General features: G+C 41.9%; 1 protein-coding gene across 1 annotated transcript; it reads left to right on the top strand.

The window, feature by feature from the left end:
• The first annotated feature begins 1,747 nt into the window (after positions 1 to 1,747).
• LOC130362592 (visual pigment-like receptor peropsin) lies at positions 1,748 to 46,579 on the top strand. The gene is made up of 6 exons (XM_056567356.1): positions 1,748 to 1,919; positions 6,324 to 6,529; positions 30,911 to 31,010; positions 35,372 to 35,476; positions 37,176 to 37,399; positions 45,854 to 46,579. The coding sequence occupies exons 1-6, from the start codon at positions 1,799 to 1,801 to the stop codon at positions 46,289 to 46,291; spliced, it is 1,194 nt and encodes a 397-aa protein (XP_056423331.1). The 5' UTR covers positions 1,748 to 1,798; the 3' UTR covers positions 46,292 to 46,579.
• Positions 46,580 to 72,089: the final 25,510 nt, after the last annotated feature.

Genomic DNA, 72,089 nt, shown 5'->3' on the forward strand with positions numbered 1-72,089 from the left:
CAAGTTGTTATGTGGATGTTTTTGTACATTGCATTGGCTTAATAGTATACACTAAGGTATTCCAGGGGTATAAGGGTTAATTTGCATAATGCTGTGTAAAGAAGAGTGATGCCTTGGTCACATGATACTTGCTAGCTAGTTTCTATGCATAAACTTCCAGAAGTCTGTGGGAAGAGTACCTAGTCCAACCCTTTCTCTCCAGAGGGTTGACCCTAAAACCAGTTCAGTCTAGATCTGCCCAGAGAAACATCTCTCCTAGCTCAACTTCAGATAGGCATTCACACACCTTGTCTACAGTATTACTCCTAGGCTTTGTAACCAACCCTATCCTGTTTAATTCAAGGCCTGCTACAAAAGCAAGTCACTGTCCTGCTCTCATTGCAAATTTCAAAACCTGTGATGGATTAGGGCTGTGTGTACAGTGATCCAGATTGATTAGCCAGAGGAGAAGAAAGCTAAACAAGGATCCCTTTGCATACACTTATCTATTCAGTGACCTCCTGTCAGGGCCACCTAGGGCACCATTTATAATGATACAAATTATAGATTTAATACAAATCCTAACATAGCTGAGGGATGGAGCCAGAAGAAAAAGTGGAGAATATTTTATAAATAGGTCTCTCTCATTGTACTTATGCCCCTTTCAGAGAACCTGCTAGAAGAGAGTCTGTGGGGCCACCTCAGAGAAAGGTGTAGTATGACGACAGAGATCAACAAGCAACATTGCTTCTCATTGCTGCATGAAATTTTTGGGCTGCATACTTAACAAAAGCTAATGGTTCCATGAGGGTCAGGGCCGTGACGTCAGGAGTCCCGGGGATGGCTCTAAACATTCAGAACATTTTGTTCAGAACGCTAAGCAGCGGAATACCCCTTTAGGGTCTATTCACACGTACAATATTCTGAGCAGATTTGATGCACAGATTTGATGCGCAGGAATTCAAGCTATATTCAGTCATTTAGTTTACGTTGAATCTACAGCAGAAAATCCTTCACATCAAATCTGCGCAGAATACTGTATGTGTGAATAGACCATTAAACTCCTGACCATTTTCATAGCAGTGCTATGCTGATGTATGTGGGAGGGCAAGTATCTTTAGGTTTGTTGATATCCAGTTCAATAGTTAACGTGCATTTGTTGCCAATTCTCCACTGAAAACAGGGATCAATTTAGAGATTAATTTAGTCCCTGTAGTGCATAGATAGTGATAGTTTAGACTTCTGGACACTCCTGAATACAAGCAAAAGGATTGTACAGCTGGCATGGTGATACTAAAATTATGTGTATTTTGTATTGTATTGTATTTCAGTGAAAATTTGTAGGGAACAAAATCAGACAGTTGACTCAAATAATATTAATAATAATAATAGTAGTAATAATAATAAAATGCCCAATATGCATTGCTAACTATTTTAGTAATTGTAAAATATGGTCGTTTGTATTAACAAAGCTAAAGGTGCCTTAGGTAGGAGCACCCTATGATTATATGACCCCGTCTGCCCTGTCTTTATTTGATATATATCCAGTAATGTTACAAGACATCTTTCTGTAAACCTACCTATTATATATGCTGTTCAGTGACATACTGTGGTGTATTTATAGCCAGGATTAGAGAATAAGGAGGAGGGGGTCAAACGTTTACACAGCTCCCTGTCTGTTGAGAAGATTTTCATCCTTAATTTGTTAATCTTGGAATGCAAGACACAAGCAAGTGCTAAATGCTGGACAGAAGGAAAATACTTAGCATTTATGCCATTATATAGTTAATTTATTATTTTCATTCAGCTCAAACATAAAATGTCCATACAGTTTCCACGGCCAGCACCATGGAGGAACAACAATATGACCCTACCCCAAAAAGAAAATCCACTGTCAGAGCAAGGGGAGACCATAATAGGTGTCTATCTTCTATGTCTAGGTATGTACAGTCAATACAATGAAATATCATTTCTTATGTAGGACAGGTTCCATAAAGGAAGACCAATGGCAGCTAGTCATCTATGTACCTTTCTATTTATGTATCTTCTAGAATTCTGTAACATTATTGAAGTGATCGCTGTTACCATTTGTTTAAGGTTTATTGGTTAAACAGTGGTTTTTTTTTCCCTAATGCATTGCTCATATAAATCTTCATGTTTCTAGGCCAGGGTATAACATAAGCTCTACTATGATCGGGTACAAGTGGATCTGTCATTAACACAACCGGATCTGTCAGGACTGAGCAACCAGCTAATTCACTACACTTATTACATAATGTATATCAATGGAACTACTTGTGTCTCAATGCATAGTCCATGTCTCATTGTATAACCAACTTGTGTTAACATACAATCCAACAGCTTAATGAGCCACACTATTCTCTTGAAATACTATTGGATTAACATAGATCGATAAATAACTAAATAAATGCATAAATAAATAAATAAATATATAAATACATAAATAAATAGATAAAAATGTAAATATTATACAGATAAATACAGTAGATAGATTGATACCATCTGTCTTAATAATATTTTTATCTATCTGTATAATATTACATTTTTTTCTAGATAGATTATACAAAATACTAGATAGATAGATCTATAGATATATCCAAAAAGAAACAGGGGCACTCCCGTTGATTCAGTGCAAAGTGATGTCTTTTATTCACTCCACCGTGAGCAGTGCTCACGGTGGAGTGAATAAAAGACATCACTTTGCACTGAATCAACGGGAGTGCCCCTGTTTCTTTTTGGATATATACTTTATTGGACCTCTTACCAAGGTTTACAGCAGGAGGCACCCACACACCTTATTATTCGGAGTGCTGCTTTCTTCTTCCTCTAGATCTATAGATAGATAGATAGATAAATAATAGATGGATGGATAGATAGATAGATAAATAATAGATGGATGGATAGATAGATCTATAGATACAACAATCCTAATAAGCAGCACATCCACCCAGCAGACCAACGTATAAGGTGATCACCATCATCGGGTTCCTGGTCAGGGAATCCAACTTAAATCCATAAGAAAAGATCACAGAACACATAGGCTTCCATAAGGTGCATTTTATTGCGTCCTCACAACATCAGGTGCGACGTTTCGGAGACCTCTCGCCTCCTTTCTCAAGCAAGAAAGGAGGCGAGAGGTCTCCGAAACGTCACACCTGATGTTGTGAGGACGCAATAAAACTGCACCTTATGGAAGCCTATGTGATCTATAGATAGATAGATAGATATCTTAGAGCTCAATGTAATTGCCTGCCTAGTAATGCTAGGAGGGAGATAAATCCCTGGACTACATTCTTGGCCTAGAAAAATGGTTGTCTCTTTTTAAGTTAATTCAGGCATCAAATTGATATAAGTTGATACAGATAATCAATAAATCATATAATTTATAGATTTTGTCCATCTTTCTTTATTTATTTTTTTTCCAGTTCCAGCAACAGCAGTATAATCACTATTACTTTCGACATCTGTGCTTTCTAAACGGTGTGTCTCCAGCAGTTGCAAAACTATAACTTCCAGCATGCCGGGACATGCCTTTGGCTGTCTGGCATGCCGGGAGTTGTAGTTTTGCAACAGCTGGAGACACACTGTTTGGAAAACACTGGTGTAGACAGTATAAGTTGGAGTAGAGATGAGTTGTATTATTATTTTGCAGAACACATTAGAATGATTCTTTTTTTTGAACACTCATTTTAGGCTAGCATTGAGTCCATTGTTGCACTGACAGATGTATCTATTCAGTCTCTACAATAAAATCAATATGCCCCGTTTCATTTCATTGACAGCCATTATCGTCAATTTAAACCATTTGCTTTGCACATGTATATAATAAACCCCAAAACACTACAACAAATATTATACAAAATAGAAAATCTTTATTGAAAATTCATATAAGAATATTACACAAAATAAAAAAAAGCACCAACAAACGGTTCCCTCAAGCAAAACTTGTGCCCTCCCTGGGTATGGTTGACATCCATGCTGGGATTTCTTGTACTTATTGCTATTCTGTATTAATATGCGATGATTATCTTATGCTCTCAATTAGTTGTATGGTTTCTTTATAACGAGTAGTAAGTAAATGTAAATGTTCTGTTCAAATAATTTGTCAAATCATGAGAATGCACATGCGCTACATAGAAATATTGGGCTCCTTGCAAATCTCAGGTGAGATCCAATATGCCAAATGTCACTAAAGAATACATCTCAGCATAAGGGAGAATGAAAATATCCTGTAATATTTCCTTCTACTACTTCCTTCTATTACTCCTACATTGTGCCAAGATCTGATCCTCTTTTTGATAAAAAAAAAAAAAAAGATCTATAATAGATCAGATTTATAGCAGGTAATGTGAATGGGGCCTAACACAATCATATATAAAAAATTTTTTTAATACATTATAAAAATTAAAAAGGTTTGTGTTGTCTATAAATATATATAGCTATACACATATACTATAGATGTATACAATACAGATTTAACCCCTTAACGACAATGCACGTAAATGTACGTCATGGTGCCGTGGAACTTAACGCACCATGACGTACATTGATGCTCCGCCATGGCCGCAAGCACTGGACCGGTGCTCGCGTCATGATCGGCAGGTCCCGGCTGCTATCAGCAACCAGGGACCCACCAGTAATGGCGGAGATCCGCGATCGCGCCTATCTCCGCCATTAACTCCTCAGATGATCAATACAGATCACAGCATCTGCAGCAGTGCGGTACTTTAAATGGATGATCGGATAGCCCGCAGCGCTGCCGCTGGGATCCGATCGTCCAGCATTGCAGCCGGAGGTCCCCTCACCTGGCTCCAGCTGTCTCCCGGGGTCTTCTGCTCTGGTCTGAGATCGAGCAGACCAGAGCAGAAGATCACCGATAACACTGATCAGTGCTATGCCCTATGCATAGCACTGAACAGTATTAGCAATAAAATGATAGCTATAAATAGTCCCCTATGGGGACTATTAAAGTGTAAAAAAAAAAGTAAAAAAATGTAAAATAAAAAAGTAAAAAAATTTGAAAAATCCCCATCCCCAATAAAAAGGTAAAACGTCAGTTTTTCCCATTTTACCCCCAAAAAAGCGTAAAAATTTATTAATACACATATTTGGTATTGCCACGTGCGTAAAAGTCTGAACTATTAAAATATATTGTTAATTATCCCATACAGTGAACGGCGTAAACGTAAAAAAAAATTTAAAAAGTAAAAAAATTGCTGCTTTTTTGTCACATTTAATTCCAAAAAAAAAATATTATAAAAAATGTATAAAAAGTAAAACCTAGGCAAAAGTGGTACTTATAAAAACTACAGATCATGGCACAAAAAAATGAGCCCTCATACCGCCCCATATATAGAAAAATGAAAAAGTTATAGGTGGTCAAAATAGGGCAATTTCAAACATGTGAGTAAATGAAGAAAAGTAGTCCAGCAGTCCCTTAAAACGTAGATCCTTTATTTCACTTTTCTTTAAAAGTACAGAGCACACACCATCCACCTTCACCTGGTCAGCAAACAACTCCTATGGACCATAGGTCCATAGGAGTTGTTTGCTGACCAGGTGAAGGTGGATGGTGTGTGCTCTGTACTTTTAAAGAAAAGTGAAATAAAGGATCTACGTTTTAAGGGACTGCTGGACTACTTTTCTTCATTTACTCACAAGTTTTAAGCCTGGCCGGGCTCGGGTCCTTGCAGACCGTGGAGGAGGTGAGCTGATAGAACTTTATTTCTTATTCAATTTCAAACATACTCATTTTGTTAAAATGGTTTGAGTTTTTTTTAGTGGTACAATTATGGAAAAGCATATAATGTGGGTATCATTTTAATCATATTGATGCACAGAATAAAGAGAACATGTCATTTTTACCATAAAATGTACAGCGTGAAAACAAAACCTTCCAATATTTGCTAAATTGTGGTTTTCTTTTCAATTTTCCCACATAAATAATATTTGTTTGGTTGCGCTGTACATTTTATGGCAAAATAAGTGATGTAATTACAAAGTACAATTGGTGACGCAAAAAAACAAGCCCTCATATGGGTCTGTGGATGGAAATATAAGAGAGTTATGAGTTTTAGAAGAGGAGGAGAAAAAAAAATGCAAAAATAAAATTGGTCTGGTCCTTAAGGCCAAAATTTACCCGGTCCTTATATGTATATATATATATATATATATATATATATATATATATATATATATATATATATAATTTAGGTGTTTAGGTGCTACAGCTACTTTTACATTTGAGACTTTCACTACCATTATTTATGCTACTTGTTCTTCCCATTGGTATAAGGTTAACACATTGTACTTCTTATTTTCAGGATGGATGTCATGGTTTGGAAACAGTATTGTCATTTTTATCTTGTACAAGCAGAGGAACAGTTTGCTGCCCACAGATTATCTGACATTTAACCTGGCGGTTTCAGATGCCAGTATTTCTGTGTTTGGCTACTCGAGAGGCATCATAGATATCTTTAATGTTTTTAGAGATGACGGCTTTCTCATTACCTCAATATGGACCTGCCAGGTAAGAAAGGAGAGAAGATGAGATCTGTGCCCTGTCTGTGAATGTAGGTTTGTGAAGTATTGGGAATTTCTAAGGCTGGGTATGTCTGGCAACCGGCATAGGTGAACTCAGCCTAGATCTCGACACAACTGATGCTGCAACTGATGACAATGTGCATCAGTTGCATGGCATTCGGCGTCCATTGTTTCTGGACGCCAGACAGGGGAACGCAGCTTGTGGTGCCGTCTGACATGTCCAATTATCCGGCGTCAAAATTGAGATGCTGGATAATTGTGAATGGGATCAGTTCTAGCATCACTTAATTCCTGGAGAAAGAAAGAAATATGCCAATCCCCCACACATTGCGGTACTAGAGGAGGGATGGCTGCTTGGCTAGGTTATAGACAACTGGATAGATCCTGGAGCAACCCTTCTTTAACCCCTTAAGGATGCAGGGCGTATCCATACACCTCCGTTTCCGAGTCCATAAGGACTCAGGGCGTATGGGTACGCCCTGCGTTCTTCCGGCCCCTGCCGCTCGCCGGGCCGGGACCTGACCGGGATGCCTGCTGATATCGTTCAGCAGGCATCCTAGCATATCACCCTGGGGGGTCCTGAGGTCCCCCCATATTGGCGATCACCGCAAATCGCGCGTCAATTCAGTCGTGCGATTTGCGGTTATTCTGGGTCAAATAGGTCTCTGGTGACCCGGAAAAAAAGGGTGAATGGGGCTGTCCGAGACAGCCCCATTCACCCTTACTCATCAGGAGTGAGGTGGCACGTGTGCCGCCTCACGATCACATAATTGATCACGGACCAATCACGGACCTGCTGGGGAAGGCGATGGGATCAGAGATCGGCACCGGCGGGGGACTCCTACCTCGCCCTGGTCTGGCTGGGGTCCCCTCAGGACCGGTGGCGGCGACAGGAGCAGCAAGATTGGTCCCGGCGACAGGATACAGCGGCGGCGGAGAGGTGAGGCCTGTTCACCTCCTGCTGTTGCTTAGCAACAACTCTCGGCATGCAAAGCCAAAGGGTATGCTGGGAGTTGTAGTTTTGCAACAACTGGAGTTCCAACTACAACTCCCAGCATTCCCTTTGGTAGTCTGTGCATGCTGAGGGTTGTAGTTATGCAACAGCTGGAGGCACATTTTTTCTATGAAAAAGTGTGCATACAGCTGTTGCATAACTACAACTCTCAACATACACAGACTACCAAAGTGTATGCTGGGAGTTGTAGCAGTATGCCTCCAGCTGTTGCAAAACTAGAACTCTCAGCATGCCCTTCGGCTGTCAATGCATGCTGATTGTTGCAGTTTTGCAACAGCCTGAGACACATTGGTTGTGAAACCGAGTTTGTTACCTAACTCAGTGTTTTGCAACCAGTGTGCCTCCACCTGTTGCAAAAATACAACTCCCAGCATGCACTGAGAGACTGTACATGCTGGTAGTTCTAGTTTTGCAACAGCTGGAGGCACACTGGTTGCGAAACACTGAATTAAGTAACAAACTCTCAGTGTTTCGCAACCAAAGCGCCTCTAGCTGTTGCATAACTACAACTCCCAGCATGTATGGTCTGTCAGTGCATGCTTGGAGTTATAGTTTTGCAACAACTGGAGGTTTGCCCCCCCCCCCCCCCTCCATGTGAATGTACAGAGAAACTCACTGTAAACCTCTGCTGTGTGAATGTACCATAAAAACACTACACTACACTACACAAAATATAAAGTAAAACACTACATACCCCTACACAGCCCCCCCCCCCCCAAATATATAAAAAAAAGTATTGTATGGCACTGTTTCCAAAACGAAGCCTCCTGCTGTTGAAAAACAACAACTTACAGCATTGACGGACAGCCACTGACCGTCAAGGCATGCTGGGAGTTTAGGGCATTTTTGTGGCGGATTGAAATCCCCAATTTAGGCCTCAAATGAGGATGGTGCTCTCTCGTGTCGGAGCCCTGTCGTATTTCAAGGAAATAGTTTATGGCCACATATGGGGTATCTCCGTACTCGGGAGAAATTGAGTTACAATTTGTGGGGGGCTTTTTCTCCTTTTACTCCTTATGAAAAGGTAAAGTTGGGGTCTACACCAGCATGTTAGTGAAAAAAAATAAAACATTTTACACTAACATGTTGCCCCATACTTTTAATTTTCACAAGCGGTAAAAGGAAAACAGGACCCCCAATATTTGTAACACAATTTCTCCTGAGTACAGAAATACCCCATATGTGGGCATAAAGTGCTCTGTGGGCGCATAACAAGGCTCAGGAGTGAGAGTGCACTATGTACATTTGAGGTCTAAATTGGTGATTTGCACAGGGGTGGTGGTTTTACAGCAGTTCTGACATAAACGCAAAACAATAAATACCCACATATGACCCCATTATAGAAACTTCACCCCTCACGGAATGTAACAAGGGGTATAGTGAGCCTTAACACCCCACAGGTGTTTGACAAACTTTCGTTAAAATTCGATGTGAAAATGTGAAAAAAAAATGCTGGTGTTACCCTACATTTTTCATTTTTATAAGGGAGAATAGGAATAAAGCCCCCCCAAAATTTGTAACCCCATTTCTTCTGAGTAAGAATATACCACATGTGTGGATGTAAAGTGCTCTGCGGTCGAACTACAATGCTCAGAAGAGAAGGAGAATACACGAAAGCCTCCAAACCACTCAGGGACTCATCCGGCGCAGATGAGGAAAAGGCAATACCGCTAGTGAGGCAGTATAGGACCCAGTAAGGTAAGGTTAATGGAAATTTATTTAAGAACAACGCGTTTCAACACCAGAGCAGGCGTCTTCCTCAGGCTCATATGCACAATGAACGAAATTACAACAATATATAGAACAACATCCGTATCACAGTGTTAAACCAATAAAGTATTTGACTTACGTCACGTCATGAGACAGTGGACTTCACAGAGGGGGGCGGAAGTAATCCAAATGTCAAAGGGCGAGACGTAAGTCAGTGAGGATTACAACACATAAGTAAGTATATAAAAATAGACATATCATAGAAACCTAAGAACATAAAAAACATATAAAACATAAAAAAACACAGAGCAGCATAAATATATATATGTCAATAGGGGCATACAAATTGTATAGATGTATAATTATATTACCTATACCGTATTTTCAATGGTTTCATTCAAACCATCAGGGTATAGACATTTTAGCCTATAGATCCAATATGATTCTTTGTTAATTAATCTACGGAACCGGTCTCTCATATTTGTTGGTATTATGTCAATAACAATTAATTTTAAAAGCTCTGGGTTGTTTTCGTGGTACTGTGCAAAATGTCGCGAAACACTGTGCAAATGAAAGCCTTTTCGGATATTAAATCGATGAGTATTAATGTGGGACCGCACCGTCTTAACGGTGCGGCCCACATACTGTAAACCACACGCGCATTCAAGTAAATACACAACGTATGTTGATTCGCAATTGCAGTTTTCCTTAATCAAAAATGATTCTTTAGTAATATTTGACTGAAAAGAACTGCAACTGTCCTGAATAATGTTGCAGCATAAACAACGCGTTTTTTTACATTTATTATTGCATTTCTTATCCGATTTATTTAAAACCTTGTTATTTACAGTTGTGTCTTTTAATTAGCTTGGGGCTAAAAAATTGCGTAAAGACATTGGTTTTTTAAAAGTGATTCGGGGATGTGAAGACACTAAGTCTTTCAAAATAGGATCACATCTCACTATTGGCCAGTGTTTAGTTAAAATTTTTAGAATGGCATTAGATGCACAATTAAAAGTGGTGAGAAAATTGTGCCTAATGTCATTTTTTGGGGATTGATTTTTTGGGGGATTGTCAGTGAGTTTATAGCGAACCTGAGTGAGTTCATTTTGTTTTAAATCTTTTGTTTTATTATAAGCGTGTTTTAAAATGTCTTGGGGGTACCCCTTCTCAACAAACTTTTTCCTTAAAATACACAATTGCATTTTAAAATCGGCATCGTCCGTACAATTCTTTCGCATTCTCAAATATTGCCTGTATGGCACATTACGAAGCCATTTCGGGTAATGGCAGCTACGAAAATCTAAAAAACTGTTAACATCAACAGTCTTAAAAAAAGTTTTAGTTTTTAAAAAGCCACTATCAGTTTTAAAAATCTCTAAATCAAGAAACTGCACGGACGACTCTGCAAAATGAGGGGTAAAGGTTAGTCCATACATATTATTGTCAATGAAATCAACAAATTCCTGGGCCTGTTGTGGTGTACCAGTCCAAAGGATGAAGAAATCATCTATATAACGCCTATAAAAAAAAATATATACATAAAATGGAGAGTCAGGCTGTGCGATGTATTGGGACTCGAATCCCCCCATAAATAAATTTGCATAACTCGGGGCGAAACGAGACCCCATCGCACAGCCTTTTATCTGTCTGAAAATTTGAGTATTGAAATCAAAACAATTGTGCTCCAAAATAAATTGAATGCCTTCTATTAGAAAATTGCACTGATCCATATTAATATATTTATTAGGTTTTAAAAAATGTAAAATTGCCTCAGTACCCAAAGTGCCATCTATGTTAGAATAAAGTGCCGACACGTCTAGGGTGAGGAAAGGATAACTAGATGGAAGATTTAATTAATCCAGTTCCCTGATAAGCTGAGTGGAATCCTTGAGATTGGCCGGGAGATCTATCACTAATGGTTGTAAAAATAAATCGATATAATGTGACAAGTGTCCAGTAATCGACCCGATCCCCGATATAATTTGGCGACCGGGAGGACTAGTGGTACACTTGTGCACTTTAGGTAAATAATAAAAAGTAGCCAGTTGGTGAGATGTGACCTTCAAAAAACTTTTTTCTTTCTTGTTCAGAATTTTTTTATGATCAGCCCTATCAATGAGATCACAGTAAAGTGAATAGTGCTCAGGAGAAGGATCATGTGTAAGGGATACATAATAATTAGTGTCAGATAGAATATTGGCTGCCTCCTTTAGATACGCCATTTTATCCAATAAAACAATACCACCCCCTTTTCTTCCGGGGCGAATAATCAACTCAGGATTAGATTGTAATGACCTGATCACCCTGCGTTCAAGGGGGTGAGATTGTTTTCAAAGGAATGTGATTCAACCGAGAATGACCTAAAATTATTAGCCATTAAAGTGTAAAAAGTCTCAAGATACCCTCCACGGTGATAAGTGGGGTGAAATTGTGAAAGAGGTTTAACCTCTACATGAACTGTAGGCAAAGAAACAAGATCATTAGAAAGGAAATGTTTTGAAGATATGTAAGAAGTGCACAAAATTTGTGAAGATGTGTCTTTTGGTACCTCATATGAAGGGGCTTCATCAGGGGGAGAGTCCAAAAGTTTAGAACCTCCATCCGACTTGGTCTGTTGATGTGCAGAAATAGCAAAATGATGGGTGAGAGTGAGCTTGCGGACATATTTATTCAAATCTAGGCATAACTGGAAGTTATCCGGTTTAGATGTGGGGCAAAATGATAACCCCTTTGAAAGCAGTGAAGTTTCACTCGCATTCAAAAGGTAACTGGATAGATTGAATAATTTCACACACGATTCTTCTTTTGATTTGGTACAAGTGGTGTGGCTAAATTTTAGTTTTTTTCATTTGGCTCCCCCCCCCCCCCGCAACCCCTAAATAATGTTTTCTTTTTTGGGGTCTTTTGGATGGGGCCAATGATGTTACTGGGAAGAAGTTGGTAATTCTCCTCTGGAGAGGGCTCAATATTGTTGGAATGAGATGGACAACATCAGCATGGACCGGACGGGAGACTAAAAAAGAAGATGACTGAGATGATGTGGCCAAAGAGGATTCAGATATTAGTAGTACTAATATCTGAATCCTCTTTGGCCACATCATCTCAGTCATCTTCTTTTTTAGTCTCCCGTCCGGTCCATGCCGATGTTGTCCATCTCATTCCAACAATATTGAGCCCTCTCCAGAGGAGAATTACCAACTTCTTCCCAGTAACATCATTGACCCTATCCAACAGACCCCAAAAAAGAAAACACGATTTAGGGGTTGCAGGGGGGGAGCCAAACAAAAAAAACAAAAATTTAGCCACACCACTTGTACCAAATCAAAGGAAGAATCGTGTGTGAAATTATTCAATCTATCCAGTTAAATTTTGAATATGAGTGAAACTTCACTGCTTTCAAAGGGGTTATCATTTTGCCCCACATCTAAACCGGATAACTTCCAGTTATTCCTAGATTTGAATAAATATGTCCGCAAGCTCATTCTCACCCGTCATTTTGCTATTTCTGCAAATCAACAGACCAAGTCGGATGGAGGTTCTAAACTTTTGGACTCTCACCCTGATGAAGCCCCGTCATTTGAGATACCAAAAGACACATCTTCACAAATTTTGTGCACTTCTGACATATCTTCACAACATTTCCTTTCTAATGATCTTGTGTCTTTGCCTACAGTTCATGTAGAGGTTAAACCTCTTTCACAATTTCACCCCACTTATCACCGTGGAGGGTATCTTGAGACTTTTTACACTTTAATGGCTAATGATTTTCGGTCATTCTCAGTTGAATCACATTCCTTTGAGGACAATCTCACCCCCCTTGAACGCAGGGCGATCAGATCATTACAATCTAATCCTGAGTTGATTATTTGCCCTGCGGACAAGGGGGTTGGTATTGTTTTATTGGATAAAACGGCATATCTAAAGGAGGCAGCCAATATTCTATCTGACACTAATTATTATGTATCCCTTACACATGTTCCTTCTCCTGAGCACTATTCACTTTACTGTGATCTCATTGATAGGGCTGATCATAAAAAAATTCTGAACAAGAAAGAAAAAAGTTTTTTGAAGATCACATCTCACCAACTGGCTACTTTTTATTATTTACCTAAAGTGCACAAGTGTACCACTAGTCCTCCCGGTCGCCCGATTATATCGGGGATCGGGTCGATTACTGGACACTTGTCACATTATATCGATTTATTTTTACAACCATTATTGATAGATCTCCCGGCCTATCTCAAGGATTCCACTCAGCTTATCAGGGAACTGGATTCATAAAATCTACCATCTAGTTATTCTTTCCTCACCCTAGACATGTTGGCACTTTATTCTTACATAGATTGCACTTTGGGTACTGAGGCAATTTTAAATTTTTTAAAACCTAATAAATATCTTAATATGGATCAGTGCAATCTTCTAATAGAAGGCATTCAATTTATTTTGGAGCACAATTGTTTTGATTTCAATTCTCAAATTTTCAGACAGATAAAAGGCTGTGCGATGGGGACTCGTTTCGCCCCGAGTTATGCAAATTTATTTATGGGGGGATTCGAGTCCCAATACATTGCACAGCCTGACTCTCCATTTTATAATTATATTTTTTTTATTGGCATTATATAGATGATTTATTCTTCCTTTGGACTGGTACACCCCAACTGGCCCAGGAATTTGTTGATTTCATTAACAATAATACGTATGGACTAACCTTTACCCCTCATTTTGCGGAGTCGTCCGTGCAGTTTCTTGATTTAGAGATTTTTAAAACTCATAGTGGCTTTTTAAAAACTAAAACTTTTTTTAAGACTGTTGATGTGAACAGTTTTTTAGATTTTCGTAGCTGCCATTACCCGAAATGGCTTTGTAAAATGCCATACGGGCAATATTTGAGAATTCGAAAGAATTGTACGGACAATGCCGATTTTAAAATGCAATCGTGTATTTTAAGGAAAAGGTTTGTTGAGAAGGGGTACCCCCAAGAAATTTTAAAATACGCTTATAATAAAACAAAAGATTTAAAACAAAAAGAACTCACTCAGGTTCGCAATAAACTCACTGACAATCCCCAAAAAAATCACTCCCCAAAAAATGACATTAGGCACAATTTTCTCACCACTTTTAATTGTGCATCTAATGCCATTCGAAAAATGTTAACTAAACACTGGCCAATAGTGAGATGTGATCCTATTTTGAAAGACTTAGTGCCTTCACATCCCCGAATCACTTTTAAAAAACCAATGTCTTTACGCAATTTTTTAGCCCCAAGCAAATTAAAAGACACAGCTGTAAATAACATGGTTTTGAATAAATCGGATAAGAAATGCAATAATAAATTTAAAAAAATGCGTTGTTTATGCTGCAACATTATTCAGGACAGTTGCAGTTCTTTTCAGTCAAATATTACTAAAGAATCATTTTTGATTAAGGAAAACTGCAATTGCGAATCAACATACGTTGTGTATTTACTTGAATGCCCGTGTGGTTTACAGTATGTGGGCCGCACCGTTCAGACGGTGCGGTCCCGCATTAATACTCATCGATTTAATATCCGAAGGGGCTTTCATTTGCACAGTGTTTCGCAACATTTTGCACAGTACCACGAAAACAACCCAGAGCTTTTAAAATTAATTGTTATTGACATAATGCCAACAAATATGAGAGACCGGTTCCGTAGATTAATTAACAAAGAATCATATTGGATCTATAGGCTAAAATGTCTATACCCTGATGGTTTGAATGAAACCATTGAAAATAAGGTATAGGTAATATAATTATACATCTATACAATTTGTATGCCCCTATTGGCATATATATATTTATGCTGCTCTGTGTTTTTTTATGTTTTATACGTTTTTTATGTTCTTAGGTTTCTATGATATGTCTATTTTTATATACTTACTTACGTGTTGTAATCCTCACTGACTTCCGTCTCGCCCTTTGACATTTGGATTACTTCCGACCCCTCTGTGAAGTCCACGGTCTCATGGCGTGACATAAGTCAATTACTTTATTGGTTTAACACTGTGATACGGGGGTTGTTCTATATATTGTTGTAATTTCATTCATTGTGCATGTGAACCTGAGGAAGATGCCTGCTCTGGCATTGAAACGCATTGTTCTTTAATAAATTTACATTAACTGTACCTTACTGGGTCCTATACTGCCTCACTAGCGGTATTGCCTTTTCCTGATCTGCGCCGGATGAGTCCCTGAGTGGTTTGGAGGCTTTCGTGTATACTGTTGGACACCAGTTCCCTGGTGGATGGGATCAGCTGCATTTGGGATATATATCCATACTCTCACCAGTGTTGTGCCTGTCTGACAGCACAACCATCTAGGTAAGCGCTTCCAATAACTACATTGCGGAACCTTACCATCTTTTCATTGCGCTACGGAGCGCTCTTTGTGTGTTTTTGTAGAAGAGAAGGAGCGACATTGGGCTTTTGGCGAGAGAAGGTGTCTTTACAAAGCCCCCATAATGCCAGAACAGTGGACCCCCCCACCCCACATGTGGCCCCATTTTGGAAACTATACCCCTCACGGAATGTAATAAGGGGTACAGTGAGTAATTACGCCCCACAGGTGTCTGACAGATTTTTGGAACAGTGGTTCATGAAAATGAAAAATTTTATTTTTCATTTGCACAGCCCACTGTTCCAAAGATCTGTCAAACGCCAATGGGGTGTAAATGTTCACTGCACCTCTTATTAAATTCTGTGAGGGGTGTAGTTTCCAAAATGGGGTCACATGTGGGGGGGGGTCCACTGTTCTGGTGCCACGGAGGGCTTTGTAAACACACATGGCCTCCCACTTCTATTCCTACCAAATTCTCTCACCAAAAGCCCAATGGCGCTCCTCCTCTCTTGAGCATTGTAGTTCGCCCGCAGAGCACTTTACATCCACATATGGGGTATTTCCATACTCAGAAGAAATAGGGTTACAAATTTTGGGAGGCTTTTTCTCCAATTACCCCTTGTGAAAATGAAAAATTTGGGGAAACACCAGCATTTTAGTGAAAAAAAAATCAAATTTTTCATTTTCACGTCCAAATTTTGCAGAAATTTTTCAAGCACCTGTGGGGGTGTTAAGGCTCATTGTATGCCTTGTTATGTTCCTTGAGGGGTGTAGTTTCCAAAATAGTATGCAATGTGTTTTTTATTTTTTTTTATTTTGCTGTTCTGACACCATAGGGGCTTCCTAAATGCTACATGCCCTCCAAAAACCCTTTCAGCAAAGTTTGCTTTCCAAAAGCCAAATGTGACTTTTTCTCTTCTAAGCATTGTAGTGCGCCAGCAGAGCACTTGACGTCCACACATAGGGTATTTCCATACTCAGAAAAGATGGGGTTACACATTTTGGGGGGCATTTTCTCCTAGAACCCTTTGTAAAAATTTAAAATTTTGGGGAAAACCAGCATTTGAGTAATAATAAATAAATTCGTTTACACATCTGACTTTAATGAAAAGTCGTCAAACACCTGTTGGGTGTTAAGGCTCAGCGGACCCCTTGTTATGTTCCTTAGGGGGTGTAGTTTCCAAAATAGTATGCCATGTGGGGGGTTTTCTGCTGTTCTGGCACCATAGGGGCTTCCCAAATGTGACATACCCCCCAAAAACCATTTCAGAAAAACTCACTCTCCAAAATCCCATTGTCGTCCTTCCCTTCTGAGTCTTGTAGTGCCCCTACAGAGCACTTGACATCCACATATGAGGTATTTCCTTACTCGAGAGAAATTGGGTTACAAATTTTGGGGGGCCTCTTCTCCTTTTACCCCTTGTAAAATTTTAAAAACTGGGTCTACAAGAACATGCAAGTGTGAAAAATGAAGATTTTGAATTTTCTCCTTTACCTTGCTGCTATTCCTATGAAACACCTAAAGGGTTAACACACTTTCTGAATGTCATTTTGAATACATTGGGGGGGGGGGCAGTTTTTATAATGGGATCATTTATGGGGTATATCTAATAAGAAGACCCCTCAAATCCACTTCAAAACTGAACTGGTGCCTGAAAAACTTAAATTTTTAAAATTTTGTGGAAAATGTGAAAATTGATGCTGAACTATGAAGCCCTCTGATGTCTTCCAAAAGTAAAAACATGTCATCTTCATGATGTAAATATAAATTAGACATATTTTATATGTGAATCAATTTATAATGTATTTGCAATATCTATTTTCCTTACAAGCAGAGTTTCAAAGTTAGAAAAATGCTAAATTTTCAACATTTTCATGAAATTTGGAGATTTTTCACCAAGAAAGGATGCAAGTAACAATGAAAATTTACCACTGTTATAAAGTAGAATATGTCACGAAAAAACTGTCTCGGAATCAGAATAATCGGTAAAAGCATCCCAGAGTTATTAATGCATAAATTGACAGTGGTCAGAATTGCAAAAAAGGACTGAGTCCTTAAGTTGAAAAAGGACTCAGTCCTTAAGGCATTAATATCTCAAAAGGATAAAGAATGGCTGTATGCTCGTTGCTGCTACCTCTCCACTGCAAGCATCATTTTGTAAAAACATATTTATTTATTTAAATAAAATACTTACAAATTATCTGTGTGTGCTTTTTTGGGGGCTTGGCCCATTCCTCAGATTGGAACATTATAAATAATTTATAAATAAATTCTTACAAAACAACGCTTTCTGTGGAGATCTATGTGGCAGCACCAAGCATACAGCTATTGTTCTTCCTTCTGAAATATATAATCTTTGAGAAGATTGTCTCTTTATTTAGAGCCGATTTTTAGTGAAAGATTTTCTTCATATACTATATGTACAAGCTAACTTCTTTGAGAAGACCACCCCTCTAGAAGTCCCTTATTTAATGCAATTTTATCTGATCCTCTAAAAGAGCTTTTATTGTTTTATTTTAAATGGACACTCTCATTAATTTCTTTTTGCTATTGCACTCCTTATGGCAATTGAAACATCTTTCCAATGTACTTTGTTTGAATAAAAATTTAGTTTTCTATGTTTCATTTGTGTTTAATAAAAAAAAAAGGCTGCCACTAGGTGTCTCCCTACTTTTCCAGAGCATATTTTCCTCCCATCTTTTGCAGACTTTGGACTCCTGCTGGTCTGGCAGAAGTCCAAAAGCAGGAAATGCTGAGGGGTGTGTGTGCAGCCTTATCCAATCAGAGCTTACCTCACACACTGAACTGCTCTGGGCTATGTGTAGCAAAGTGAGGGAGGAAGTTATCCCCTGTATGGCTTCAGATGATGTCATGCCTGCTGGGTAACGCGCCTTCCCAGTTTGTGAATCTGACTGAGACTGAGCATAAAATACAGAGCAATTTAAAGGTAGAAAACTAATAAATAATAAAAATAAAAGCAGGGGGTGGTTTATCATGATGGGGGCAGTGAACTGGGAGGATTATAAAATTTGACAAGATCATGAGAGGTACTCTTTAAGTATAGCACTTTTTTTAAATGATAACAAAAAAGTGTGTTTTTAGAGTGGGTTCTTAGTTGGGGTTTACTCTGCGGGGGGTTACCACCAAAAGGTTGTTTTAAAAAGATTATGCCAGAGAACCCTCTGGGGATTTTTGTTTGGTTGGATCTTTTATAAAGCTGTGTTCATATCTGTTTGGCAATCCAGAGCCACCCCATATTGGAATAACAGATGCCGGAGGTTCTATACATTGCCCCTGCCATCCCATCCAGTGCCACATGGGCACCAGACATTGGACAACCATAGTGTGTTGGCAGCTGATTAAAAAAACCTTTTTCATGCCTTTTATGATATATGTAAACCTAGCCTTACTAAAATCTCTAGAGGAGGACCAAATGATTAAAAAGGTGAGAGCCTTTTCATTCTGGAAGTCACTGAAACCAAAGTTGTCCAAAGTAATCCACTCATATTTACAGTCGCTATAAGAATCTTGTATTACACTTAATCCTATGTAGGATTTGTGAATACTTGACTCACCAGTTTTCTGCTGTAGTCAAACAAACAAGGTTTAGGAGTGATTTAAGAACTCCAGAATGTTAGAGATATTCCTTAGAAGGTTCACATTTCTAATACTAGGTCACTATTTAGAAAGCAGCAACAGAAATGTCTTTGATTCCGGGACAATAAAAAACTACAGAGTAGGAAATAAAACTCAGCAAAAACCAATTGACAAAAAAATCGGATGTGGTTTCTGTGACTTGTGCGGCGGCTTTATTAGCAGATAATGGAAGGATTAGAGCTGCAGACTAAGTTGACATACAATAGCTACTTTGGCAATCTGTTTTCAATCCATTCTAACTCTGTTAAAAAGGGATTAGGAGGGAAATGTTGGTAAAATTTTCAATGACAGCTGCCATGTAATAAATAAACAGAAGGAAAGCAGAAAGCGATGAACAAAGGGAAACAGTGTATGCATGTAAGAAAAGAAGAGGGAGTTATTTTACTATAATTATTTGTATGATTCACCATATACATCTTTCCTGATACCTCCAATACAAAAAATAAAGCAACAATAAAATTCTTCAAATATACAACAAAGTAATCTGGACCCCAAATGTGTTCTCTATGTCACAAAAGATACAGTTTCTAGACTGTAAAAGAGTACGGTAATTGCTTTACACAGTATTTCAATATAGTACCCAGATATTAAAAGCATTCAGTGCCCAGATAAACATTGCACACAAATGTGTACAGATATATAGTGTGAGTACAGTGCACATGTAAACATAATGGCCCATGTAAACATAATGGCTAACATTTTGACTCCAACTGCAACAGAATTCTGGGATGTGGCTTTGCTGACGGTGTATGGTTTAAAATGCAACACCATGCCGGACATATTCAAAAACTTACTGTTTATTGTCTATGATTGTGCAAGCTTTTTAAAAGTATCTCAGGCTGTTTAAAAATCTGGCGCAGTTTACACAGTGTGCTTAGTCTTCAACACCTCTAAGGACTCTTAAGACTGTTAGTTTTGTAAAAAAAAAACAATTTAGGCCACATTATTTTTCCAAGGCAAAGTTCCATTTAAAAAAAAATCTCTTTTATGGTGCAAACAAGGCAAAATTATTTAGAAAATGCGTCTTGTTACCCTTTTTTATTTTTTATTTACCAAATCTGGTACAGTCTGCACAAAAAGTCAGTTTTGAATATTCCCCCCATGTGCTAAAAATGCAAAAAATGTTTTGACACATAAGCCAACTAAAAGTTGGTCTCAACATAGACTAGAGTTGATCAAACAACCACATAAGTCTTTATAATAAAATAACACATATTTAGACTTTCGGTTTAGATTACACATAGTCCTCAGATGAATAATGCATTTAGTGTCCATGAACATAGAGGAAAACATGAAAGGAAAGTCTGACACATCCAATCCAAGCATTCTTTATTATTGACTATCTATTAAAATATGTTATACAAGTACAGACACAGACACCATGTCCTTGTTCACGAGGTTACTAGATTTGGCTAAGAGTTAAAGTGAGGAGAAGAGTCTAAGAGAATCCCAAGGTTTCACTCTTTAAACCACTATATAAATTGAATTGTTACTGGGAATTTCTAGGTCACTATCCTTCATTTAGCAATAGTTTATGATTGTAGATTCCAAAACACAGTAATAATACAGGAGATGAGAAGAATAGTTGGATAGGCTGAGATCAGGACAGATAGAGTTTTTATTTTTTATTTTTTTTAGGACTGGAGGAGTTCTCTAGGAGCAGTTCACAGGTCAGAACAGGCAACAGATGGGAGTTGAGGTCAGGCAACAATCCAGGTCAGAAACTGGGTAGTCGGAACTGTAGAATACCTCTTCACTTTATGGGAACCTAGGAACCCTATTGGTCAGGCAATGAAAAATGGGAGATGGGTCCCAATGTGTTTTGGCATGTGCTGGTACTTTAAGAGTCAGCACATTCACACTAGAAGCTGCAATAAGATTCCTAGCCAGAAAGTGGTGGTGAATAGGAACACATTAAGGATAGTTTAAGGAAATACATGGACAAAAAGCTGTGGGGGACAAAGATATTACAAAACTGTTCTGCATTATCAGTGTACAAGCAACTACATTTTAGTAATTTCTTTCTCGTAAGTCTCCATTAATATTTGGGTGCAAACCCTGTTTTATTTTGGGTTGTGAAACTAAGATCCAACCAAAATGAAAAAGGGTCTTAAAGGGTTTCTCCCGTGGAAAGCTATTTTTTTCAACAGGTGCCATAAAGTTAAACAGATTTGTAAATTATTAACTTAATTCTTCCAGTACTTATTAGCTACTGTATGCTACATTTTCTGTCTGACCACAGTTCTCTCTGCTAACACCTCTGTTCATGTCAGGAACTGTCCAGAGTACAAGCAAATTCCCATAGCAAACCTCCCTTGCTCTGGACAGTTCCTGATATGGACAGAGGTGTCAGCAGAGAGCACTGGGGTGAGACTGAACAGAAAGAAATACAACTTCCAGTGAAGTATACAGCAGCTGATAAGTACTGGAAGGATTAAGATTTTTATATAGAAGGAATTTACAAATCTTTATAACTTTCTGGCACCATCTGATTTAAAAAAAAAAAAATTCCACCGGAGTGCCCCTTTTAACAGTAATAAGCAGTCCATGTGTCATTGTGTAGGGCAAAGAACAATCATCAGTTCTTTTCCAAAACATTTTAAATGGTTCCTACCTGGATATGTGTATAACTACTAGAAGGGCTTGCTGAGAAATGTATGCAATGAACTCCTTTAAATTTGGATACATGACAAATTTACCAAAAAATAGGCAACCGTGTGAACAGCAAGGAGCATGTCCTAACTGTTTCCATAATAGATAACAGCGGTTATATGAGGCAATCTCATTATGTTAAAAGCTTAAAGACAAAAAGATATAAAAGTTTTGAAGGCGTTTCTTAAGCTAGAAATGGTATTAGTCAACATATGAAAGTGACAAATGCTCATTGCTTGGGGCTTTGGCTTCTGCATTTGAAATGTGATCTAACTAGAAATGGAAGATGTCTTTTTGGTCTCTTGGGATAGTTTATTGCTGATCTCTTATCAAGGGATCACCGGGGATGATGTCAACTGCCCTTTAGCATGGTGATGCGTCATATATCTTAAGGTAAATAAATGCTTGTGTCTTGGATTTATGTTCTTATCTTTAAATACTTTTCCTACTGACTGGTTAAATATAGAATGTTAATACAACCTCCAATAAAATGACTATAGAGTCTAAGACTTGTGTATTCTACTCTATGGCTGGGTTCACACTTCAAAATTTGAAAAGCTATGTGTGTTTTGGACACACTCAAGGGTTTGAACATTTACAACCAATACTGACCCAAGTACAATGTGTGAGTCAAGCCTTACAAGGTTCAGATCTGTAGGGGAAAATGGTACAGGCTTCTGAATACCAGGTTGTACCTAGTGGCCTTGGTCACCTACACTTTTCTTTTCAAAGTCTTTTTAAAAAGCTGTTTAGTAGGACGTAAGTGATACAACAGACATAAGATAAAGATTTGGCATACATTTCTACACAAAAGGTGTCTTCTTTTGGCCTGGGATTGGCTGAGTGGGCAGGTCCTGCTCCGACTCCTTGTCTCAGAAGCAGGGAGAAGAGACGAGCACTGAGGGGGACAAGGGTAGGGAAGTATCACATGTTTTACTTGCTTAGTAAAATAAAATAAAAATTGTACTACGACATAATACCCCTAAATAACGTATGCAATGTTTCAAGGTCCATCCTCTTTGTCAAGCATAACTAGTGCACTACCCATCACAATGAATACTCAGTAGTAGCCAGATCTACACATCACTATAAAAAGAAAAACAACTTATTAGGTGTTCAGTTTAATTAAGAGGAAATGGTGATCAAAACTTGCTACAGTATTATAATAAGCATTTTTTATACAAGTAGTCAAGTTGGGCAGGAATATGTGTTGCCCTGAGCTAACCCATAGCCTCTATCCCTGCCTACTTGATAATCTACCCTAAGCGAGAGACCCTTAACTGGATGATGGTCCCTATACTGAATAAGTGCAAGACATAGCGATGTCAAAACAATAAAATACAAACACGGTACAAAAGTCAGGGATCAGGTCAAGGCACAATAGGTTAACCACAAATTAAAGCAAATAGGACAAATACAAGAACCACAAACCAAACATAAGCATGTTAACTAGCTGGGTCAGAATCAGAGATACTGACACAGTACACAAATAGTAAGCAAAAAGAGTAGTCATAGAACAAGCCAAGAATAATTGTAGGTAAACTAGATGATGGTCTGAGGAAGTACGGAAGTACAATACAGCTGTGACCACAACTCCTCGGCGTTCCTGCTCGCTATGTTTTTCTGACAGTGCACCGTATGTTTGTCCAATAAAGAAGATATGAAGCCACGTCTCTGGTGAGTGCCGTCTATCAATTATCTCCCTGCTTGTCATTTTGGATTGTCTTTTGTCCGGAAAACTGAGCATCTTTAGAACATTTGGCTGTGTCCTATACCCAACTGTGTTTGCCTTACACTAACCCAGTGATCCCAAGCAGCAGTGCCGGACTCTGTGTTTTCTATTATATTGAGGTAAACTAGGTAATACAATCACAAAGCCAGTAACAAGGTAGAATTCAATATTCCAGACAAGGAACACTGGAGTGAGTGGACTATATATAGCCAGCCTAGAGAGGTGTGGGTACCTGGACCGAACACTATTGGATCAGGCTCCACACCCTCAAATAGGTCTGGGAGCATCACAGTTGCAGAGGTTTCATCAGGGTAATAAACGACACACACCTGCTGCATACACAGGAAGAACTTCTAGCCCCCGGGAAATGCATTGGTGTAATCCAAGTAATTCAAAACCTGATATCACCCATTCTTACCATTACAAATACCTAGGAACATTCATGCTTCCATTCACAAAAATTCCTGGTAACTATAACATTCAAAGGAAGTTTATAGTATGTATCAAATGTTTTTTTTTTTTGCAAAATATGAATTTTCATTTGCCAATTCCCTCTGCATCAAACCTCCTCCAGAACCAGCCATCTGGGATCATATACCCTATAGCCTTTTTCATAGAAGTGTTGTTTTACTAACATATTGCCAAATAACCTCTCTTCCTCATCTAGTCTCATCTTCTATACCTTGAATACTTCTTTATGTCCTTTTAACCATTCCTAAAAATGATGTGCAGTGTGCCAGGATGCATTATCCTGCTGAAAGAGGTCTCTGCCATTTGGTAATACTTTTGCAATGAAGAGCTGTATTTGGACTGAAACATTGTTTAAGGGTTGGAATGTGGCAAAGTAACATCCATATGAATGCCAGGACCCATGGTTTACCAATATAACATTGCCCAGAGCATCACATGGCCCAAGCTAACAGTGAAAGGGAAAGAGTCCTTGGTTGCACTAGCATGAGCATTGCTTCTGATGGGGAAGATAGTGACATTGGCCCTTATTTACTAAGAGTGGAGTGTTAGGTTTTTTTGTGGGTTTTAATTTGCCACAATTTATTTTCCACGTTATTTACTAAGGTTTCCCTACATTTTCCACTTTCCCTACACTTTGCTTTTTTTTACACATGCTCTGATCTGTAGGGTTTTCCTCAGCTCAAATCCACCACATTTTGTGTGGAAACCTTAGTAAATATGTTGTGTTTTTATGAAAATGTCGGCAACACACCCCTTTTTGGAGACCACATCCCTTTTCCCAGTGACCACGCCCCTTTTTCCAGTTTTTTTTTAGCAAAACGGAGAGTTAGTCCAGGGTTTTTTTTCAATTCCGGTGCAAAAATCTGGCACAGACAGAATTTCTGGCGCAATGCGACAGAATCTGGCGCACAACCCGACAAAACATGTCAGGTTTGCAATAGTAAATGAGGGCCAATATGTTACTACATCTTATAAAGAGACTATTTGATAGGAATAACTCTACAGTGGGATCAGGCCAGACTGGCTAGCCTTTACTCCCCAGGTATGTCAGTGAGCCTTGGGTGAACATAACTCATGTCACTTATTCACCAGTTTTCCATCTTCGGATCTCTTTTGGTAGGTACTAACCAGGGCCGGACTGCAACCAAAAATAGGCCCAGGCATTTTAGACTTAGCAGCCCATTTCTGTCATAGGTGTTGCACCATACATATTGCCATCATACTGTTACTCACAAAATCCTGTATACTGAGAGCAATATAACTAATAATAACAGTATACAAGGAGAATTTTTTTTCATCACCATATATATTGCCATCAAACTGATACTGACCAAATCCTGTATAATGAGACCAATATTACCAATAATACCAGTATACAAGGAGAAATATTATCACCATACATATTGCCATTATACTGTTACTGACTAAATCCTGTATACTGAGACCAATATAACTAATAATACAATTATACAAGGAGGAATATTATCACCATACATATTACCATCATACTGTTACTGACTAAATCCTGTATACAGAGAATAATATTATCAATTATAACAGTATATAAGGAGCAAATATCCTCCCTTTCAGTGACCATTTAGTGGTAGATATTAGCTTTACACAGGCTCTGCAGACCATATAAATGATTACATACAGTTAAATTCCGTGACTCTGATTGGAGTCGTTCATTTACCTTTTTCTTCTCCATCCAACCCAGACCTTCATGATGATTTCTACTTTCAGCCACAACTTATCTCCACAAAACCTGGTCAAGGTATTAAAGGAGTACTCCCCCCTCCCTAGACATCTTATCCCCTATCCAAATGATAAGGGATAAGATGCCTGATCGCGGGGATCCCACCGCTGTGGACCCCCGCAATATAGCATGCGGCACACACCTGTTACTGCTCTGGAAGCCTGGAGGGTCTGGCTCCCGACCACGGGAACGGAAGATAGTGATGTCACGACTCCGCCCCCTTGTGATGTCACTCCCTGCCCCCTCAATGTAAGTCTATGGGAGGGGGCGTGCCGCATGCTATATTGCGGGGGTCCCCAGCAGTAAACAGTAGAATGATGTGCTTTACCAAAAAGCTCTATCTTGGTCTCATCTGTCCACAAGACGTTTTCCCAGAAGGAATTTGGCAAAATGTAGTCTTGCATTTTTATGTTTCTGTGTAAGCAATGGGATCCTCCTGGGTCTCCTGCCATAGCATTTCATTTAAATGTCGACGGATTGTTCGCGCTAACACTGATGCTCCTTGAGCCTGCAGGACAGCTTGAATATCTTTGGAACTTGTTTGGGGCTGCTTATCCACCATCCAGACTATCCTGTGTTGACACCTTTCATCAATTTTTCTCTTCTGCCCACGCCCAGGGAGATTAGCTACAGTGCCATGGGTTGCAAACTTCTTGATAATGCTGCACACTGTGGACAAAGGCAAATCTAGATCTCTGGAGATGGACTTGTAATCTTGAGATTGTTGATATTTTTCCACAATTTTGGTCCTCAATTCTCCTCTTTCTGTTGTCCATTTTTTTTTTTTTACAATTACATTTTTGTTAAGATTTTCATTTATACATTAACTCAGCAAAAGCATGTTATATTCCACAAAAATTCAAACACAAGTGTTCTCCCAGCATTTACTTACTACTTAGTAGAGGGAGGAATCCGTGAAGAGAGAGAAGGAAAAAAAAAATAGGGGAAAGAGGAAGAATTTTTTTTTCCCCCTCTCCTTTACTTTTGGATTTACACCTACTCAATATTTAAATCTTCCTTCTATGTTTGTTTTCAATTTCTATCAATCCATCTCCGCCATATGCCATATCAACCAGAATTTATCTTCATTCCCTCTTTTAATATATATGGCCTTTTCCCAAGCAATTATTTTTTTCCATCTTTTGGACAAAGTGCTCCCTGGATGGTGGATTTGGGTTTTTCCAACACAGTAGAAAGGCTAGATAAGTGGGATGGGAAAGAATAGGTAGGTTCTCACCCCATGAAGTAGTTAGGTTGCTCCAGTAGGTATACAGGTTCCTTCACGTAGTTTCCCCCATTATGCAGGTGCCATGAGTAGGTACCCCTGTAGGTAGGTGTCACCTGTAGATAGATGTCCCTGTAGATAGTTACTTACTTTAGGTAATAGCAGCACCCTATAAGTAGGGTTTATGCCCTGTTGGTAGGTCCCCTTATAGATAGTAGCCCCCTGTATATAGTAGCATCCCTTTTTTGGTAGTTGTAGTGCAGCAGCCCACTTTAGGTAGCTGTAGGTGCAGCAGCCCCTTTTAGGTAGTTGTTGGTGCAGCAGTACCCTTTAGGTAGTTGTAGTACAGCAGCCCGTTTTAGGTAGTTGTAGTGCAGCAGCCTCCTTTAGTGCAACAGCCCCCTTTAGTGCAACAGCCCTCTTTAGTGCAGCAGCTTCCTTTAGTGCAGCCTCTTTTAGGTAAATGCGGTTGCAGCAGCCCTCTTTAGTGCAACAGCCCCCTTTAGTGCAGTAGCCCTAATGTGAATTAAAACAAACAAAACCATACTCACCTGGCTCACTTGTAGTCCTTAGCAGTGTAGCCTCTCTCCTTTTCTTGCCTTCTACTCCCATCTTTGCTCCAGCGCTTGATGATTACATCACTCATGCACCAGAGCATAGAGCGCAGAACATGGATGCTCGGGCCCCTTGTTGACTGTCTGCATATAGCGGGTGGCCGCAAGAGTTATTGACAGGGCGAGGAGCCAATGGCTCTTTGATCTGGCAATCAGCAGAGCCCTGCATTTAAATATAGGCATGTCTGTTGGATGCGCTAATAGTTACATTTTTCCTGGACCGGCCGGTCCTGAGGATGGCCCGGCCCACCGGGCAAATGCCGGATGGGCCCTATGGCCAGTCTAGTCATGGTACTAACCACTACATACAGGAAAAAGCCCACAAGACCTGCTGTTTTGGAGATGCTCTGACTCTGTGATATTGTTATCACAATTTTGCACTTTCAAGAATTGTTGACTGTTGACATATTACCCAATAATATCCCATACCTTGACAGGTGTTGTGAGATGATCAGTGTTATTAGCTTCCCATTTCAGTGGTTGTAATATTATGACAGAGAGCAATGTGCGTTTCAGCTCACCCTGCAATAGGCACACTGACCTGACGTGGACTTTGTCCCAAAATACCAGGAAAGAACAAGAATGTCCAGAGCCCAACTCAGGATCGGTTCTTTTATTAAAAAGCCATGATAGACATCACAGGAACGTGGTAAAAATGATGCGTTTCGGCTTTACTTGAAAGCCTTAGTCATACAAAGATAAAACACACAAGGATCTCCTTATGTATGGGAACAACTGGTGGTGCACACCTGAAAATCAGGTTACGTCACCAGGACCACCCACACACAATTACATGAGAAGCAACATACAATGCAGTACAAAAATAAATTGCATCTGAATAAAAAAGTATAAATATAAAAATACAAACATAAATGATAAAATCAAGTATGCAAAAATATCAGCAAGCTCATATCTATGGCTATCACGTTTTCCACACAAGCTGTAAAAAGGATTATTCATAAATATATACCTATTTTGTATACTGATCCTAATTTTAGGGAGGCTCTAAAGCAAGGCTATATGTTTCTATCAAGAAAAGTCCCCACTATCGGACAAATAATTTCGCTCAGTCTGTTCTTGGATCACCCAGCCAGGAAACCCATGTGGCTCAACTATTTAGGTTCATTTAAATGTGGGGCTAACAGATATATTTGTTGCAATTATATGGTCAATTCCACAAAATTTGTTGAAGTAATATACTGCTTCACATGTCTTGACTGCAATTTACAGTATGTGGGTTGTACTATTAACTCATTGAAACTAAGAATACTCAAACATCTTTCAGATGTAATACACTTTCAGTCACGACATGTATCGATGGTTACGAAGTATGTTGCGGAGAGTCATGGGGGCAATACATCCTGTTTGCAACTTCAGGGTATAGAAAGAGTCACTTTGCCACCGAGGGGAGGAAACTTGAAACAGAAAATATTAGACCGTAAGGTATTTTGGATACTGAAGCTTAATACGAGATTTCCGCATGGTCTGAATAGAAGGCAAGATACAATCCTACATTGTTAAGTGTTCTTGTACAATATATTTGGGTCTGATTATCCTTGTTTGTTTATAACAAATTTTTGCACGATTAATCCCTCTTGGGCCCTTTTCTCCCCCCCACCCCCCACCCCGCTCAAGTGTGTTTTTTGTTGCTTTCATTCATTCATTTATGTTTTTTATGTGCAGCGGAACCACATGAACGGGCTGATATTTTTGCATACTTGATTTCAACATTTATGTTTGTAATTTTTTATATTTATACTTTTTTGTTCAGATGCAATTTATTTTTGTACTGCATTGTATGCTGTTTCTCATGTAATTGTGTGGGTGGTCCTGGTGACGTAACCTGATTTTCAGGTGTGCGCCACCTGTTCTTCCCATACATAAGGAGATCCTTGTGTGTTTTACCTTTGTATGACTAAGGCTTTCAAGTAAAGCCGAAACGCGTCAATTTTACTGTGTTCCTGTGATGTCTACCATGGCTTATTAATAAAAGAACCGTTCCTGAGTTGGGCACTGGACATTCTTGTTCTTTCCTAATATTATGACAGTATATATACCTAAAGCTCTAACACTGCAGACTGGCAAGTTTCCCCTGGAGAGGATAGGGGCTGGAGGCTTTAAATGGGCACTGTCATGAAATCAAAAAATTGGTATGTTGTAGTACTTAAGTACTACAACATATCTCTAATATACTTTAATTAAAAAAAGTGATTTTAAACAAGTTTAAAATCCCTTTTAAATTCGGCCACTAGGGGTCGCCCTCCTAGCGGCCGAATGCATTCTGCAGTGATGTCACTACTGGATTTCGACTCATTTCAGCCTGGCAATGAGTCGAAATCCAGTCACTGCGGTGCTCGCTCCCGCCTGTCAATCAGACAGGCGAGAGCGAGCACGCTGATAGCTGGGGCTGCGCGCATTAGCCAGCTCCACTGGCCTCGCGCGCGGCCCCGCCCGCCCGCCCCCGTTACCCTGTCCGGAGGCCGTTACCCTGTCCGGAGGCAGCTCATTGATCCTCCGGTAAGTCTTCACCACTGGAGAAATGTTGTGGGGGAAGCGGGGTTCGGGGGAGCGCCGCCGCCGCCGCTGCTGCTCCCGAAGTAGCACTGCTGTGCTAATAAAGTTATTGTTTTCACCACAGGGTGCCTCCAGCTGTTTCAATACTATAACTCCCAGCATGCCCTGACAGCCAGTAGATGTCAGGGCAAGCTGGGAGTTGTAGTGGGGAAACAGCTGGAGGCACCCTGTATAGTGAGCTAAGGGCGGAAGTGCCGGCCCCAGCAGGCATCAGTGACGTGGTGCCTGCTGGGGAAGTCTGCCTGGTAGTGAGCACACTACCAGGCAGACAAAAAGGGATTTTAATATAGTAAAAAAAAATGTAAAGGGAGGGAGGGGGTTAGGGAGAGATGGGCAATAGGCAGGGACAGAAAGAAAGAAAAAATGGATGGTGGGAGCTACCCTTTAACAATATAGTGACACTATAGAATTTATGTATAAGCACAATCACATCAAAGTACACTAAGTATCACTGTGGTCTTAAAATTGCATATTATCTGCTATGGCTTTATACAAGCAACTTTATCTTGTATTCATGTGAGAAGAAGGTGCATAGCTATCAAGAGTCAATGGGAAAAAAAATGAATTTTAAAATCATAAAGTTCCTGTTTGTTTCCATTACAGGTGGATGGATTTCTCACTCTTCTCTTTGGTCTGGCCAGTATAAATACACTTACTCTTATTAGCGTAACTCGCTATATTAAAGGCTGTCATCCACAAAGAGGTAAGCCTTAAAGTGACAGTGCACTCTCTTCGCATTTCAGAACCTCCCTTTGATTTCTATAAATATAAGGTTTGAAGTCTTTTTAATGGCTTGGACTAAAACTAACCTGTGGCGGTTTCAATGGCTGAACCCTACTGATGTGTGTTTCCTGACCTATTCTATTAACATCTTACGTAAAATATTTTTTACGGAAATAAGAGTTAATATGCTTAAAGGGGTACTCCGGGGCTCCAGCATTCTGAACATTTTGCTCAGTACGCTCGGAGCCGGAGGCCATGATCATGACGTCACGGCCACACCCCGCGTGACGTCACACAATGCCTCCTCCATTCATGTCTATAGGAGGGGGCATGTCAGCCGACACGCCCCATCCCATAGACATGGATGGAGGGGGCGTGTTGTGACGTCACGAGGTGGTGTGGCCGTGACGTGACAACCACTAATGCAGGGGCCCAGCGTTTTTTTTAGAATGCCAGGTGCTGCAGGAGATAACAGGGGCACCAGCAGCGGGACCCCCATGATCAGACATATAATTCCCTATCCTTTGGACAGGGGATAAGATGTCTAGAGACAGAGTACCCCTTTAAGATATGTTATTGGAGTATACTTGTTTACATTCAGGGGCTGTAAGCTCAAACATGCTTGTGGGTCATACACACTTCTAAATGAAAAAACAGACTTGCATTAAAATCAGTTTTATTTACAAGTTGTTTTGTGTTTTGTACTGAAATTATTTTTGTTTCTGAGTTTCTTATAATATTTTTTTTAAATATATAACTATATGTAGAGCATGTAAAAATAAAAATAATTTTAACATGGAACATCTTGCATGCTGAAAATAACTTATGAACCATTTAAATGTATTATTTCAATGAAAAAAACTGGATAAAAAGTAATCTGTCAGCTTTATATCATGCTCAATGCTCAAGTGTCAACGAGCTGTGCTGAGTTGCAGCATGCTGTTTGCTCCCTCCTCCTCCCTGTTTCGAATGATTGACATACAGAGTCTGGCTTCCAGCATTGAGCCCTATATCACAATCAAATAAGGAAGGTAAGGACACATGCATGCTTCAACTTGACACAGCCTCCATGACACTTGAGCACTTAGCATGATATAGAGCTGTCAGATTCCTTTAAAGGAAAACTGTCACTAAACTCCCCCCGCACTAACCAGAGGTACTGGCTGGTAGTGCGGGTGACGCTGATCAATTTGCTGCCTACCATGCCCAGATCTGTCCCACCGTTCACCTGTTATCTTCATTATTCTTGATATGTAAATGATCTTCTAACTGGCACGGGCGGGTTACAATGCTCCATCTGGCACTGTGATGTCAGTGCTGCTCGTCTGCAGCACCGCTTGGCTTATGAATATTCATGCCCTCCCTCCACCTCTCCCTCTCCTCCCCGCTCTGAACAGGACTCCACTGCGCTGAGGCCACTTCTGGGTGTACACAGGAAGCGGCACATGCACAGTGGAGTCCTGTACAGAGCGGGGAGGAGAGGGAGAGGCGGAGGGAGGGCATGAATATTCATAAGCCGGGACGGTGCTGCGGACGAGCGGCGCTGACGTCACAGTGCCAGATGGAGCCTTGTAACCCCGCCCGTGCCAGTTAGATGATCATTTTCACATCAAGAATAATGAAGATAAAGGGTGAACGGCGGGACGGACTCAGGCATGGTGGGCAGCATATTGATCAGCATCCCCTGCACTACCAGCTAGTACCTCTGGTAAGTGCAGGGGGAGTTTAGTGACAGTTTTCCTTTCACATGGATCCAATAAACAGAAATGTGAATGAGCCCAAAGTCATGTTCAGTGCTTACATGTAGACAATTGTATCCAGTCAAGGCAAACAGCTGTGAGCTTAAAACATCAGTTGAAGCTGCAAAACAGCTCTCAGAAGAATGTTTTATCACCTGAGATCCTGAAAAAATTGACAAATTCTAACACTATATGTATTTAAGATCTGCAGAATTTATTCATCATACAATGGTTAAAGGGGTACTCTGGTGGAAAACTCTTTATTTTTTATTTTTTATGTACTGGTGCCAGAAAGTTAAACAGATTTGTAAATTACTTCTCTTAAAAAATCTTTACCGTTCCTGTACTTTTTAGCAGTTGCATACTGCAGAGTAAATTCTGTTCTTTTTTTTATTTCTTTTTTGTCTTGTCCACAGTGCTCTCTGCTGACACCTGATGCCCGTATCAGGAACTGACCAGAGCAAGAGAAAATCCCCATAGCAAACCTATGCTGCTCCTGACAGTTCCTGACACGGACAGAGGTGTCAGTAGAGAGTACTGTGGACAATACAATAAATAAATTCAAAATTCAAAAAGAACAGAATTTCCTCGGTAGCATACAGCTGCTAAAAAGTACAGAAAGGGTAAAGATTTTTTTTAATAGAAATAATTTACAAATCTGTTTAACTTTCTGGCACCAGTTGACTTATAGAGACCTAAAAAATATGTTTTCCACCGGAGTACCCCTTTAACTCCTTGGGGACGGAGGGCGTACCTTTACGCCCTCAGCCCGCTCCCTGTCTATAACGCGGGGCCACGCCGTGGCCTTGCATCATAGCGGGTCGGGCCCGGCCTCTAACACTGGCTGAGACCCGTGGCTAATAGCGCGCGGCATTGATCACGGTGCCGCATGCTATCAACCCTTTCGAGTGGCGTTCAAAGTTAAACGCTGTGTCTAAAGTGAAAGTAAAGCATTGCCAGTTAGGTCAGGGAGCTGTTCGGGATTGCTGCAATGAAATCACCGCATCCCGAACAGCTGTAAAGACAGCAGGAGGGTCCCTACCTTCCTCCATGCTGTCCGATCGTAGAATGACTTCTCAGTGCCTGAGATCCAGGCATGAGCAGTCAAGCGGCAGAATCATTGATCAATGGTTTCCTATGAAAAACCATTGATCAATGTAAAAGATCAGTGTGTGCAGTGTTATAGCCCCCTATGGGAGCTATAACACTGCAAAAAAAAAAAGTGGAAAAAAAAAGTGAATAAAGATCATTTTACCCTTTCCCTAATAAAAGTTTGAATCACCCCCTTTTCCCATAAAAAAAAAAAAACTGTGTAAATAAAAATAAAAATAAACATATGTGGTATCGCCGCGTGTGGAAATGTCCGAATTGTAAAAAATATATAATTAATTAAACCGCAAGGTCAATGGCGTACAAAAAAATGTGCAAAAAAAATTCCAAAGTCCAAAATTGTGTATTTTTTGTCACTTTTTATATCATGAAAAAAATGAATAAAAAGTGATCAAAAAGTCTGATCAATACATAAATGGTACCGCTAAAAACTTCAGATCACGTCGCAAAAAATGCGCTCTCATACCACCCCATACGCAGAAAAATTTTAAAGTTATAGGGGTCAGAAGATGACAATTTTAAACGTATAAATTTTCCTGTATGTAGTTATTATTTTTTCCAGAAGTACGACAAAATCAAACCTAGTAAGTAGGGTATCATTTTAATCATATGGACCTATAGAATAAAGATAAGGTGTCATTTTTACCCAAAAATTTACTGCGTAGAAACGGAAGCCCCCAAAAGTTACAAAATTGCATTTTTTCTTCAATTTTGTCGCACAATGATTTTTTTTCCGTTTCGCCGTAGATTTTTGGGTAAAATGACTGATGTCTTTACAAAAAAGAATTGGTGGCACAAAAAATGATTCATCATATGGATTTTTAGGTGCAAAATTGAAAGGGTTATGATTTTTAAAAGGTAAGGAGGAAAAAACAAAAGTGCAAAAACTGGAAAACCCTCCGTCCCCAAGGGGTTAAGTATCTTCCTGAAAAACAGTATAAAATTCAAAAAGGTTATAGACATTCTGGCATTTAAGCCAGGTTATTGGTTCAAATGACATGTGGGGACCATCCAGTCATTCCACATTAGCTGATGTCAAGGGGAAGAAAAACTAGGCATGTTGGATTTTTGGTGCCTGCTAGTGGTTTGTTACCCTCGCCCCAATGAAATAAATATACATACTTTTCCTGATTTTCCAGCTGGGGGCCACCAATATTAACTGAACTCTGGGTTCTGATGTTTCTACTACAATTCTTAATTCAGACCGCCTTAGAGCGGTCACAAATTTCACACTAGTTATGACATCAAGGAAACTGATCACCTTGTTGACCCTGAACACTGCTTCTGATTAATGCATGAAACAGAATGGAAAGATGAGAAGTGTCAGGGTCATTGCTAGAGCAAACTAGAATAAGGAGGCTATCGAGATACGTCAACAGTGCCACACCTTTACTCATTTTCACCCTTTGGGCATTGACCTTAAGTGAGTGTAATTGGAGAATCCATTTATTAATATCCATATGTATCTATAAATGTCTGTTATATTTCACAGCAAACTGCATTAGCAATGGAAGCATTACAATATCATTGGTGCTGATCTGGATTGCAGCATTGTTCTGGTCAGTGGCTCCTTTACTAGGCTGGGGAAGCTATAGAGGTAAGTTGTCTAAAAGCAAGGGTTCTAAACATTACAAATGATAGCAATAAGAGATGATCTAACCTGCCAAAATTAGTTTTGGGAGGATTCGCTGTGAATCAGTTGTCTATTTGATATGACTTGATTTGACAGCCGATTCAGATTCAGCCATATGTGCCAAGTGCAGGGTATTCAGCCCAGTGAATGTACTGGTTAATAAGCCGTGATACATAAAGCATTACCACTTAGCTCTATGCTACCATGTTATGATTCGGCAGGCTGGAGGTGGATCCTCTGTGTCAAAGAGGGATTGGCGTGGACCATACCGGTGGACCGATTCTAAGTTGCTACTGGTATTCACCAGAGCTCGCCGCAAAGCGGGATGGTCTTGCTGCGGTGGTAGCAACCAGGTCGTATCCACCGGTAACGGCTCAACCTCTCTGACTGCTGAGACAGGCGCGGTACAAAAGGACAAGGCAAGAGCAAGGTCGGACGAGCAGAAGGTCAGGGCAGGCAGCAAGGGTCGTAGTTAGGGGCAACAGCAGAAGGTCTGGAACACAGGCTTTGGAAAACACTAAACGCTTTCTCTGGCACAAGGCAACAAGATCCGGCAAGGAAAGAAGGGGAAGTGAGGTTATATGGACAGGGAGCAGGTGGAAGCTAATTAGACTGATTGGGCCAGGCACCAATCATTGGTGCACTGGCCCTTAAAATCTTAGAGAGCTGGCGCGCGCGCGCCCTAGAGAGCGGAGCCGCGCGCCAGAACGTGAGAGCCGGGGAATGGGACGGGTAAGTGGCTTGGGATGCGATTCGCGAGCAGGCGCGTCCCGCTATGCGAATCACATCCCCGTCGTCAGTGTCAGTGCAGCGCTCCCGGTCAGCGGGTCTGACCGGGGCGCTGCAGAGAGGAGAAAGCCGACAGCGCTCCGGGGAGGAGCAGGGACCCGGAGCGCTCGGCGTAACATACCATATAGGAGCAAGCAGGTGTTTTTGCTCCTGTATGTACTAAGTGGCAAGAAATACAATAAAAGCAGAATGCCCAGCCCAACAAATGTAGACTGGGCGGACTGACACATATATAGGATGTGTTGGGTGCTTACTGCCCAGCCCAGCCCAGTGAATATTAATTGAGGAGTGATGCATACAAGGTATAGTATTGGGGCGTACATCTGAATGTGAACTGAATGGAGATTTATTCAGTCTTTGTTTTGGCACTTAGTAAGTACAGAAGCAGGGACTCCTACCTTTGACAGGACTCCTACCTGTACTGATTAGAACAAAGTACGCTACAAAAAAAATGTATTCAGAATAATGTAATTTTTTGGAAATATTTAGAATGAATTTGATCAGTTTGCTCATCTCTTATAAGGATATTTCAGACAAAACCTATGCTTGTGCCTCGGTTTTAAGATTGGAGACAAGAACCTAAATATCGTCAGACATATAATGAAGGATCTTCTTGTACTATCATGGACATGTATACTTGAACAATATATAAACATTCTACTGGGTTAGTAGTGATACAGGAGATATTACAACTATGCAATCTTAAAATCTACCATTTAGACAACTCTGGACTATTCCTTAGCAAGCATAGTAAAGAAAACATATACCATGGTCTACTAGGGGTCAGATTGCCTGGAAAAATGTCTTACTTTATAATATAAAAATCTACTATTCTACTTTGGTTACATTATCTGCTGATTTTCTTTTTTCTTAGATCGCATGTATGGAACTTGTGAAATTGACTGGACCAAAGCCAGTTTCTCCACAATATTCAAATCATATATTGTGTCCATTTTTATCTGCTGTTTTTTCTTACCGGTATTGGTCATGGTATTCTGCTATGTTTCTATTATTAACACTGTAAAGTCAAGCCGTGCTTTAACTACGGAAGGCAATTTATCAGAAAGACAAAGGAAGATGGAAAGAGACGTAACTAGGGTATGTTCATAACATAAAGTGTAATATTTCTTCTCAACCAACAGTCTAGACAGTAAATGCTCAACAGTGTTATCGCTGTCAGAATCTAATGTTTCTAGCAGGGCTGATTTTCATCTGTATAAATTTACCTTGAGGGAACAATGTTGCCTAACAACAAAGCTATATTTACTAACTGTCAAAGGGGTACTCAGGTGGAAAATTTTTTTTTTTTTAAATCAACTGGTGCCAATAAGTTAAACAGATTTGTAAATGACTTCTATTAAAAAATGTTAATCCTTCCAGTACTTATTTGCTGCTGTATACTACAGAGGAAATTCTTATCTTTTTGGATTTCTTTTCTGTCTGTCCACAGTGCTCTCTGCTGACACCTCTGTCCATTTTAGGAACTGTCCAGAGCAGCATATGTTTGCTATGGAGATTTCCTCCTGCTCTTCACAGTTCCTGACATGGACAGAGGTGTCAGCAGAGAGCACTGTGGACAGACCGAAAAAAAATTCAAAAAGAAAAGAATTTCCTCTGTAGTATACAGCGGCTAATAAGTACTGGAAGGATTAAGATTTTTTAATAGAAGTAATTTACAAAACTTTTTACCTTTTTGGCACCAGTTGATTTAAAAAAAAAAATTCCACCGGAGTACCCCTTTAAAAACACGTAGTACTTTAGAATTATTTCATCAATAATACATAGTTACATAGTTAGTATGGTTGAAAAAAGACATACGTCCATCAAATCCAACCAGGGAATTGAAGTGAAGGGTGTAAGGGGATAAGGGAAAGGGATGTAGTTTTATAATTCTGCATAAGCATTAATGTTATTTTGTTCCAGAAATGTATCTAACCCTGTTTTAAAGCTGTTAATTGTTCCTGCTGTGACCAGTTCCTGAGATAGACCGTTCCATAAATTCACAGTCCTCACGGTAAAGAAGGAGTGTCGCCCCTTTAGACTAAACCTTTTCTTCTCCAGACGGAGGGAGTGCTCCCTCGTCCTTTGGGGGGTTTAACCTGGAACAGTTTTTCTCCATTTTTTTGTATGGGCCATTTATATACTTATATACGTTTATCATATTCCCCCTTAAACGTCTCTTCTCAAGACTCAACAATTGTAACTCCTTTAATCGCTCCTCATAGCTAAGATGTTCCATGCCCCATATTAGTTTAGTCGCGCGTCTCTGCACCCTTTCCAACTCTGCAGTGTCCCTTTTATGAACAGGCGACCAAAACTGAACAGCATATTCCAGGTGAGGCCGTACCAATGCTTTATAAAGGGGGAGTATTATGTCCCTGTCCCTTGAGTCAGTGCCTCTTTTGATACATGACAATATCCTGCCGGCTTTGGAAGCAGCAGCCTGACATTGCATGCTATTCTGTAGTCTGTGATCTACTAGTACACCCAGATCCTTCTCTACCAGTGACTCTGCCAGTTTAATCCCCCCTAAGACATATGATGCATGCATGTTCTTAGTACCCAGATGCATAACTTTACATTTATCCACATTGAACCTCATTTGCCAAGTGGATGCCCAGACACTAAGTCTATCCAAGTCATCTTGTAACTTATGCACATCCTCTATAGACTGTACCGTACTACAAAGCTTGGTGTCATCTGCAAAGATAGAAACAGAGCTGTTAATACCATCCTCTATATCATTGATAAATAAATTAAACAACAGCGTGCCCAGTACTGAACCTTGGGGTACACCACTAATTACCGGGGACCAATCAGAGTACGAATCATTGACCACCACTCTCTGGGTACGATCCATGAGTCAGTGTTCAATCCAGTTACAAACTATAGTTTCCAAGCCCAAGGACCTTAACTTACCTGTCAGACGTTTGTGAGGGACAGTATCAAATGCTTTGGCAAAATCCAGAAACACTATATCCACAGCCATTCCTCTGTCAAGGCTTCTACTCACCTCTTCATAAAAGCAAATTAGATTGGTTTGAAAACTTCTGTCCTTAGTAAACCCATGCTGGCTATCACTTATAATACTATTATCCCCTATGTATTCCTGTATGTAATCCCTTATAAGACCTTCAAACTATTTAATCACAATGCACGTTAGACTTACCGGTCTATAATTGCCTGGCGAAAACCTAGAGCCCTTCTTGAAGATTGGTACCACATTAGCCTTGTGCCAGTCCCTTGGCACAATACCAGACACCAGAGAATCTCTAAATATCATGAACAAGGGTACAGATATTACTAAACTTACCTCTCTAAGAACTCTTGGGTGTAGTCCATCCGGCCCTGGAGATTTGCTTACATTTACTTTACTTTACTTACCTTGTACCATCTCTACATTAAGCCAGTTCAGTACATTACATGATGTGTTACCAGCACTGACCTGGCCACTGTCAGCTCCTTTTTCCATAGTGTATACAGAACTAAAGAACCCATTCAGTAGCTCCGCCTTCTCTTGATCGCCCGTGACAACCTCCCCATTATCATTATTAAGGGGTCCTACATGCTCTGTCCTTGTTTTTTTTTGTATTTATATATCTAAAAAAATATTTAGGATTAGTTTTGCTTTCTTTGGCCACCTGTCTCTCATTTAGAATATTTGCTATTTTTATTACATTTTTACAGATTTTATTAAGCTCCTTGTACTGTTTAAATGTTATAGCTGACCCATCAGATTTGAATTTTTTGAAGGCTATTTTTTTTGTTGTTTATTGCTCTTTTAACCTCATTTGTCAGCCATGTAGGATTTAGTTTTAATCGTTTATATTTGTTCCCCTTTGGTATATATTTAGCTGTATAGTTATCTAGAGTTGATTTAAAGATGTCCCATTTACCTTCTGTATCAGTATTTGAGAACACCTCCCCCCAGTCTATGTCCTGTAGTGCAGCCCTCAGCCCAGGGAAATTTGCCTTTTTAAAGTTATATGTTTTTGCTTTCCCCGTCTGTCTTTGTTTTCTACATTTTAAGTGAAAAGTAACTATATTGTGGTCGCTATTACCAAGGTTTTCCCGCACAGTTACATTACCAACCAGCTCTGCGTTGTTGGAAATGATCAGATCCAACAAGGCATCACTTCTTGTTGGGTCCTCCACAAACTGGCCCATAAAATTATCCTGCAATAAATTTAGGAATTTTCTCCCCTTTGTAGTTTTAGCCAGCCCCTGGCCCCAATCTATATCTGGATAGTTAAAATCTCCCATTATTACCACTGTACCTGCCCGGGCGGCCCTCTTTATTTGTTTATACAGCCGACCTTCTATCTCTTCCGTGATATTAGGGGGTCTGTAGATTACACCAAATATTATTTTTTCAGTATTTCCCTCCTTTTGTAATTCTACCCAAAGTGATTCCACATCCTCAGAATCATCACACACTATGGAATCGTTCACACTGACTTTCATACCACTTCTTACATACTGTCACGATGCCGGCTGGCAGGAGGTGGATCCTCTGTGCCAGAGAGGGATTGGCGTGGATCGTGCTAGTGGACCGGTTCTAAGTCACTACTGGTGTTCACCAGAGCCCGCCGCAAAGCGGGATGGTCTTGCTGCGGCGGTAGTGACCAGGTCGTATCCACTAGCAATGGCTCAACCTCTCTGACTGCTGAAGAAAGGCACGGTACAAGGGAGTAGACAAAGCAAGGTCGGACGTAGCAGAAGGTCGGGGCAGGCAGCAAGAATCGTAGTCAATAAGGAATAGCAGGAGGTCAAATACACAGTATGGAGAAACACAGTAACGCTTTCACTAGGCTCTAAGGCAACAAGATCCGGCAGGGGAGTGCAGGGACAGAGAACAGATATAGTCTTGGAGCAGGTGGAAGCCAATTAAGCTAATTGGGCCAGGCACCAATCATTGGTGCACTGGCCCTTTAAGTCTCAGGGAGCTGGCGCGCGCGCGCCCTAGAGAGCGGAGCCGCGCGCGCCAGCACATGACAGCAGGGGACCGGGACAGGTAAGTGACCTGGGATGCGATTCGCGAGCGGGCGCGTCCCGCTGTGCGAATCGCATCCCCGACGGCCATGACAGTGCAGCGCTCCCGGTCAGCGGGACCGACCGGGGCGCTGCGGAGAGAGAGACGCCGTAAGCGCTCCGGGGAGGAGCGGGGACCCGGAGCGCTAGGCGTAACAGTACCCCCCCCTTAGGTCTCCCCTTCTCTTTGTCCGGTAACTGCCTCCCCTGGGATGAGGACACCGGGAAAGAATGGAGGGTTTCCTCAACGGCAGGCAGTACAGCAGGAGTGGGAATGGGGAGGGAGGGCAGAGGGCGAGGCCTGGCACGGGGCAGTGTGACACCAGGACGGGGGCCATGGGGAGGCACCGAGGCTTGCCTGACTGGACTGGGAGGGGGGGAGAGGCACTTCTTATGGCAGGCAGAGTCCATAAAGACCTCAGGGAGACCGGTTACAGGGGGAACCACAGGGTCACGGCAGGGAGTACTGGGAACCGGTTTAAGGCAGTCCTTGAAACAAGAGGAACCCCAGCTCTTGATCTCCCCCGTGGACCAATCCAGGGTTGGGGAATGGTGTTGAAGCCAGGGTAGTCCAAGGAGAATTTCGGAAGTGCAATTGGAGAGGACCAAAAACTCAATTTTTTCGTGATGAGGTCCGATGCACATTAGGAGGGGCTCCGTGCGGTAACGCACGGTGCAATCCAACCTGACTCCGTTGACCGCGGAAATGTAGAGTGGCTTGACGAGACGGGTCACCGGGATGCGGAATTTTTTCACCAAGGAATCCAGAATGAAATTCCCAGAGGCACCGGAGTCCAAGCAGGCCACGGCTGAGAGGGAGGAGTTGGCTGCAAGAGAAATCCGTACGGGCACCGTGAGACGTGGAGAAGCCGACTTAGCATCAAGAGACGCCACACCCACGAGAGCTGGGTGCGAGCGTGCGTTTCCCAGACGTGGAGGACAGATAGGGCAGTCCACCAAGAAATGTTCGGTACTGGCACAGTACAGACAAAGATTTTCTTCCCTACGGCGATTCCTCTCTTCCTGGGTCAGGCGAGACCGATCCACTTGCATGGCCTCCTCGGCGGGAGGCCTAAGCGTAGATTGCAACGGAGACTGTGGGAGAGGTGCCCAGAGATCTAAGTCTTTTTCCTGGCGGAGCTCTTGATGTCTCTCAGAAAAACGCATGTCAATGCGAGTGGCAAGATGAATGAGTTCATGTAGATTAGCAGGAATTTCTCGTGCGGCCAGAACATCTTTAATGTTGCTGGATAGGCCTTTTTTAAAGGTCGCGCAGAGGGCCTCATTATTCCAGGATAGTTCAGAAGCAAGAGTACGGAATTGTATGGCGTACTCGCCAACGGAAGAATTACCCTGGACCAGGTTCAGCAGGGCAGTCTCAGCAGAAGAGGCTCGGGCAGGTTCCTCAAAGACACTACGAATTTCCGAGAAGAAGGAGTGTACAGAGGCAGTGACGGGGTCATTGCGGTCCCAGAGCGGTGTGGCCCAAGACAGAGCTTTCCCAGACAGAAGGCTGACTACGAAAGCCACCTTAGACCTTTCAGTAGGAAACTGGTCCGACATCATCTCCAAGTGCAGGGAACATTGTGAAAGAAAGCCACAGCAAAACTTAGAGTCCCCATCAAATTTGTCCGGCAGGGACAAGCGGAGGCTAGGAGTGGCCACTCGCTGCGGAAGAGGTGCAGGAGCTGGCGGAGGAGATGGTTGTTGCTGCTGTAGCTGAGACTGAAATTGCTGTAGCTGTGACTGAAGCTGCTGTAGCTGCGACTGGAGTTGCTGTGTCATGGTGGTCAAGTACGACAGCTGGTGATCTTGTTGGGCGATCTGTCGGGCTTGCTGGGCGACCAGTGTAGTGAGGTCGGCGACAACTGGCAGAGGAACTTCAGCGGGATCCATGGCCGGATCTACTGTCACGATGCCGGCTGGCAGGAGGTGGATCCTCTGTGCCAGAGAGGGATTGGCGTGGACCGTGCTAGTGGACCGGTTCTAAGTCACTACTGGTGTTCACCAGAGCCCGCCGCAAAGCGGGATGGTCTTGCTGCGGCGGTAGTGACCAGGTCGTATCCACTAGCAACGGCTCAACCTCTCTGACTGCTGAAGAAAGGCGCGGTACAAGGGAGTAGACAAAGCAAGGTCGGACGTAGCAGAAGGTCGGGGCAGGCAGCAAGAATCGTAGTCAATAAGGAATAGCAGGAGGTCAAATACACAGTATGGAGAAACACAGTAACGCTTTCACTAGGCTCTAAGGCAACAAGATCCGGCAGGGGAGTGCAGGGACAGAGAACAGATATAGTCTGGGAGCAGGTGGAAGCCAATTAAGCTAATTGGGCCAGGCACCAATCATTGGTGCACTGGCCCTTTAAGTCTCAGGGAGCTGGCGCGCGCGCGCCCTAGAGAGCGGAGCCGCGCGCGCCAGCACATGACAGCAGGGGACCGGGACAGGTAAGTGACCTGGGATGCGATTCGCGAGCGGGCGCGTCCCGCTGTGCGAATCGCATCCCCGACGGCCATGACAGTGCAGCGCTCCCGGTCAGCGGGACCGACCGGGGCGCTGCGGAGAGAGAGACGCCGTAAGCGCTCCGGGGAGGAGCGGGGACCCGGAGCGCTAGGCGTAACACATACAGACAGACTCCACCACCTTTTCTGTTCATTCTATCCTTGCAAAACAATGTAAACCCCTGCAGATTAATGGCCCAGTCATGCGAGGAGTCCAGCCATGTCTCAGTGACCCCAACTATAATATGTTCCTCCAGTATCAAGGCCTCAAGCTCCCCCATTTTATTTGGTAGGCTTCTGGCATTTGTGAACATACACTTTACATTTCCATTAAGTTTTACACATATAGTCTCACTAATGGGATTTTCAGAGTTATTGGGGTTAATGTTATTATTTGAGTTATAAGGGCTAATTGTACTATTTAAGTTATTGGGGCTAATGGGATTTTTTGAGTTATTGGGTCTAACGTTATTATTTAAGTTATTGGGGCTAATGGGATTTTTTTGCGTTATTGGGTCTAACGCTGTTATTTAAGTTATTGGGGATAATGGTATTTTTTGAGTTAATGGGGCTTATTGTAGTTATTGAGATATTGGGGCTAATGGAATTTTTTGATTTATTGGGATTACAATTTTTCGGGCTACATTTATTTTTACGGCTGGTTTGTAACCCATGGATCTCCTTATTCACTGCTCTTAACCTCCCCCCACAGGACTCCTCTCCACCCACCATTATGTCCTGACCCCTCTCTAACCTATCCATCCCACTGTCTGCTTTCTTTGCTTTATTATCCTCCCCCCACTCACCTAGTTTAAATACTCAGCCACCCCTTCCAGGATTCTCTCCCCCAGCACAGCAGACCCCTTCCATTCAGGTGCAAATTATCAGTAGAATAGAGTTTGTACCCCAATGAAAAATCAGCCCAGTGCTCTAAAAACCCAAACCCTTCCCCCTCACACCACGACTTAAGCCATGCATTTAACTCCCTAAGCTCCCGCTGTCTTTCCTGCGATGCGCATGGCGCAGGAAGTATTCCAGAGAACACAACCTTAGAGGTCCTTCCCTTCAGCTTGGCACCTAGTTCCTTGTAATTATTCTTCAAGGACCTTCCACCTACCATGGATATTGCAGTTAACTTATGGTTAACAGTTATGGTTATAGTGTTAAGGTTAATAGTTCCAAACTAATAATATATTACATTTTACAATTGTTAGCCATGTTCTCCATTATCTAGCCCAAAAACATTGCCTATTGTTGTACATTTGTGTATTAATTTTTGGTTTTGACAGCCAATGCTTAAAAAGTTGCTGTAAATTGGGAAAAGTCATTGTTGATAAAATGCATCAAGGGATTGTCCATAAAAAAAAAACCTTTATGTAGAACAGTCCTCTGACAAGTAGCTGATCAGGAACTCCTGGGATCTCCTCAAAACTATGGGCGAACCCAGCAGAATGTAATACATTTCCCACAAATAATATAGAAATTCAGCTCACCAATTGCCAGAGTTCCCAGCTTAGACATGCCCAGATTCTGCGTCCTTGATCCTGTACACCTGTGCAATTTCTTAGAAGAACAAATGGATCCAGCACATACTGTATGAAACTTCAACTTTTGTTTCTTAGCTTGATTAAAATAGTATATAGCCAAGTATAAACACTGAAAATCACCATGACTAAGGGTGTGCAAGCACCAGAAACATGTCAGTGTTTTCACTTGGTATTGGGCTGTTTTTTTAATCAAACTATAAAATAAAAGTTAAAGCTTTATACAGCATGAGCTGGATCCGTTTGTCCTTCTAAAGAACTAAATTTATCTGCAGTGTCATTGGAGTAGAAACTCAACATTAGATATTTCCAAGTACAATCAATGGGCTGCTTGTATAATGCATAGATGTATTCGGTCCTCCAGAGCAAGAGGAACTCTTTATTGTACTTTGCTCCAGTTAATGACCATATTATAGAATACCACAGAGAATGGTAGAGTTTAAAAAGTTTATTTTTTATGCACTTCTGTTTCTATTCTCAGGTGTCGATCGTGATTTGCACAGCCTTCATCATTGCTTGGTCTCCATATGCTGTTATATCTATGTGGTCTGCGAGTGGATATTATGTGCCCAGTCTTACTAGCATACTAGCAAGCCTTTTCGCTAAATCTGCCAGTTTTTACAATCCCTTGATCTACTTTGGGATGAGCTCCAAGTTCAGAAAGGATATAGCTATCTTGCTTCCATGCACACAGAAGAGCGGCAAGGACCCAGTGCGACTAAAACGTTTTAAACGTCTAAAGCACAAACAAGAACCTGGTCGCCAATGTCGGCATGACAAATGCATTGAAAGTCCAGAAGGACAAGTAGCCCCAAGTCAAGACTCTGGGGTGGGAAGCCCCAGCAATTCCCCTCCACTCTACAACTGTCATTTAGACATAGCACCAGAAAACCCTAGTTATCAATGTGATCGTTTGTAAATTTCTATAACTTATCGTATTTTCCTAAAATGTATCACTTTTCTTAAGCCAAAAGTAATGTAATGCATGCTATTTGGATGTATGTTTTCCTATAATATTGAACTAGATTCCTGTGTTATTTATTGATAGGCAGAGTACACGCCTGCCTTATGATGATGAACAATATGCTTGCCTTTATACCAAATAAGACACACAGCAAACAGGAAATATTCACAAATCAAGTATTAAGAAGTAAAAGATTTCTTTATTTGAATTAACCTAGTTGTGTATTTCAAAAAATAATAAATATGTTTAGGTTAACCAACTTTGGAAACATCTTTTTCACATTGCATCCTTTACCCCACTATCTTGCCCTTCAATATTGCAATTAAAAATTCAGGAAAATTATGTAATAACAGGGATGAATAAGAAATAAAATCCAAGGGATTTGTGGGACCAGAACATTGCAATGAATACCTGGACCCAGGTTGTACCATTAGGTCATAAGTAGGAATGCACCAAAGTGAAAATTTTGGGCCAAAACTGAAACCGAAAATTTAGGCTATGCTTGGCCGAAAACCGAAACCGACAATGCATTGCCCCGCCCACTTTTTTCAATATAGTTTTTGTAAAATTGTGTTATCAGAATTTTTTTGTTACTGATGTACTTAAAGGGGACTAGGGAACACATGCGGGGCGGCTATAGGAAAGTACTTGCCGGGCTTTAAGCCACAGCACTGCCACTCACCATACATTGACTCCAGGAAACACTATAGGGGCACACACCTATCTGATTAAAATTCTGATTGGTTGCTATGGGTAACTACTCCATTTTTCGTCAGCACGTTTTGATAAATCTCTCCCTATCTTTTATATATATATATAAAAAAAAAAATCAGTATGCTTCAATTGTTCTCTTCTGACCCATATACCTTTCTTATTTTTCCATATATGGGGTTGTATAGGGGCAAATTTTTTGCATCGTGACCTGTATTTTTTTTTTTATCAGTACCATTTTTATGGGACTTTTTGATCACTTTTCTTTATCTGTTATATTAAGTGAACAAAAATCAGCAATTCTGTACATTGGTATTTTTTTATATTTACACCACTGACCTTGCAGTTTCATTAACATTATATTTTAATAGTTTGGACATTTATGCACACGGCGTTACCAAATATGTTTATTTTTGTTAACTTTATTTTATTTGAAAAAAAGGGAGCGTTTTTCCATTTTTGCACTTTTATTTTTTCCTGCTTACCTTTTAAAAAATCCTAACCCTTTCAATCTTGCACCTAAAAATCCATATGATGGCTTATTTTTTGCACCACCAATTCTACTTTGTAATGACATCAGTCATTTTACCAAAAAATCTATGGCAAAACAAAACAAAATCATTGTGCAACAAAATTGAAGAAAAAAACGCAATTTTATAAGTTTTGGGGGCTTCCGATTCTTCTTAGTACATTTTTCGGTAAAAATGACACCTTATCTTTATTCTGTAGGACCATACGGTTAAAATGATACCCTACTTATATAGGTTTGATTTTGTTTTACTTCTGGAAAAAATCATAACTACATGCACAAAAATTTATATGTTTTAAATTGTCATCTTCTGACCCCTATAACGTTTACATTTTTCCACGTATGGGTATGAGGGCTCATTTTTTGCGCCGTATTCTGAAGTTTTTAGCAGTACCATTTTTGATCGCTTTTTATTCATTTTTTCATGATATAAAAAGTGACCAAAAATACGCTATTTTGGACATTGGAATTTCTTTGCGCGTACGCCATTGACCGTGCGGTTTAATTAACTATATATTTTATAGGTCAGACATTTGCGTACGCGGCGATACCACATATCTTTATTTTTATTTACACTGGGGTGATTCAAACTTTTATTAGGGAAGGGGTTAAATGATCTTTATTTACTTTTTTCCCCCACTTTTTCTTTGCAATGTTATAGCTCCCATAAGGGACTATAACATGCATTACATTGATCTCTCATACTGTTCAATGCTATGCCATAGCATAGCATTGATCAGTGCTTCTGCCGCTTGACTGCTCCTGCCTGGATCTCAGGCACGGAGCAGTCATTCAGCGATAGGACAACAAGGAGGCAGGTAGAGATTCTCCTTGCGTCCTGCATGCTGTTTGGGATGCCACGATTTCACTGCGTGATCCCGAACAGCACCACTGAGCTAACCGGCAATGTTTACTTACATTTTAGATGCGGCTTATAGCAACCAGGACCCACCTGTTATGATGAGCGTTCACCTGCTAAGCGTGCGTCATACCTTGGGAGTCAAAGATGGACATCGGTGTTATCGGCAAGGACTGACGAAAGTAGGGAACATCTGCCCGTCCTCTCAGCTGATCGGGAGTCCGCAGGTTTTGCTGCAGGTGTCCCCATCAACTCCATTGAGCTAATGCAGATTGTTTTCAAAATTTTAGATGCTGCGATCAACTGCTTAAGGCCGGACATCACATGGATCAGTGATGTCCGGCATTAGCCAGTACTCGCTGAGCTCTGAGCTCGCTTCATACACCCGCCTACGGCTGCATTGTATACACGTAGTGGCCAGTCGTGGAAGGGTTAAGTGACAGTGGGCCCATAATGGAGGGGCAAAACTGTGCCGCATGAGACCTGGGGTACTGCCAACTGCCTGAGTTCCCTCCAACAGCACAGGTGTTGTGGATAATAGATATAAAATTAAGATCATTCTTCTAAAATGGCGGTTACATCCTGTATCACGCCCTGTGTGACCATCCCCTTTTGGCACAGAGAGAATGAGATGCAATGCTGTACGTAAAGTAGTCTCCTAACCAATTAGAATGCTTACACAATGTGCTCCACCCTACTGAAAGATATATCTTGTGTGTACACAATACAAAAAGTGGAGAACTGTTTGACCCAATGAGAGAGTCAGCCTGTTTTCTCCATGCACGTATTATCTCATTTAGCTCAGCACATTAATCTAGAGCGGTCACTTGGAACGCATCCAAAACACAGGGACACATGGGAGGAGGAGGCAGTGTAGCTCCTCACACCGGAGAGAGTCTATATAAGTTGAAAGCCGCACCCCTATTTTAGGCCATGCTCACTGAAATTGTAGTCAGGAAATTCCCTATAGTCAAAAAGCCATTTTGATAATTTTCGGCGGATGAAATTTCGGCGCATCCCTAGTCATAGATCTGGTAAAGCCATACCCAGCATCGGGTTCTGGCTGCTATCTGCTCTGCAATCAATACCAATTGCAGCATTTAAAGCTTTAAAGGTGCAGCCTTGTCTTGGCCTTGGAGACGCTGTCAATTTTTAAATTTTTTTTCTTTTTTTCTTTTCTCCTTGCCTTTTACAATCCATAACTTTTTCAATTTTCAACCAGCAGTGCTAGTAAAATGTGGCTACCAGTATTGACAAAGCAGCAGCAAAACACATATTTCTATCATTCCTCTTTACTGTTATTTTTACAGTTTTTTTTCTATATGGTAGTGATACTTGTTAGTGTAAAGCCAAAGAGTGAAATCACAAATACGTTTCAACGCTTGGTATTGAAACTTTTTAAAAAGTCTTCCAGTCATTACAAAGTCTATCTTCACTTTTTTTTTTTGAACTGGTGAAAGTCTCACAGTCATCTGATACTTTTCTAGCAAGATCATACTGAAGTGTGTTCACACCTACAATTCTCGGAATGCTGATAGAAACACCAGTGAACCACAAAAACTAAATTTTCATCTCATATGTGCTGTCAGAGATGAACACTTCACTTAAGGAAAATGAAATGCAAAGGTTCAATTTACCCTTTCATGTGAGACAACATGGAATATCATGACTGTAGAAGCACCAAAGAAACTTAAAGGGGTACTCCTGTGGAAAACTTTTTTTTTTTTAAATCAACGGGTGCCAGAAAGTTAAACAGATTTGTAAATTACTTTTATTGAAAAATCGTAATCCTTCCAGTACTTTTTAGAGGCTATATACTACAGAGGAAATGCTTTACTTTTTAGATTTCTCTGATATCATGACCACTGTGCTATCTGCTGACATCTGCTGTGCATTTTAGGAACTGTCCAGAGCAGGAGAAAATCCCCATAGCAAACATATGCTGCTCTGGACAGTTCCTAAAATGGACAGCAGAGGTCAGCAGAGAGCACTCTGGTCATAACATCAGAGAAATCTAAAAAGTAAAGCATTTCCTCTGTAGTATATAGCCCCTAAAAAGTACTGGAAGGATTAAGATTTTTTAATAGAAGTAATTTACAAATCTGTTTAACTTTCTGGCACCAGTTGACTTAAAAAAAAAAAAGTTTTCCACGGGAGTACCCCTTTAAGTGTCGCTTATTACATGTATTCATTTAAGAAATGTGTAGAGTAAATGGCGGACATGCATCATTATTTGTGTATGGTAGAAGCAATTTACCCCTTTTGCCAAATTCAAAATTATGCGCAGATGCACTAAATTTATCAATCAACGCGATAGGTTTCATAAATCTCGGGCAAATATAATAATCTCCTCATACTTCCACTCTTTGAAAAATGAAATTGATGATTTAGAGCATCTTGCTACGCGCAGTCCAAGATGGCTTATATTTGCGTAGCAAATATGGTAATTGCGCAAGATTTCTGTGGGTAAATGAAATGTACACAGTTAATAAATTAATGCGTACTAAATATGTCACTCCAAGATTCACTGAAACCTACACATATGGAGGAAATGCTCCACCAGAATGTGCGCAAAAAGAGATGCAAAAAAACAGCTTGTGCAAAATTTGGCGCAAAATTTTTAACACAAAATAGGCTTAAAATCTTTGATACATGTCCCCCAATGAGTATAAATAACATATTGGCATATTACAATGGTAGCCCTTAAAGGGGTACTCCACTGCCACAGCATTTTGTTCCGAACGCTGGGGCAGTGGAGTACTCCCTTAAAAAAAAACACATTCCCTATCTACAAGATAGGGGATAAGTGTCTGATCACGTGAGAGCTGATTGCTGGGTTCCCCGCAGCTTCTGGAATGTACCATCGTCTTTTCATATTGATTGGAGTGGTGGGTAGATATGCACTCCATTCAATGTTTAAAAGCGATGCATTTGGGTATCTCTGGCATACCCATAGGGGGAGATTTATCAAAACCTGTTAGATCAGATCAGATTGCTTCTGTCACTTTCGAAAAGGCGTCTGAAAAACTAAAGAAGCAATCTGATTGTTTGCTATGGGCAACTCAGCAACTTTTCCTCCAGACACGTTTTGATAAATCTCCCCATAAAGAATGACTGAGGCTGAAGCTGGTGCCGAACCACCTCTCCAACTAGCAGAGAGAGGCAAGACTCTATTTTAGAGACCACAGGGGGTCCCAGCAGTCGTACCTCCCATGATCAGACACTTATCCCTTATCCTGAGGATAGGAGATACGTTATTTAGGCCATGACCTACTCCTTTAACTACTAAATGGGTCAGAGAAACAAAACAAATGACATACATTAGCAGCTATCAGCTCAGGTATATGTACATATGGAGAGATTTATCAAGCTGTTTCTGTAATTTTTTTGGCTTTAAAAAGGCGGAATTCGCGTAACATTTGTGATCTTGTGCGCATTTTTTAAATAGACGTTTTTGGAAATACTGTCTGTGGGTTGCAGTGCTGTGAAGTTGCTGTGAAGTAGATAGTATTTATTAACTGCGCCTTTGTGAAAAAGGTGCAAATATTTTGCGCAACCCTGTTAAAATCAACGCAAATGTAGACTATGGCCAACTTGGCTTAAAAAAAATGTCAGACCCCAGTAAAATTACTTTCAAGCATGGTGGACCAGTTATTTAGTAAGGAGGCATCTGTTCTAAAAGAGTAAGCAAAATCAAAGAGGAACTACATTTGAGAGAGATATATTTCAACCTGTCCAGAGGAAATGTTGTTGAGTTGCCCATAGCAACCAATCACATGACTTCAAGAGGCCTTGTCAAAAATTAAAGAAACGATCTGATTGGTTGCTATGGGCTGATTGGTTGCTATGGGCAACTTTACCTCTGGACAGGTTTTGATAAATCTCCCCCTAAGCACCAAGCAGGGTTGAGTGACCTAATCAGATCATCTAATATTTCAATACATTATTCTTAACAAAGATCAATATATTAATAGAGATCATTACATACCATTAGGACATGCTAAACAAGCCAGTATTATCATCTTGGATTTTATTTCACATTTGGTAACAGCTGGAGACACCACTGCTGTCCTTGTATTATCTAACAAGCAGCTGGAGAGAGTATTCATGAATTTGGGTTGCTCTGTTAGCCAAATTGCCTTAAATTGTCGCTCATCTAATAAACTGGAGAGCGCAAAGTGAGAGCTCCATGTTTTGAGGCCAGGGAGTGGTGACAATCTTGGTCACAATGGCCTAGGCCAGTGTTTTCCAACCAATGTGCCTCCAGCTGTTGCAAAACTACAACTACCAGCGTACTTTGGCTGTCCGGGCATGCTGGTGTGGTGAGCCACGGGGTGTGACGGTGAGGTGTATGGGGCAGAGGTTGTAGCCCAGGGGCAGATGGTATTAACCCCTAAATGTTCGTGATGCCAGGGCGTGGTAACCACTCGAACAGTAGTACCGCTATCCCAAGTTTAGGCCGGGCAATGATAGTCCAAGACCAGGTTAGGGTTAACGGTAGCTTTACTGAGGTAGACAGATGGAAATAGCCTTTACTAGAAACAAATATGGAGAAGACGGCTCAACCTAATTGAAAAATAATACGGGTGCTGCTAATCAGTAATTTGTAATAACAATCTAAACCAACAACAGTAACCACTGCAAGAAGCGCACACCAATATGAAAAAATAGTATACTTTATTAATTATATCATAGCATATAGAAAAGAGCAAAGGCTAAAATCAGTTAAAAAAACTCTATAAACTAGAGCACACAACATGGGAGAGGGACCATGAACTCCCCCTCCACACTATCCCGTCTGCAATGTACAAATAATACATAAACAATTCTGACTGTGGAAGCAATAGACATAAGACATTCACTAAATAAATACTCAGTGGCCTTCCTTGGTAACAATACACAATGTGCATAAGAAATGACAATGATAGACAAGGTGTAAGCCACAACAAACCACAGACAGACAGTCACTATGTTAATACCAGACGGGATGCCAGAGCCCCACGCGTTCCGTCACACTGTGACTTCCTCAGGGGGAAGTCACAGGTCTGGTCTTTGCCATCACACTGTGACTTCCTCAGGGGAAGTCACAGTGTGACGGAACGCATGGGGCTCTGGCATCCCGTCTGGAATTAACATAGTGGTTTGTCTGTCTGTGGTTTGTTGTGGCTTACACCTTGTCTATCATTGTCATTTCTTATGCACATTGTGTATTGTTACCAAGGAAGGCCACTGAGTATTTATTTAGTGAATGTCTTATGTCTATTGCTTCCACAGTCAGAATTGTTTATGTATTATTTGTACATTGCAGACGGGATAGTGTGGAGGGGGAGTTCATGGTCCCTCTCCCATGTTGTGTGCTCTAGTTTATAGAGTTTTTTAACTGATTTTAGCCTTTGCTCTTTTCTACATGCTATGATATAATTAATAAAGTATACTATTTTTTCATATTGGTGTGCGCTTCTTGCTGTCACGATCCCGGCTGGTAGGAGGTGGATCCTCTGTGCCAGAGAGGGATTGGCGTGGACCGTGCTAGTGGACCGGTTCTAAGTCACTACAGGTTTTCACCAGAGCCCACCGCAAAGCGGGATGGTCTTGCTGCGGCGGTAGTGACCAGGTCGTATCCACTAGCAACGGCTCAACCTCTCTGACTGCTGAAGATAGGCGCGGTACAGGGAGTAGACAGAAGCAAGGTCGGACGTAGCAGAAGGTCGGGGCAGGCAGCAAGGATCGTAGTCAGGGGCAACGGCAGGAGGTCTGAAACACAGGCTAGGAACAAACAAGGGAACGCTTTCACTAGGCACAAGGGCAACAAGATCCGGCGAGGGAGTGCAGGGGAAGTGAGGTATATATAAGGAGTGCACAGGTGAACACACTAATTAGAACCACTGCGCCAATCAGCGGCGCAGTGGCCCTTTAAATCGCAGAGACCCGGCGCGCGCGCGCCCTAGGGAGCAGGGCCGCGCGCGCCGGGACAGGACCGACGGAGAGCGAGTCAGGTACGGGAGCCGGGGTGCGCATCGCGAGCGGGCGCCACCCGCATCGCGAATCGCATCCCGGCTGGAGGCGGTACCGCAGCGCACCCGGTCAGTGGATCTGACCGGGGCGCTGCAGCAACGAGGATGAGGCGAGCGCTCCGGGGAGGAACGGGGACCCGGAGCGCTCGGCGTAACAGTACCCCCCCCCCCTTGGGTCTCCCCCTCTTCTTGGGGCCAAAGAACCTGAGGACCAAAAACTCAATTTTTTCGTGATGAGGTCCGATGCACATTAGGAGGGGTTCCGTGCGGTAACGCACGGCACAGTCCAATCTTTCATTGTTAACACAATTGATGTAGAGGGGTCTGGCGAGACTGGTCACAGGGACGTTGAACCTGTTGATAAGAGAGGCCAAAAAAAAATTTCCTGCAGATCCGGAATCCAAGAAGGCCATAGTAGAGAAGGAGAAGATAGAGGCAGATATCCGCACAGGCACAGTAAGGCGTGGAGAAGCAGAGTTGACATCAAGAACTGTGTCACCTTTGTGCGGAGTCAGCGTACGTCTTTCCAGGCGGGGAGGACGGATAGGACAATCCTTCAGGAAGTGTTCGGTACCGGCATAGTACAGGCAAAGATTCTCCATGCGGCGTCGTGTCCTCTCTTGAGGTGTCAAGCGAGAGCGGTCAACTTGCATAGCCTCCACGGCGGGAGGCACAGGAACGGATTGCAGAGGACCAGAGGAGAGAGGAGCCGGGGGGAAAAAACGCCACGTGCGAACAAAGTCCATATCCAGGCGGAGCTCCAGACGCCATCCGGAAGAACGCATGTCAATGCGAGTGGCAAGATGAATGAGTTCATGTAGGTTAGCAGGAGTTTCTCGTGCGGCCAGAACATCTTTAATGTTGCTGGATAGGCCTTTTTTAAAGGTCGCGCAGAGAACCTCACTATTCCAGGACAAGTCGGAAGCAAGAGCACGGAACTGAATGGCGTACTCGCCAACGGAAGAAACACCCTGAGCCAGGTTCAGCAGGGCAGTCTCGGCAGAAGAAGCTCGGGCAGGCTCCTCGAAGACACCACGGACCTCAGCGAAGAAGGACTGGACTGTGACTGTGGCAGAATCATTGTGGTCGCAGAGCGGTGTGGCCCAAGACAAGGCCTTTCCAGAAAGGAGACCACGGCAGAGTCTAGAGTCCCCATCAAATTTGTCCGGCAGGGACAAGCAGGGGTTAGGAGCGGCCGGACGCTGCGGAGGAGTTGCAGGAGCCGGCGGAGGAGATGGTTGTTGCAGTTGCAGCTGCTGTGTCAGTGACAGCAGCTGCTGTAACTGTGACTTCAGTTGCTGTGTCACGGTGGACAAGTATGCCAGCTGGTGATTTTGTTGGGTGATCATCGTGGAAATGTCGGCAAGACTTGACAGCGGCACCTCAGCGGAATCCATGGCCGGATCTACTGTCACGATCCCGGCTGGTAGGAGGTGGATCCTCTGTGCCAGAGAGGGATTGGCGTGGACCGTGCTAGTGGACCGGTTCTAAGTCACTACAGGTTTTCACCAGAGCCCGCCGCAAAGCGGGATGGTCTTGCTGCGGCGGTAGTGACCAGGTCGTATCCACTAGCAACGGCTCAACCTCTCTGACTGCTGAAGATAGGCGCGGTACAGGGAGTAGACAGAAGCAAGGTCGGACGTAGCAGAAGGTCGGGGCAGGCAGCAAGGATCGTAGTCAGGGGCAACGGCAGGAGGTCTGGAACACAGGCTAGGAACAAACAAGGGAACGCTTTCACTAGGCACAAGGGCAACAAGATTCGGCGAGGGAGTGCAGGGGAAGTGAGGTATATATAAGGAGTGCACAGGTGAACACACTAATTAGAACCAATGCGCCAATCAGCGGCGCAGTGGCCCTTTAAATCGCAGAGACCCGGCGCGCGCGCGCCCTAGGGAGCGGGGCCGCGCGCGCCGGGACAGGACCGACGGAGAGCGAGTCAGGTACGGGAGCCGGGGTGCGCATCGCGAGCGGGCGCCACCCGCATCGCGAATCGCATCCCGGCTGGAGGCGGTACCGCAGCGCACCCGGTCAGTGGATCTGACCGGGGCGCTGCAGCAACGAGGATGAGGCGAGCGCTCCGGGGAGGAACGGGGACCCGGAGCGCTCGGCGTAACACTTGCAGTGGTTACTGTTGTTGGTTTATGAAATAGCCTTTACAACTAGGCCAGGATCCCAGAGAGGTGGCCAGTAACACAGAAGGACCTCGCAGCTTGCTGGGACTTGTAGTGACTTTGACAGACTTTAGCACAGCCACGTTGACTATAATACCAAGTGATGAATGGACGGCACTGTAATAAATGTCCGGTGCTCGTGGATAAGGGATAGAATAAAAATAGAAGAAATCCCGGCACTCGTTGAGAATTCAAATTCTTTTTCTTTTATAATTTTATTGCATATGCGGCACAAGTGAACAAACGTCGCGTATGCAATAAAATGATAAAAGAAAAAGAATTTGAGTTCTCAACGAGTGCCGGGATTTCTTCTATTTTTACGCTGACTATAATAGACTTGACTATAGACTTGACTCGACAGTAGGTAGTGACAGCAGACAGAGATGACTTGACTTACTGACATGTGGCTGTAGGCTAGGCTTGAGGCCTCCAGATGTGCTGGACACTGGCTCTGAGAGGTCTGGTCTTTACTGTATCTCAGTAGGAAGTGTGGTGGAAGAGAGAGATTGCAATGGCTCCCCCTCTTATAAAAGGGGGGCTTAGCCTGAAGCCCATAGGTCAAGTTGCAGGTCACCTGGTTAGCTGGTGCTCTCTGGGTAACAAACACATCATGTGAACAAATTATCATGTGACTAACTCAAAAGGTCCTTAAAGGTCCACATGACATGACACACATGACACTATACATAATATATATTATTATGGGGGAGACACTGCAGGAGAGCCCCTAGGACACAGAGGGACTCAACCTGACAGGGCCTAAGTACCGTACGGGACAATATCCTGTACTGGGATATCACACTGGGAGTTGTAGTTTTGCAACAGTTGGGGGCACACTGGTTGAGAAACACTGGCCTAGGTGTTGAAAATGCTGCGGGGTAGACAGCTTGGTAACAGGTAAGCTGCATTTAGTCTGAAGGTTGGTACATGGGTCTTAACAGATAGACGTGACACCTCTCTGTTATTCCAACTTGGAGCACGCCAGGTAGTTATGTTATTAAAAACTTACAAGTAGGGCGACCTGCTATGACAGCATCTTCTGTACCAAGCACACAGGTCTCCGGTGCACAGGCAACTCAGTCTGAGGGAAAACGAAAGTGAACTTTCAATTTGGAAGCTCACAACCAATTGTGAGGAGAAATAAAATTTGTGCCGTATTTATTAAAGTCCTCGCACCTTTTCGATAAATTCGGTGTACAACAGCAAAAAAAGCACAAAATAAAACCACACAAAAAAGGACTTTGCATAGCAAAACAATGATAAATATCCCCCCATAGAATCACAAAAATAATGTACACTGAACATACAAATTTTTGCTTTGTGGCTAACCTTTGTATGTGCAATGATATTAAACAACAGATATACTACACTGAGTAAAGAAAACAACAGCAATTCCCTATGTTTTCTGTTCACTAATAATAAGCCCCCAACATGCTCCAAATTATCACAAATATTCCCATCGTGTCATGGACTCTAAACCATAGCTAGTGACAGCACTTGTAAGATGCTCATGTGAAAGAAGAACTGGCAGGGACATTGCTTCATGTAGAGATTTAACAAATTAGAATTCATCATTTTTTAGGGCTTTCATTATTAGCAACTCAGCATTTAGGTAATACTGTATAGTCATCCTTCAAAATTATACTCTTACTTGTTTTGAGGCAAAAATTGTAATTTAAAAAGATTGCAATTTGAGATTTTATGCTATGAAAAACTACTATTAATAATAATTCTGATATCAAACTATGGGCTATATAATACAAAATAAAGATTTAATGGTCACTGTCATTTCAAATTACTCTCTTCCATTTGATTGTCCAAATGATCTGTAAATCACTTAATTTATAAAAAAAAAAAAAAAAAAGAGCACTAATAATTTGGCCACTATGCACCTTATTTATCATTTTACGGCAAACTGCCTGTTTTTAGGGGAAATACATCTCTAGCAGCAAAGAGACAATTAATGGAACACAGTTAGTCAGGTAGAGCTTGGTATTATGCAGAGAAGAGAGCTTGGACTGTGTATATGCATTCTGAGCCTGTCTACTGCCTCCAGATAATTTGCAATGTGCCTGAAAGTTAAAATCAAGGCTTCCCGCCTATCTCACAATGCCTTTAAAGTTTTTTGCTACTGTCCCTTGTGTAAGTACTTGTAGTATTACTATGTTGCCTCTTGGATGAAATGCCCTCTCCCTCTGTCTTTTGGTCCTCATCATTATCAGCAGTTCACTGCTTAGACCAGGGGTGCTTTTGTGATATAACCTGTTCATTGCTGTGATCCTGCTGCTGTTTGCTTCATTTCCACCCCAGCACAGTGCCAAGCTGTTCAGTCTCAGCAATGCGCTTTCTACAGCACTATGTCATGGCATGGCAAAGAGAAGAAGAGCTAATGAGTATGTGCTCTCCTGTGATTGCCCAGTGAGGTGAGGGGATTGAAGTCCAGGTGTAATACTGGCAAACAGCCCAGCTCTTGTCCCTACCCCTTAAAAAAAAAAAAAAGCTGTGCACCATGGTGGAGACTCTCAGGGGCTCCAGGACACAACCAGACAAGTTTTTACAATTATTTTAAAAGTATGGGTATGTTTTGAGGGGAAAAAAAAGTAGGAAATGGAGCCCCTTTTAAACCATGGGAAAACTGTGCACTGCCTGTATAAAAAATACTGCAGTATGGGGTAATAGAAACTGATTTGGTACACTGCAGTATTGGCGGAAGAGTTTCCCCCCCCCCCCCCCCCCCTCCCCAGGTTGTAAAAAAATTATTGGCAGCAGAGTTTCCACCCCCCAGGTTGTAAAAAAAAAAAAATTATGCTCACCTGAAGTCCCACGTAGCAATTTTCTCCTTCGGAGCGCAGCATGGGCCTGTTTCTTCCTTCCTCCACAGTGCAGGCGCCGATGAGTGACATCATCAGCTCCTGCACTGCGTGCTGCATGGGGGCAGAGGTCATGTCTCCTCTCTGTAGGCCGCAGATGCGGCTTACACAGAGAGGAGGCTTTCTAGTGTATGTGTGTGAGCCACACATACAGTAGAAAGCAGCGCTGTCTGCCTGGGGATCTGGGACGAGTGTCTTGGATCCTCAGTACTGGCGGCAGTGGTGGGCAGGCCTGCCTCTTAAAGCAGTGGTAGCATACATTTTTTTTACTAATGCCACAGCTGCTTTAAGACAGCGGCAACCCAAGACCCAGGGCTATAGCCCCGTTAGCTTCCCCCTAACAACAGGAAGACGAGACAGCACTGGGGGTTGATCTCTGTGCAATTGGTTACACAGGCAGCCAGCCCAGGATTATACACCAACTCCAAAAATCACAGCACCAGTCAGGTCTTGGATCATGAAGAAAAACTTGAAATTGTTATTGTCCCCAAATAAAGTGCAATGTTTTGGCAGCAGCAGCCTTTGCCAACCAAATGTTGCACTTTATTTGGGGCCAATACAAATTAGCAGTTTTTCTTCATGATCCAAGACCTGATTGGTGCTGTGATTTTTGGAGTTGGTGTATATAGCTATACAGTGGGGCAAAAAGTATTTAGTCAGCCACCAATTGTGCAAGTTCTCCCACTTAAAAAGATGAGACAGGCTTGTAATTTTCATGATAGGTATACCTCAACTATGAGAGACATAATGAGAAAAAAAATAACTCCATAAAATCCCATTGTCTGATTTTTAAAGAATTTATTTGCAAAATAATGGTGGAAAATAAGTATTTGTATAAACAAGACCTTGAAATGCTTCTTACGAAGCCACTCCTTCATGGCCCTGGCGGTGTGTTTTGGATCATTGTCATGCTGAAAGACCCAGCCATATTTCATCTTCAATGCGCTTGCTGCTGGAAGGAGGTTTTCATTCTAAATCTCATAATACATGGCCCCATTCATTCTTTCCTTTACACGGATCAGTTGTCCTGGTCCCTTTGCAGAAAAACAGCCCGAAAGCATGATGTTTTCATCCCCATGCTTCATAGTAGTTATGGTGTTCTTTGGATGTAATTCAGAATTATTTCTCCTCCAAACACGACGAGTTGAGTTTTTACCAAAAAGTTGTACTTTGATTTCTTCTGACCATATGACATTCTCCTAATCCTCTTCTGGATCATCCAAATTCTCTCTAGCAAACTTCAGATGGGCCCAGACATGTACTGGCTTAAGCAGGGGGACACATCTGGCACTACATGGCGGAATAATGTGTTACTGATGGTAGCCTTTGTTACTTTGGTCCCAGCTCTCTGCAGATCATTCACTAGGTCCCCCTGTGTGGTTTTGGGATTTTTGCTCACCGTTCTTGTGATCATTTTGACACCATGGGGTGAGATCTTGCGTGAAGCCCCAGATCGAGGGAGGTTATCAGTGGTCTTGTATGTCTTCCATTTTCAAATAATTGCTCCCACAGTTGATTTCTTCACACCAAACTGCTTGCCTATTGCAGATTCAGTCTTCCCAGCCTGGTGCAGTACTACAATTTTGTTTCTGGTGTCCTTCGACAGCTCTTTGGTCTTGGCCATTGTGGAGTTTGGAGTGTGACTGTTTGAGGTTGAGGTTATACTGATAACAAATTCAAACAGGTGCCATTAATACAGGTAATGAGTGAAGGACAGAGCAGACTCTTAAAGAAGAAGTTACACGTCTGTGAGAGGCAGAAATCTTGCTTGTTTGTAAGTGACCAAATACTTATTTTCCACCATAATTAGAAAAAAAATAAAGTTTAAATCAAACAATGTGATTTTATGGATTTTTTTCTCATTTTGTCTCTCATAGTTGAGGTATGCCTATCATGAAAATGACAGGCCTCTCTCATCTTTTTAAGTGGGAGAACTTGCACAATTGGTGGCTGACTAAATACTTTTTTGCCCCACCATATACCTATGCTGAGAAACACAGGATCTTTGTGCAAGATGTAGATATTTGACCATGTCTACTTTTCTCCATTGATGTGATCTATATACACCCATATGGTTAACTCTATGACTACTACCTCTAGTCACATAATAGAGACATTGCAAAGTGCTTTGTCCTAGAAGTACAGATGGGTAGCAAACCAGAAAGGTAGACAGTTGCCATAGTTTGCTGAGCTTCCTGCAAGTGCCATCATTCAGATTTCAGAGCTCTTTTGGCTCACAGCATTGTTTCTAGGCGTGAGATGCTTTGATTTATTCAGCAACACGCTGAGAAACAAATAATTCTTTTAGTGAGGGAAGCAGAGTGTAAAGTGCTTAGAAATGTTTGTGAACTTTACTGATATCCAGCCAACACCTTCCCTGTGGAAACAGACTGCTATTAGCGACCACCTCCATTCAACAATGGATCAATGGAGCCTGTTGTTGATTCATCATGGATAACAGACCAGCTTTTATTTGTGCATTTTAGGAGCCAAGTATATGGCATTTAATGGCAATTATCACACAGGCAAGTACTGTAGACAGAAACTGAAACAGTTAGTGGGGATCCATCCAGAGAATTAAAAAATACAAATATGATTGTTTAAATGACCAAGAATGGAAACAAATAAATGTCATAACTAGTCACATTTAGTGAAGAATATGTCCTTAATGCTTATTAGTCTCCTTGTAATAGTAATACGCACTGCAAGGCATTAACAACAAGGTGAATCAAGCATTGCCAGAGATGCCAGACTTGCATTAAAATAACAATGGGACATTCTCCTTTTAAAGTAAGAGTCCCAGAGCAAACTGGTAAATAAATAAGTAAATATATATATATATACAGGAGAGATTTCACAGTAGAATACAGCAGCACACTGCTAGCACAAAGATACAGATAAAACATGAAATGACATATTGCTACAATGCAAAAAATGAAAAAAATTGAGGTGCTTTGCTCACCATTTGGCAGCCAAATAGTTTGGACCATCCCACCACGATAAGGTGACCTCATTGGGACAGACCCTACACTGTGAATGTGCCTCTGTGCAAACAGCTACCAGGCTTGTAAGGTCTGGAACATCCAACACCTTATAAAAATGGGTGGGATGCAGGAGCCAACATGGAGCAATTTTTTCATTTTTTGCATTGTAGCAATATAGCATTTCATGTTTTATCTGTATCTTTGTGCTAGCAGTGTGCTGCTTTATTCTCCTGTTTATGTATATTTAGCCTAGTAGCGTGCGCCTGTACGCCAGGTCCATGCAGTAGTTTGGTATCAGTATGTGCTGGACAACTTATCCTTTTTTGTGTTATACATATGGGGGAGTGGCTACCTCCATGTGGGCTCCTGCACCCCACCCATTTTTATAAGGTGCTGGATGTTCCAGACCTTACAAGCCTGGTAGCTGATTGCACAGAGGCACATTCACAGTGTAGGGTCCGTCCCAATGAGGTCACCTTATCGCGGTGGGATGGTCCAAACTATTTGGCCAAATGGTGTGCAAAGCACCTCAATGTTTTCATTTTTTGCATTGTAGCAATGTAGCATTTCCTGTTTTATCTGTATCTTTGTGCTAGCAGTGTGCTGCTGTATTCTCCTGTTTATGTATATTTAGCCTAGCAGCGTGCACCTGGTCCATGCAGTAGTTTGGTATCAGTATGTGCTGGCCAACTTATCCTTTTTTGTACAGAACATATATATATACATACCCCCTTATTCATGCGCGATGAAGGCTGATGATAGGCGCATGAATAAGGGGGTCCGCCCCTGAAACGTTGTGCCATGACTGGTGAACAACTAAAGAACTAAAGAAAAGTCCTGCGACACTAACCATTGTTTAATATGGATTAAGAAAATAAAGTCCGGAAGAATCTTCAATTTTTTCTAGATATGTGAGTCATGTCTTTTAAAGTCACTCACTATATGAAATGTTTAAGTTGGCGTGCTGGTAGCATTTAATTGCCCTACACGTGTGTTATATTCAGTTGTTATGAAGACTTGCATGGAGCTCTGTGAGTTCAAGGACATTCTGTTATATTGAACTTTTCAAGTTGGGACACAGCTGATTTTTTGTCTATTTCGAATAAAACACTATTCCTTCTACCCATGAGCATGTTATCAATGGGGAAATGACAGTAAGCTGCTGCCAGACACCTTTGGAAATTCATCATGCCTGATCTTTCTTTTCTCTTACATGATCTGTCAGAGGGAAGTCGGGAGACCACCTTACACATTAGAAAGATGGTCAGTCCTGATAAAATCTATGGGATCAGTCCAGTATTCTCTATTGTGTATGGGGGCTCACAGTTAAGACACTTAGGAGGCTGCAGCCTGGATCTTGTAAAGCAGTCTTCATCCTACATGGAGGACGAAAACTCTAGCCCACAGCAGGGAGATGGCAAGAGGCTTAATATGTTCTACAGAAAATAGGGAGCAGCCTGGAGAAAACAGTGAGAATAGTCATACACGGGCTAAGATTTTTGTGTGTCACCTAGTGCACCACTGATTGTTCCTATGCAACTGCTGGAACTCATTCATGGCCTATAAGAATCTTTTTATTCTTCTGTTTATTTTCTAGGTATTTTAAACAGAAATTCTCAGGGGTGCCACCAATAAACTATTGCAACCATTCAATTGTCTCAGCTTTATTTGCTTCTTATAGCTGAGACACAGTTGGAAAACTATTGGGATAATAAAAGAAAACTATCTTTACTGGCAAACTAAATTTACCTTTTTATTTCTTAGCAAATTATTATTATGGAGCCTAACCTGCTTAAATACCATAGCCTGGCACTCCTCCTTACTTGTCCAGGCTTCCAAGCTGTAACGCCGAGCACTCCGGTTCCCGCTGCTTCCCCGGAGCGCTCGCGGCGTTACTCTGCTTGCAGCGCTCCGGTCGGCGCTGCTACCCTGTCACCGGAGGGGATGCGATCCGCAGGACGGGACGTGCCAGCTCACGGATCGCATCCCATGTCCCTTCTCACCCGCTCCGCCCTTCCTCTGTCCCTGCCCGGCGCGCGTGACCCCGCTCTCTAGGGCGCGCGCGCGCCGGCTCTCTGAAATTTAAAGGGCCAGTGCACCCCTAATTGGTGCCCGGCCCAATCTAGTCCAATCACTGTTTTCCCCTATAAAACATCACTTCCACCTTCCTGTCCCTGCCGAATCTTGTTGCCTAGTGCCTAGTGAAAGCGTTCCAGTGTGTCCTTGCCTGTGTTTCCAGAATCTCTGCTGTTGCCCCTGACTACGAACCTTGCCGCCTGCCCTGACCTTTCTGCTACGTCTGACCTTGCCTTGCCTTGTCCTTTTGTACCGCGCCATCTCAGCCGCCAGAGAGGTTGAGTCGCTACTGGGAGGAACGACCTGGGGGTTACCTGCCGCAGCAAGTCCATCCCGCTTTGCAGCGGGCTCTGGTGAATACCAGTAACCCCTTAGACTCCGTTCCCCTGGTACGGTCCACGCCATCACCTCTCTGGTGCAGAGGATCCACTTCCAGTGTCCTCACCCTCCGCCAACCCGGATCCTGACACGAGCTCCTCTAGACTCACTTACAGGGCTCTGTACATAATTCAAGGTGGGGCTGTAAGGTAAGGGCGAGTGGGAAGATGTGCCAGCCTGTTAAGCCTCTATAGCCCAACTCCACCTTCTTGACACTTGGCTGAGAAATAAAAAGGCAATTTTGTAGGTTTGGCAATTACCATCAGCTCCAGGAAAGGAACAGTTTGAACAGAAGTGGGGGCTCTAGCAATAAGCAATATAATCCCCACAAAAACAGCATTTGGCACAAGAACTGTGATAAAGCAATACACCAATGCACACACACCAAAAACACTTTTGACTTTACAAACAGTAAAGATACCCAGCTAATATGGACAGTAAGGGGATGTCACAGGATGACATATATAGCTGGGCATCATCAGCATAGAGATGGTACAGAAAGCCAAATCTACATATAGTTTTGACCAACAAGAGAGGACCCAGGACTAATCCATGAAGAACTCCAATGGTAAAAAAGAAGAAGTAGAGCCAATAAATGAAGAGTCAGAAAGAAATCCAAGAAATGAATTTCCTCTGATGTCATGACCACAGTGCTCTCTGCTGACCTCTGCTGTCCATTTTAGGAATTGTCCAGAGCAGCATGTGTTTGCTATGGGGATTTTCTCCAGCTTTGGACAGTTCCTAAAATGGACAGCAGAGGTCAGGAGAGAGCACTGTGGTCATGACATCAGAGGAAATTCATTTCTTTTTTGGATTTCTCTTTAGTATACAGCCCCTAAAAAGTACTGGAAGGATTAAGATTTTTTTTAATAGAAGGGATTTACTAATCTGTGTAACTTTCTGGCACCAGTTAATTAAAAAAAAAAAAAAAAAAAAAAAGGTTTCCACGGGAGTACCCCTTTAAAGCGTACCTGTCATTTCAGGTCACTCTTTGGGATAATCTGCCGTGTATGTGTACATGAGGAGCAGCACTAATTCTGCCCATTACATAACTTGTATATGGCATGTTTCAGAACATTCCTGCTTTGTCTATAATTTACAGGTGTCCCAAAGCTGGTGGACGGAGCTTCCTTCTCCCCCTTCATAGACTTGTATTAATAACGGATGCTATTTGTTGATGGGAGAAATAACAGGAGATATACGGTAATGTATTTTTCCCGTTACTTTTTCCCATCACAAAATAACATCCATTATTAATAACGGGCTATGACGGGTTAAAACATGTAATGTAAAAATCCCATAGACTAGGGATTTTGTAATGGATGTTTAACGGCCATTTTAATGGGTCATTATAACGGATATTTAAAATGGAGAATTCTATAGTGTGAAAGCAGTTTTAGAATTAAAAATTTAATTATATCTCCTATTGCCTTGGGCACTGGAAATATGAATGGCTATGGAGCATAGGATCAAATTCTTTATAGATGTGAACTAACTATAAATTACAGGTATTCTGACAGTAGTATACAAATGATACTATTAAGGGAAAAATAGGAGGTTCTTGGTTGTCAGGCAAGGACAAAAGTACAACAGAAGCCTGCATAACTGAACTAACACCTTGACAATGTCAAAAATAATTCACAAAGGAAGGTATAAGAATGGCTGGAGGCACAGTGTCCATTTCTTCCCAGACACACTGATCCTACCTTTATTGTCATATTGTGTTCCATGTATGAAAGCGTGGTATGGGGTGTGATGCAAAGGGCAGATGGAATTACCCTAGGGGCAGATGGCATTAATCTCTTGTATTCGTGATGCCAGGGCATGGTTTATCCTCAATACCACCCAAAGTATACCGCTGAATCCTGGGCTAGGCACGGGGGCAATAATGACTCTGACGCCAAGTTACGGACAACGGTAGCTTTACTGAGGTTAGACAGGTGGAAAAGTCTATACAGTTCAGCCAGAGCCCACGGTATGTTTCACCAATTGTTGTATTATAAAATGTGTAAAGAGGCTTACTGGGACTTGTAGTAGATATGGTCAATTTAATGCAGGCCACATTGACTTGCCAAACGATGACTGTGACTGACTTGACTGATGTCTGACAATACTGAGACTGTGGCTTACTTGTAGCTGCTTGTGGCTGCAGACTGGACTTGAGGCCTCCTGTGACTCTGGACACACACCTTAACTCGACTGCACTGGACCTCAGCAGGAAGCAAGAGAGCAAAGAGAGAGAGCTACCTCTTCCCAGGGCTCATATGGGGGAGACTAGCAGGGAGCCCATAGGCCACCTTTGAGTCATCTGGTCACTGATACCTCCTGGGTAACAGTCACATGACAACTCACATGACAACCTTTTTAAAGTTATAACACATCTTTGCACATTTTATAATATAACAATTGGTAAAACATATGTACATGGGGGAACAAGTGCAAGGGAAGCCAATGGGACACTGCAGGAGGCTACCTGACAGGGCAGCAAGGGTATGGGGTAACACGTCCCGTACTGGGCGACCACAAAAGATAATCACATTGCACATCATTTATTGACTTCTTGCAGATTGAAAAGTGGTGTAAGACAGTCCTGAAAATCATTCAAGGGTTGTCATGTGCACCATATTTATGGAATGTCTCCAACACGGTATGAGATTTCTGTGACATCTATTATTTTGATACATTCTGAAACAGTCTTTCCATGAAGAAGAAGTGAACAAAGAGCCATCCTTTCCTGTGAAATCCCAGTCTCATAATTTGGAAATGTTATTCTTGCTTTTTTCCACTATGAATTAAACACATTAAACCCTATTGGTATATTAAAAGTAGAAAAATGTATAATGTTTTGTTCTCTTCTCGTGTAAAATACAGTAATAATTTATTATAATAATTTATATGTGAAATACTATGGTGTCTTTCCATATTATTTATTTACCAGGAGGGATTCTTATTACCTATCAAGACAGATAATGAATGTCCAAACACTGGGACTCCCACAATCACAAGAACATGAGTCCTGTGTCGCCCCCCCCCCCCCCCCCCCATTAGAATGGAGTGACATATTCGCGAATATTATAATTACGAATATTGTTTATTTATTTTTTTTCACAGTACACATCACAGTGATCATCCCTCTCTGCTTCCAGCTTGTGTGGTCTAAAGAAGCCTCTAATACTACTGTGTGAGACTGGCGTACGAATTTTCGCATATGGAAAAATTTGCATATGCAAATTTTCACATATGTGAATTTTCGCATATGCGAATTTTCTCATATGCTAATTTTCACACATGCGAAAATATAACACAAATATTACGAATATGCACATTTAGCGAATATGTGACGAATATTCGTCCATATATTCGCGAAATATCGTGAATTTGAATATGGCCTATGCTGCTCAACACTATTAGACAATACATCATTGTTTACATTATAACAAAATAGCAGAAATAATACAAGTAACACCATAACTTGCAGACAAGAAGCTTAGATTACAAAGCATGGACTTTTAGGTTTTAGGCTTCCATGATGACTGTTTGGGACACCACAATTATATTGCAGGAGTGCCATTTGGGCCACTTGACCACCAAAGATGCATCTAAAAACTTTTTATCTATCGCAGCATCTAAACCAGGTCTGCCATCCGGTGAAGGTCCAAGCTGAACGCTAAGGCCTGGTTCACAAATAGCGGCCTCAGTGCCATGAAAGAAAAAGCAAACGAGCAACTGAAGTGTGGAGGATGTATGACCTGAATACTGCCACACACTGTACCCCTGAATATAATACTGCTGCACACTGTGCCCCTGAATATAATACTGCCACACACTGTACCCCTGAATATAAAACTGCCACACACTGTACCTCTAGTATATTACTGCCACACACTGTACCACTGAAAATAATTCTGACACACACTGTACCCCCTGAATATAATACTGCCACACACTGTAACACTGAAAATAATTCTGACACACACTGTACCCCCTGAATATAATACAGCCACACACTGTACCACTGAAAATAATTCTGACACACACTGTACTCCCTGGATATAATACTGCCACACACTGGGCCCCTGGCATATTACTGCCACATACTATGCCCCTGGTATATTACTGCTGCACACTATTCCCCTGCAATATTACTGCCACACGCTATTCTCCTGCAATATTACTGCCACACGCTATGCCCCCAAATATTTTATCGACAAACACTGTGCCCTGTACCGACTAATTGTACCTCTGTGCCCCAAATAATTGATGCCACTGTGCCCCCAGAATTAATGATGGCACTGTGCCACAGAGTGATTTATGCCCCTGTGCCCCCAGAATTAATGATGCCACTGTGGCCCAGAATTAATTATGTCACTGTGCCCCAGAATTAATGATGCCACTGTGCCCCCAGAATTAATGATGCCACTGTGCCCCCCGAATTAATGATGCCGCTATGCCACCCAGAATTAATGATGCTGTTGTGCCCCCAGAATTAGTGATGCCACTGTGCTCCCAGAATTATTGATGCTGCTATGCCCCCAAAATTAATGATGCCACTGTGCCCCCAAAATTAATGATGCCACTGTGCCCCCAGAATTAATTATGTCACTGTGACCCCAAAATGAATGACGCTACTGTGCCCCCAGAATTAATGATGCCACTGTGCTCCCAGAATTATTGATGCTGCTATGCCACCAAAACTAATGATGCCACTGTGCCCCCAAAATTAATGATGCCACTGTGCCACCAGAATTAATTATGCCGCTGTGCCCCCAAAATTAATGATGCTACTGTGCCCCCAGAATTAATGATGCCACTGTGCCTCCAATAATTAATGATGCCACTGTGCCCCCAGAATTAATGATGTCACTGTGACCCCAAAATTAATGACGCTACTGTGCCCCCAGAATTAATGATGCCACTGTGCTCCCAAAATTAATGATGCTACTGTTCCCCCAGAATTAGTGATGCCACTGTGCCCCTAGAATTAATGATCCCGCTGTGCTGCACAGAATTAAGGATGCCACTGTGCCCCAGAATTAATTATGCCACTGTGCCCCAGAATTAATGATGCCACTGTGACCCCAGAATTAATGATCCCGCTGTGCTCCCAAAATTAATGATTAATTTTGCATATTCGTTATAGTCGCATATGTGAATATTCGCATATGTGAATATTCGCATAATCACGTATTTGATGAAGACACCAGTGAGGGGGTGGGCAACGTTACTATTGGTTGCTAGGGATGTTGTTGATAACCTCTGACAAGTGTATTTGCATCATTCTAATTGGCCCACAAGTGAAAAGAAGGAATATGTGAATATTCACATATGCGAATATGCAGAAAAAAGTGAATATTCGCAATTTTGAATACATAGTGAATATATTAGCAGTATTTGCGAATTTGCGATATTAGTGCCGAACACTATTAATGATGCCACTGTGCCCCCATAATTAATAATGCCACTGTGCCCCCAGAATTAGTTATGCAACTGTGCCCCCAGAATTAATGATGCCACTGTGCTGCAAAAACTTAATGATGCCACTGTGCCCCCAGAATTAATGATGCCACTGTGCCCCTAGTATTAGTTATGCCGCTGTGACCCCAGAATTAATGATGCCACTGTGCCCAAATAATTAATGATGCCGCTGTGACCCCAGAATTAATGATGCCACTGTGCCCAAATAATTAATGATGCCGCTGTGCCCCCCAGAATTAATGATGCCGCTGTGCCCCCAGCATTAATGATGCCGCTGTGCCCCAGAGTTATTTATGCCAGTGTCCCCAGAATTAATTATGCCACTGTGCCCCCAGAATGAAGGATGCCACTGTGACTCTCCAGCTGTTGCAAACTACAACCCATCATGCACAGACAGAAGGTCATGATGGGAACTGTAGTTGTACAACAACTGGAGAGTCACAGGTGGGGGAACACAAATTTGTACCTGAGAACTTTGGCTCCTGCCCCAGGTACTGCATTGCTCCGCTGCTCTGGCCTCTTCTAGTCAGGCCTAGCCAGAACAGGTGATGCAGGCAGTGCTAATTGCGCTGCATGCATCATAGGAGAAGCCTTGGGCAGCTGGGCAGGGAACACAGTGTTCATTCGCTCCGGGCCACGGCTATTCATTTGTATCGGTATCTTAAAGACACCTATATAAATGAATGAGGGGAGATTCACCAGTTGACTACCCCTGATTTAAACAGTAAAAAGACCGCCTTTGAAGTGGCCTCCAATGTCAGGAATTAAAGTGTACCTGTCTCTTTCTAATCGTGTCACAAGAAGATAGTCGAGGTGGCACTATCGCTTAATCGGGGTGAGTACAGATGAGTCTCAGGAGACCTGCTACTAAGGGAGAACTTAGTCCTAATGCTAAGTCTGGCAGTGCTGGAGAACCACAAAAGACTAAATCAATAGCAAACCAGCAAAGAAACAAACAGTAATCCGCACTCACCGTTAAATTCCAGGCTTCCAGTTCCAACATGGAATCAGTAGCGGACCCGGTTGGGACTTGTTCGCAGAGCACTCAAAAGTGAGGCGACAGCTGGCGGTTTTGCACTGTGTGCGCTTCTTCCGGCCTCTATATTTCATTAGCACAAACATTTTATATAATGTAGAAAATTACATTATGTGTATATTTGTAATATACATTGGTTAAAACAATGTGTATAACAATGTCCCTGCAGATATTGTCTGTGTGTCTCTGTGAGGAGACCCAATACAGTAAACTTGGGTGGACAAGCAGGGCTCTGTACACTGAGGACAAGCAGGACTCTGTACTCTAAGGACAAGCAGGGCTCTGTACAGTGAGGACAAGCAAGGCTTTGTACAATGAGGACAAGCAGGGCACTGTACACTGAGGACAAGCAGGGATCTGTACATTGAGGACAAGCAGGGCTCTGTACAGTGAGGACAAGCAGGGCTTTGTACAATTAGGACAAGCAGGGCTCTGTACACTAAGGACAAGCAGGGCTCTGTGCACTTAGGGCAAGCAGGGCTCTGTGCACTGAGGACAGGCAGGGCTCTGTGCACTGAGGACAAGCAGGGCTATGTGCACTGAGGACAGGCAGGGCTCTGTGCACTGAGGACAAGCAGGGCTCTGTACACTGATGACAAGCAGGCCTCTGTACACTGCGGACAAGCAGGGCTATGTACACTGAGGACAAG

Source organism: Hyla sarda, chromosome 3, assembly GCF_029499605.1.
Source record: "Hyla sarda isolate aHylSar1 chromosome 3, aHylSar1.hap1, whole genome shotgun sequence".
Taxonomy (NCBI): domain Eukaryota; kingdom Metazoa; phylum Chordata; class Amphibia; order Anura; family Hylidae; genus Hyla; species Hyla sarda.

Excerpts from the sequence above, each read along its gene's own strand:
- LOC130362592 (XM_056567356.1), top strand. The coding sequence starts at position 1,799 with ATGTCCATACAGTTTCCACGGCCAGCACCATGGAGGAACAACAATATG. Across the intron at positions 6,530-30,910 it reads CCTCAATATGGACCTGCCAG|GTGGATGGATTTCTCACTCT; the intron begins GTAAGAAAGGAG and ends TTTCCATTACAG. Across the intron at positions 37,400-45,853 it reads TGGAAAGAGACGTAACTAGG|GTGTCGATCGTGATTTGCAC; the intron begins GTATGTTCATAA and ends TTCTATTCTCAG.